The sequence below is a fragment of the Salvelinus namaycush genome, chromosome 20 (genome assembly GCF_016432855.1).
Source record: "Salvelinus namaycush isolate Seneca chromosome 20, SaNama_1.0, whole genome shotgun sequence".
Lineage (NCBI taxonomy): Eukaryota > Metazoa > Chordata > Actinopteri > Salmoniformes > Salmonidae > Salvelinus > Salvelinus namaycush.
Window position 1 is genome coordinate 18,002,635 of NC_052326.1, and position 72,089 is coordinate 18,074,723.

The window sequence follows — 72,089 nt, forward strand, 5'->3', positions numbered from 1 at the left end:
TGAGTAAAAAAGTAAAAATACCTTAATAGACTCAAGTAAAAGTCACCCAGTAAAATATTACTTGAGTAAAAGTCTAAAAGTATTTGCTTTAAATATACTTTAAATTAAGTATCAAAAGTAAATGTAATCGCTAAAGTATACTTAAGTATCAAAAGTAAAAGTATAAATAATTTCAAATTCCTTACATTAAATTAAGCAAACCAGACAGCACAATTGTCTTGTTTTAAAAATGTATGGATAGCCAGGGGAACTCTCCAACACTCAGACATAATTTACAAACGAAACATTCATGTTTACTGAATCCACCAGACCAGAGGCAGTAGGAATGACCAGGGGTGTTCTCTTGATAAGTGCGTGAATTGGACCATTTTCCTGTCCTGCTAAGCATTCAAAATATAACAAATACTTTTGGGTGTCAGGGAAATGTATGGAGTAAAAAGTATACTATTTTCTTTAGGAATGTAGTGAAGTAAAAGTTGTCAAAAATATAAATAGTAAAGTACAGATAAGTAGTACTTTAAATAATTTTTACCTAAGTCGTTTTTTAGGGTATGTACCTTACATCACTGCCCTTATCCAGAGAAGCTTCCAGTATTGATATTCAACAAAGTGTAAAACTTTGTATTATAGGTAAGAAAGACCCTTTGCATGTAATTTTGGTGAGCTATCTTTCTCTATCCTTAGTAAGAGTTTAACGACATGGTCCAGAACTTTGGTGACTAATAAATATATTTTTTAAACCTCCCGCTTTTGGGCTGGATGTGTCAATTTGAAGTTCATACATGCATAATCTATGAGCAGAATTACTGTCTTAACTCAATTAGCCACGAAATCCCTAGATTGCAATCAACTGTTTTCTAAAAGCTGTGCTGTGCCATTTTCCCTACATTTTCCCTACATTTTCCCCCATGAAGACCAGCCCCCTAGCAATTTGAGTTGTAGACAATGAGCTTCAGCCCCTCGCCATTTGAGTGACAGTTAGCAACATGCACACACAGAAAACCCTGCTGCTACCTGGTCTGTCATTCTGTCTGACTAAAGAGGACAGCCAGCTGGATGTGTAACAACCACACTCTATCCTTGATTGATTTTAGAGCTGTAATTTAATGTCTTTGTGACGTAGTACGCAATTTTCGGGGACCACCTTTGGCTCGTGAGAGCTACTTTCAGAACTACTGTCTAAAACGTATACAAAAGTACTGGAGAATCTCTTTAACATTAACTCTTATGGCTGCAGGGGCAGTATTGAGTAGCTTGGATGAAAGGTGCCCAGAGTAAACGGCCTGCTCCTCAGTCCCAGTTACTAATATATGCATATTATTATTAGTATTGGATAGAAAACACTCTGAAGTTTCTAAAACTGTTTGAATTATGTCTGTGAGTATAACAGAACTCATATGGCGGGCAAAAACCTGAGAAAAAATCCAGGAAGAGGAAGTGAGAATTCTGAGGCTGGTTGATGTTAAACTCATCGCCTATTCAATTCCCTGTAATATATGGATCTGTTTGCACTTCATACGACTTCCACTAGATGTCAACAGTCGGTAGAACGTTGAATGAAGTTTATACTGTGTTGTGGGGCCGGATGAGAGGGGAATGAGTCAGTGGTCTGGCAGATTGCCAGTTCCTGGTCACGCGCATTCCTCATGATATCGCCTTGCGTTCCATAACTTCTACAGACAGAAGGAATGCTCCGGTTGGAACGTTATTGGATATATATGATAACAACATCCTGAAGATTGATTCTCTACTTAGTTTGACCAGTTTATTGGACTTGTAATATAACTTTTTGAAATTTCTGTTGACTCCAACATGGCGGAGAAATGTTGTTAAATCTGAGCGCCGTCTCAGATTATTGCATGGTGTGCTTTTTACGTAAGTTTAAAAAAAAAATCTGACACAGCGGTTGCATTAAGAACAAGTGTATCTTTAATTCTATGTAAAACATGTATCTTTCATCAAAGTTTATGATGAGTATTTCTGTTATTTGACATGGCTCTCTGCAATTTCTCTGGATATTTTGGAGGCATTTCTGAACATGGCGCCAATGTAAACCGAGATTTGTGGATATAAATATGCACATTATCAAACAAAACATAAATGTATTGTGGAACATGATGTCCTATGAGTGTCATCTGATGAAGATCATCAAAGGTTAGTGATTCATTTTATCTCTATTTTTGCTTTTTGTGACTACTATCTTTCACTGGAAAAATGGCTGTGCTTATTGTGGTTTGGTGTGACCTAACATAATCGTTTGTAGTGCTTTCGCTGAAAAGCATATTTGAAATCGGACACTTTGGTGGGATTAACAACAAGATCACCTTTAAAATTGTATAAGACACATGTATGTCTGAGGAATTTTAATTATGAGATTTCTGTTGTTTTGAATTTGGCGCCCTGCACTTTCACTGGCTGTTGTCATATCATCCCGTTACCGGGATTGCAGCCATAAGAAGTTTTAAGGTCGTGGGCAAAAATATTGGCACCCTTACACTTTTTTCAAGTAACTCACAATTTTCCCAAAAACATTTTTTTCTGTCACTGTTAATGTTACAGAATCTTTATTTTTGATTCAGAACTTAATAGATCAATTTAAATCAGAAAATGAACAATTGGCATTGACAAAATTATTGACACCCTAGACTTAATATTTGGTTGCACAGCCTTTGGTCAAAATAATTGCAATCAAGCGCTTCCTATAGCCATCAATGCCAATCCTGCACCTCTGTACTGGCAGTTTGGCCCACTCCCCCAGTTCTCCCAGATTTTAAAAGGTGCCTTCTACTAACTGCTGCTTTCAGATCTCTCCACAAGTTTTCAATGGGAATTAGATCTGGACTCATTGCAGGCCACTCCAGAACAGTCCAGCGTTTTGTCTTGAACCATTCCTGGGTGTTTGGGGTCATTGTCCTGCTGAAAGACCCATCAACTTCGACAGAGACCCAGCTTTCTGGACACTGGGTCCAACACCGCGCTCCAAAATGCCTTGGTATTTTCCTGATTTCATGATAACAAGCACACATTTAAGGCACCCAGTGCCAGAGGCTGCGAAGTGAGCCCAAAACATCACTGAACCTTCTCAATGTTAGACTGTAGGGAAGGTGTTCTTTTCTTTGTAGGCTTCATTTTGTTGTTTTCTGTAAACATAGAGATGGTGTACTTTACCAAAAAGCTCCAATTTGGTCTCATGTGTCCACAGGACATTCTCCCAGAAGGATTTTGGCATGTTCAGTTGTGTTTTTCGCAAATTACAGTCAAGCTTTCTTATCTCTCTCTCAGCAGTGGGTTCCTCCGGGGTCTTTCATTGAGTTGGCTACAGATGGTGTGAGTTGAAACTGTCGTACCTTGTGTCTGAAGGTCTGCTTGAATCTGTGTGGCAGTTGAATGAGGTGCTTTCTCCACCATTCAAACAATCCTTCACTGAAATCTTCCATCAAATTTTCTCCCGCGGTCACGTCCAGGGAGGTTGGCTACAGTGGCATGGGCCTTAAACTTCTAGATAACATTACGTATGGTGGAAACAGGAATATCAAGGTCTCTGGAGATGGACTTGTAGCCTTGAGATTTTCCATGCTTGGCTACAATCTTGTGTCTGACCTCCTCAGATAATTCTCTGGTTTACTTTCTTTTCTCGATGCTCATTGCGGCACACACAGTGACATAAACAACAGATTTCTACCTTGTCAGCTCAGGGATTTGATCTTGCAGCCTTCCAGTTACTATTCCAACGCTTTAACCACTAGGCTAGACTGCCGCCCCATTTCTTTGTGGAATAAGCTAACATTTAGTAAATTATTCAGATTTTTTCGTTTTGTTCAACTGCAAACTAAAGAAATACATACAGTACCAGTCAAAAGTTTGGACACACCTACTCATTCAAGAGCTTCTCTTAATTTTTTACTATTTTCTACATTGTAGTGAAGACATAAAAACTTTGAAATAACACATATGGAATCAAGTAGTAACCAAAAAAGTGTTAAACGAATCAAAATATATTTTAGATTCTTCAAAGTAGCCACCCTTTGCCTTGATGACAGCTTTGCACACTCTTTGCATTCTCTCAACCAGCTTCATGGGGAACGCTTTTCCAACAGTCTTGAAGAGGATCCCACATATGCTGAGCACTTGTTAAGCTTCCGGGTTAGAGTCCCACAGCTTGAAAGCGGCAGCTCTACCCTTTAGCTCAGTGTGAATGTTGCCTGTAATCCATGGCTTTTGGTTGGAGTATGTACGTACAGTCACTGTGGGGACAATGTCCTCGATGCACTTATTGATAAAGCCAGTGACTGATGTGGTGTACTCCTCAATGCCATCGGAAGAATCCCGGAACATATTCCAGTCTATGATAACAAAACAGTCCTGTAGTTTAGCATCTGCTTCATCTGACCACTTTTTTATAGAACGATTCACTGGTGCTTCCTGCTTTAATTTTTGCTTGTAAGCAGGAATCAGGAACATAGAATTGTGGTCTGATTTACCAAATGGAGGGCGAGGGAGAGCTTTGTACGTGTCTCTGTGTGTGGAGTACAGGTGGTCTAGAGTTTTTTTTCCTTCTGGTTGCACATTTAACATGTTGATAGAAATTAGGTAGAACTGATCTAAGTTTCCCTGCATTAAAGTCTCTGGCCACTAGAAGTGCCGCCTCTGGGTGAACGGTTTCCTGTTTGCTTATTTCCTTATACAGCTGACTGAGTGCGGTCTTAGTGCCAGCATCCGTCTGTGGTGGTAAATAAACAGCCACGAAAAGTATAGCTGAAAACTCTCTAGGCAAATAGTGTGGTCTGCATTTTATCACAAGATACTCTACTTCAGGCGAGCAAAATCTAGAGACTTCCTTAGATTTCGTGCACCAGCTGTTGTTTACAAATATGCCCAGACCGCCCCCCCTCGTATTACCGGAGCGTGCTGTTCTATCTTGCCGGTGCAGCGTATATCCTGCTAGCTGAATATCCATGTCATCATTCAGCCACGATTCCGTGAAACATAAGATATTACAGTTTTTGATGTCCCGTTGGTAGGATATTCGTGATCGCACCTCGTCTAATTTATTGTCCAATGATTGCACGTTGGCGAGTAATATTGATGATAATGGCAGCTTTCCCACTCGCCTTCTGCGGATCCTTACGAGGCACCCCTCTCTGTATTCTCTGTACCTTCGTCTCTTCCTCTTGCAAATAACTGGGATGTTGGCACTGTCGGGTGTTCGGAGAATGTCCTGTTACTTGAACTCTGTGAAGCATTTATTTGGGCTGCAATCTGAGGTGCAGTTAACTCTAATGAACGTATCCTCTGCAGCAGAGGTAACTCTGGGTCTTCCTTTCCTGTGGCGGCCCTCATGAGAGCCAGTTTCATCATAGCGCTTGATGGTTTTTGCGACTGCACTTGAAGAAACTTTCAAAGTTCTTGAAATGTTCCGTATTTACTGACTTTTATGTCTTAAAGGAACGATGGACTGTGGTTTCTCTTTGCTTATTTGAGCTGTTCTTGCCATAATATGGAGTTGGTCTTTTACCAAATAGGGCTATCTTTTGTATACCACCCCTACCTTGTCACAACACAACTGATTGGCTCAAACACATTAAGAAGGAAAGAAATTCCACAAATTAACTTTTAACAAGGCACACCTGTTAATTGAAATACATTCCAGGTGACTACCTCATGAAGCTGGTTGAGATAATGCCAAGAGTGAGCAAAGCTGTCATTAGGCAAAGGGTGGCTACTTTGAAGAATCTCAAATATAAACTAAATGTTGATTTGTTGAAACTTTTTTGGTTACTACATGATTCCATATTAAGTTATTTTATAGTTTTGATATCTTTCCCATTACTCTACAATGTAGAAAATAGTAAAAAGAAAGAAAGACTTGAATGAGTAGGTGAGTCCAAACTTTTGACTGGTACTGTATGTAGATACCAAAATGATTAAGAGGGGTTGGGTTAAATGCAGAAGACACATTTCAGTTGAATGTATTCAGTTGTACAACTGACTAGGTATCCCCCTTTCCCTTTCCCTTATTAAAAAAAGTGCAAGGGTGCCAATATTTTTGGCCACGGCTATCTATTGAGTGTTACATTCTTTGTAATATAAATAAAATTTAATTTTGATGACATGTTGTCCTTCATTGGACAAAGGTAAATTATAATTCTGTGAATGAATTCACCTTATACTTGTTATCAACTTGATTAATTTGAACATTTCTTTTGACAGATCCCCATGCCCATTCACAGCTGGTACAGCAGCATCTGACTCCACAAGTCACACAAAAGTAATTTGCGCAACAAATCATTGAAAGAAGCCGCAGCACCAGATAAATCATATTAGAAAACATGTCTACAATATTCTCAAAATAGACCCCCAAAATACCTAATATCTGTTTAAAAGAACATGAAAATGCAGAGCCACATATTTCAGATGGCTATGATTGTATGCCCTCAACCGCCCATAGTTGCAGTCAAGGAAACATCAGGGACTTGTAGTGTCTAATCATGCATAAATGTGATCATACCTCTGCAGCCCCAACTCTAAAATTGTTGCATTATCAACTGAGTTTCATTTGATAGGCTGTTTAATAGAGCATAGACTGTCCACAAGGGACTATCCATATACAGTGGGGCCTAACACTGCCCAACAAACCTTTTCAACTTTTAAAAATCAAATGTATTAATGTCTCACCCCACCTGTGGGCTACTGTCTATGCTTAGGCCAACACTTCTGATGCAATGCAAAGCAATGTGAAACCTATAACTATTCATTCCAAAAGGAAGGAGGAACTCACAGGACCGCCTGCGGTGCTTCAGGTGTGAATATCCATGTCCCCAGTGTAGTGATTAATTGCATGAAAATGCAGGACTTATCCTAACACGAAGAGATTACAATAGTTCATACAGAGTCAATCAATAGGACCTGTCATAGCCACACAAAAATGTGAAGGGAAAAAACTGTTCACAGGGCCAAAAGGCTCCAACAATTTATTGCAGATGTGCATTTTGTGACAAGGGGTGGACATGACTTCACCATTTGGGAAGAATTATGTGCTATCATGACACCCATTATAGGGAACCCCTAATTTGCGTAAAGATCATTCTGAATGCACAGTCACAACTCAACTTCAACTAAGATACTTTTTTTGTGTTTAAACTAGGAAAATAGCAACATCTTTGCATCTAATGGATACAAATTTGACTTATATCTGTATAATAACAAGTAATTACTATAGAACAATCCCTATGCCACCTGTTAATAACAAACAAAGCTCAAATCAAATTGTATTTTTCACATGCGCCGTATACAACAGGTGTAGTAGACCTTACAGTCAAATGCTTACTTACAAGCCCTTATGCAGTTAAGAAAAATAAGTGAAGTAAAAAACAGAGAAGTAAAAAATGTAAATAACAAATAAGTAAAGAGCAGCAATAAAATAACAGTAGCGAGGCTATATACAAAGGGTACCAGTACAGAGCCAATGTGCGGGGGCACAGGTTAGTCTACTATGTAAGTTTGCATACTGAATGCAACAACCCAGGTTACTTGGGTACGAAAACGTCAGATTTACTTTAACTTTTTTTAGGGTTGAAAACTACATTATTCATAGCGTCCGAATGATATATTTACAGAAATTTCACTCTGGGAAAGGGGATACAACTAAATGCTTCAAACCAAGATGTGTCTTCCACATTTAACCCAACCCCTCTGAATCAGAGGGAGGAGTGGGGAGGAGTGGTTGTTGGGGGTTAATTAACTTCCTCAAGGGCAGGCAGATTTTTCCACCTTGTCTGCTCTGGGATCCGACCTGTGTCCTTTCGGTTACTGACCCAACACTCTTAACCGCTAGGCTACCAGCTATCTTTTCTGGATGGCTATCATTAACCGATTATAGAGCTTTAACCTGGTCATTGTCCCTTTAAAACGCGGTGAGAGTGAAGGGAGGTGGTGCGGTTTCACACCCGGGGTGGGAAACATGGGTGGGGTCAACGACTGGTTGACTGGCAGTCAGAGTTTGCGACGCCTGTAGAATCCACAACAACCAGTGAGATTAGGAGATTACCCTTTCTTCAAATTTGAGCCAATTGCAAGGGAAAATGGGAGGTTCCCAAGTGCTGTTGCGCATCCAATGTGGGACTATGGAACGAAGACTGAAAAAAATGAAGTAACAAAAAATAAAAAATAATAACTCATGGTGGATAGGGTCTGAAGTTGGGACTGAACCAGGCTCCGAACGCCGAGGTTTTCTGACCATAGACTGCATCTGATAAGCATTTACTAGGAACTACACTAACCCGTCGAGTGTGCGGCGAAATTGGGAGCAATCGGCACAAAGTGTATACTTTTTGGGGTGTTTTGTAGCGCCATAAACGAGAAGTCAACGATAACTCGTTTTCGGCACCGATCTCGAGTGCTTCATTTGCGTAGCAGAGTAACGCCGTCAAAGTTTTAGCCAACATTCCAAGCGTGCGATGAAGAGAAGATACATTTTAAAGTTTGTTTTGAGTGCCACTGCCGATGCAAACCGCATAGGCTAGTATTTGGAAAATGTGTCACGTGTATATTTGACATGAACGTAATCTTAAATTAAGAGTCCCTGTTGATGTTTGCCATTTGTTTTCTTCTCTGGCATTGTTTTTAGGCTATTGATGTTTCCCCAAAACTAATCGCTTTGCCAAGAAAGGATCCTCATTTCAACCTTTTATGGACAAGTTCAATTTACTTTATGTTATTTAATTCTGGCTGCTTGATAAGTTTATTGTAGACTTCTTGCTTCTTAAACAGTGATTCACCTTTGATTTCAGCCCACATTGGACAAAAGTTGGACTGGGAACTTGCGTCTAAACGACTCGGTTATTTGGAAGAGTAGACCAGTTTTACACGCCACAAGTGTTAGTTTTTTCTTCATTTTACCACAACACAATTTGTGATATAATAGACCGCACCATCTCTAAAACGGTACCAGATTTCCAATTTGTGGATACGACGAGAGATCAGTGGCCAGCGCGCGATTAAACTTGATACAAAATGGCGGCGTCCCTGGGACGAATTGGATCGGTTTCTCACTATGGTTTTTATTTAGTTTTGTCGCTGGAACTGTTAATCAATTACGGCTTGAGTTCAGATTTACCATGTGCTCAGAACTGTACCTGCACTGGAGATTCTGTGGACTGTAGTCATTTGGATTTGACAGATACACCGCTGGACCTGCCCATTCAGACAGTTGCCCTGTAAGTAGCCTCGAGCCGCCTTATTAATTGACCACCCCATATGAGGATGAGATTCAACCCATAGCAGGATAAGAGACAATGTTTCCGAAGTAGCCCACACCAATTCGCGGACCCTTTTGTTGCAAGGTCATAAGCGAATTTATCAGTTTGCTTTTATGTTGTTGTAATTTTCTCGATTGCATGGTTGTCTTATTATTTTGTAGCCTATGCCTCACATGTAAAGCATTGCAGAACACCAGAACCTAATAGGCTATTTATTCGTGGACTACAGGGGCGGACTGGGACCACACCTGCCCAATTTCTTCCTTGAGGCCCCAACACTGGCCCAATATTTTTCTTGGGGCCCACATTTTGTGCTGGATAATGATAATTTTGCTGCAAAAAAGCCCACGGTAGACAACTGGGCTAAAAATGGACTAGTCCATCTGGCAATTGGCCAAAATGCCAGACCTCCAGTCCATCCTGAGGGACAACTATGGATAATGTCCAAACAATAATTACTGTTTGACCATTATCACACTATGGTATAGGGTTACAGCCTACTAAATGTCTCTATAGATTTTTGTCATTTGCAAGGAATCTGAAACTGCTTAACAAGTTGCTTTAATTTGTTAAAACTCTTTCAATAATAGACTTACTGTTACTCCCAACCTGTGTACACAACTTCAAAGGTGACCAGAAATATATTCATTTGAGAGGAAATAGCCTAAATCAACTTCATAACCTAAACTATAACAAGGCCTACATGATGCCAATTAGACATATATGATTAAAGAGTAGATACAAATTCAGACGGGAACTTTTTCAACTACCAAAACAGTCAATTAAAACTATCTCCTTAGTTATATGGGCAAAACATTTTTCAGAGAAATTGACTGACTAAATCTCATTGGATTTAAACTCTTCATTGTGTCTAAAGATCACTTCATTCAATTAGATCTATGACACATATTAGCCCTTAATCTTCTATTTGGTTCTGTGGCCGTGGCCCACAAATTGGATTTCTTGTAAATTAGGCATGGATTATCAAGAGAATGTTAGCCACAATGGGGACACTGTCTGCACGTTCGTTTAGGAAGTGAGCCAGTTGAGTTTTTTATTTTTTTAACTGAGAACATTTCAGTCCTCATCCCATTGAATGACCATGTTTTTTTTATAGACAAGACAGCTTTCTTTTTCTCAATCATCATTTTGGCTCAACCAGCAGTGTGACCATAGTTTCAATGGCAATTGTTTTATTTAACCTTTATTTAACCAGGTTAGACTCTTGAGATGAACATCTATTTTTCAAGAGAGACCTGGACAAATGTGAATCCTCAAGGACAATTCAACTGTTTAATTAACAGGAATGTTTTACCGAAATCACCAAATGGTCCATTTTAGAGCAAGGGGAAGGGGGGACTTTTTGTACAACAGGCTTTTTTTCTGCTGGGGGGTCAAAGAGCGAAGGCCTTTGGACTTCTCAGGTTCCTGTGTGCGGCAGTTTGACTTCCCCTGGGAAGTGACGAATGCCACTTTTTTTTTAAAGTCCTTAACTTTAATAATGATGCCTGTGTCCAGGGTGCCTTATTGCCCTTAAACACCCCTTTGCCATGTGCAAGTGCTGTTTATGGCAAAACGTAACACTCATATGTAGGTAATGGTATTCAGTGCTTAAACAGCAACACAAAAAACAACACACAGCTGGGCAGCGGGGACAAGTTTCTCATCTGAAATGTCTAAATGCAAACATTGTTGTGTGATATCTGGTGCCTGTTTACTGCACACATGGTGTCGGGAGAGGGGTGGCGATCGCTTGTTGGCTGGAGCTACCTGTGTATTTTAGGATCAAACGAATATATGCCCCATGGTTTGGTCTGCAGGAGGGTACGCAGAGACTCATTGAATGAATCACATAAGGATGAAGAGGATTAAATGTTAACATTTGATCAACAAATACTTTAATCTTCAATCTTAATCCTTTTGCAATGGTGTGAGCCATAAGACATAATGATTGTTTAAAAAAAGTTAGGCCTCCATTTTTTGGTTTGTTCATTTGAGACAGTGTATTATTATGTATTATATATATATATGTATTATTAGGACATTATTTTTTTAAATAAAAGCTTACTAAGATTACTTGAGATCCTTGTTCTGCAGCTCTGTGTGAGTGTCCTGTCCAGTCAGGCGATGCTGGGTTTCACACCAAATGTGTTTGTCTCTCTGAACCTCCGGGACCCTGCGCCAAGTGAATTAATGGGGGGAATAAAGTGTCCCTGTTGTGTTTAGCCCCTGCTTGTGTGGAAGCAGCAGCGGTCGGTCATCAGGCAATGTGGAGGCTGAGCGGACATTACTGTTGGATGTCTATAAAAACAGGCTTGGTCCACTCTCACCGTGAGCTGCTGTAGCTCTGAACTGGCTCTTCTGTAGAAGAACGCTAAAATCCCCTCAGTGTTGGTTAGGACACGATGGACAAGTGTCTGCTTGTCATGGTGGCTTGAGTTTTCAAAATTGCTGAGACCCCAGATAGCAGTATCAGTAAGAAATCTATTGGCTATAATTTAAAATATCTTGAAATGTATAAAAGAACTAAGATAATTGCTTTTCTCACATTCTCTTCATGTACTGCTAATGGAAAAAATGGTGACCTCGTGTTGCTGTGGTCATTATCTTTATATGTGCCTATATATTGTGAGTATAGTGCTGACAACTCCTACAGTAGCTTGGTTTTGTAAGGGGGAGACAGGGCAGAGACTGGGTGCTTGTCTGCAGTATATCCGTCAGTAAGAGGGAGTTTTCTGAGGAAACTCTGGACACGGCCTGTGTGAAAAATCAAGCCTTAATGCATTCCAGTTGTCAAAATAGTTTCCATGTTCTGCCCTGTTTTTACAGCTCCCCTGTGACATTCAACCTTGATGGGGATAGTAGGAAACAAGCGGGTGTTGGCATATTCAGCTAGAGCAGGGATGGACAATTGGCGGCCCCCCTTTTGTAGGCTTGCGGATCGATTTACAAAAATGAAAAAAAGTAACGCAGGCCCCACTTACCTCAGAGTTCGAAAAGTAGAATACACAAGGTGCAATTTAGAAATTTGGTTGTGCATCAGCTATTTTTTTATGACTGTCAGTGACTCATTTTGTCAGTCACTGACAGTCAGTCAATTAGCCCATGCCAGCTAACAATTTTGTTAGATTGGTAAATTAGTCAAGCCATGTATCTAAACTTGTAGTAATCATGGTTGAATTACCGACCGGGGGGGGGGGCATTGATTTTGTTATTCACCTTCACTCAGATATATTAAAACGGCAAACATTTCTCTCCACCCCAAGACAAAATTGCAGAAAACTTATTTTAAAACGTCAACATTCTCTCTACGCCTCAAAGAAAATGTGTGCATTATGTGTAGAATTGCAGGAAACTAACTCTAAAATGTGTTTTTTTCCTTTCCGCTGTCGAGGGTGGCCGCTAAAATCTTTTGCTCGCAAGGTTGGGGGCCAACAAATTTTCACGTTGGGCCCCAAAAAGGCTAGTGCAGGCTCTGACTGCATGTGTGGGTATGGATGTGGGTACGCAGACCGGGAAGCCATTGCGGCCCCTCATGATGAGTTGAGATATTTTGAGGAGATTGAGAGATGAGGGATTGAGAGAATTAGATGGGGAAAATTGGAGTATGTGACCATCCAGGATATTTAGATATGTTAAATGGCAATATGGGGCAGGTAGCGTTCTCCTGGCATCCTCCAAACCCAGATTCGTCCGTCGGACTGCAAGATGGTGAAGCTTGGGGGTTTCCCCTGCTCTAGAGTCCAATGGCGTCGAGCTTTACATTACCAGCCGATGCGCATCAAGCATTGCTAAGAGCTGCTGGCAAACGCAGGAAAGTGCTGTTTGAATGAATGCTTACGAGCCTGCTGCTGCCTACCACCGCTCAGACTGCTCTATCAAATATCAAATCATAGACTTAATTATAATAAACACAGAAATACGAGCCTTTGGTCATTAATATGGTCAAATCCGGAAACTATCATTTTGAAAACAAAACGTTTATTCTTTCAGTGAAATATGGAACCATTCTTTATTTTATAGAATGGGTGGCAACCCAAAGTTTAAATATTACTGTTACATTGCACAACCTTCAATGTTATGTCATAATTATGTAAAATTCTGGCACATTAATTACGGTCACACAGTTCGCAACAAGCCAGGCGGCCCAAACTGTTGCATATACCCTGACTCTGCTTGCACTGAACGCAAGAGCAGTGACACAATTTCCCTAGTTAATATTGCCTGCTAACATGAATTTTTATAACTAAATATGCAGCTTTAAAAATATATACTTCTGTGCATTGTTATGGTTAGGTACATTTGTACAACGATTGTGCATTTTTCGCGAATGCACTTTTGTTAAATCATCACCCGTTTGAAGTTGAAGTAGGCTGTGATTCAATGATAAATGAACAGGCACCGCAGGGATTATATGCAATGCAGGACAAGCTAGTTAACTACACATGGTTGATAATATTACTAGGTTAACTAGTGAGTATTGATTGTTTGTTTTTTATAAGATAAGTTTAATGCTAGCTAGCAACTTACCTTGGCTCCTTGCAGCCACAAGGTCCTTTTGACGCTGCACTCGCGTAACAGGTGGTCAGCCTGCCACGCAGTTTCCGCGTGTATTGCAATGTAATCGGCATCCAAAAAGGCCGATTCTTTTTATTTTTATGAAACCTTGATATCGGCCCTAATTAATCGGTCGACCTCTAGTCCACATTCTTGTGTGTGTGTGTATTTATTTATATATATATATATCAGTTGAAGTCTGAAGTTTATATACACTTAGGTTGGAGTCATTAAAACTCGTTTTCCAAACACTCCACAAAATTATTATTAATAAACTATAGTTTTGGCAAGTCGGTTAGGACATCTACTTTGTGCATGACACAAGTAATTTTTCCAACAAATGTTTACAGACAGATTATTTCACTTATAATTCACTGTATCACAATTCTAGTAGGCCAGAAGTTTACATACACTAAGTTGACTGCCTTTTAAACAGCTTTGAAAATTTTAGAAAATTGTGTCTTGGCTTTAGATGCTTCAGATAGGCTAATTGACATCATTTGAGTCAATTGGAGGTGTACCTGTGGATGGATTTCAAGGCCCACCTTCAAACTCAGTGCCTCATTGCTTGACATCATGGGAAACAAAAGAAATCAGCTAAGACCTCCTCAGAAAAATAATTGTAGACCTCCACAAGTCTGGTTCATCCTTAGGAGCAATTTCCAAATGCCTGAAGGTACCACATTCATCTATACAAACAATAGTACGCAAGTATAAACACCATGGGACCACGCAGCCGTCATACTGCTCAGGAAGGAGACGCGTTCTGTCTCCTGGAGATGAACGTACTTTGGTGCGAAAAGTGCAAATAAATCCCAGAACAACAGCAAAGGACCTTGTGAAGATGCAGGAGGAAACAGGTACAAAAGTATCTATATCCAAGCTGAAGAACACTATCCCAACCGTGAAGCACGAGGGTGGCAGCATCATGTTGTGGGGGTTCTTTGCTGCAGGAGGGACTGGTGCACTTCACAAAATAGATGGCATCATGTGGAAGGACAATTATGTGGATATATTGAAGCAACATCTCAAGACTTCAGTCAGGAAGTTAAAGCTTGGTCGCAAATGGGTCTTCCAAATGTACTATGACCCCAAGCATACTTCCAAAGGTGTGGCAAAATGGATTAAGGACAACAAAGTCAAGGTATTGGAGTGGCCATCACAAAGCCCTGACCTCAATCCTATAGAAAATTTGTGGGCAGAACTTAAAAAGCGTGTGCGAACAAGGAGGCCTACAAACCTGACTCAGTTACACCAGCTTTGTCAGGAGGAATGGGCCACAATTTACCCAACTTATTGTGGGAATCTTGTGGAAGGCTACCTGAAACGTTTGACAAAGTTAAACAATTTAAAGGCAATGCTACCAAATACTAATTGAGTGTATGTAAACTTCTGACCCACTGGGAATGTGATGAAAGAAATAAAAGCTCAAATAAATCATTCTCTCTACTATTATTCTGACATTTCACATTTCTTAAAATAAAGTTGTGATCCTAACTGACCTAAGACAGGGAATTTTTACTAGGATTACATGTCAGGAATGGAGAAAAACTGAGTTTAAATGTATTTGACTGAGGTGTATGTAAACTTCTGACTTCAACTGGATATATAGATAGCTATAATAGAGTGATTCTAAACAAATTGAGATTTTCAAAGGTATTCTGTATTTTTGCTGTTGCCATTTTATTAAACATTGGTGATTTTTCATGCTCATAAGGCTGTTAACGAATCACCTAGATGGGTCCCTACGTTAGTACTTTTGTAGTCTTCTGATTTGAAGAATGGCCTAATGATAGCCTGCACTGGATATCTCTCACTCAGTCAGATAATCTCTCTCAGTGGTGGTTTATCTTGTTTGTGGTCACCGTAATGTGTGTAAAGAGTGTCTTTGCCTGCAGTGCCATCCATGTAATCGGTTTTACAAGTAAATAAAAGCATAAACATTATTAACGTTGGCTTTGATCGATGTGGTTGGATATAGAGAGAAAGCAGTGTCTGAAATAAATATTTTCTGCTTCGTCCGTCATTTCTCCTGCTGTGCTCTACAGTGTCACCTAGCTAGATTCACTCTAACAGGAATCCAGTCTCTGGATTGATCCCTTTACAAGAAAGCTTTTCCTGAGTGCTTTCCTATATGGGAAAGAAATGTCAAGCCCGACCAACAACCAACCATGCACTGCCTCTTCGATTTTGACAAACGTTCTGCTACTGCATTATACACCTCCTCACTCAATCACGTAATCCAGTGGTATTGGTAAACACCCCCCAGTGGTTGGTTTTGGCTTTTGCCCACAGGAAATGGGTTTGTTTTGGTGGTTTCATGACAGGCTCTGGTCTGGTGGTTCCTCTGGTCCTGGGTGCAGATCACCTGGCCTGAGGGGGTGTACTGAGGTGGTGTTGGGGTGGCAATGTTTTGTCACGGTCTGGTTCGTGTCGGGTTCCATTGGGTAAAAGTTCAGTGGTCTGACCGAAACAAACCACAACTAACATGCAAATAAACACCAATAAAACGTTGAGGAGAGAGCTGTTTTCTGGTAATCAACATTGTTGCCATTGTGTGTCTATCCATGGTTACCATGCATTATCAGCCATGTGGTATGAATGAAGGAATGACTGATGGCGGATGAAACTGCCCTAATGAAATACAAGTAAAAACCAAACTGGTTTCCTCCATTTCCTTCACCCAATGTAGACATATCCACAGTGTACACTGACCGTAGGACTGAGGCCCTTGTGGTTTCAATGGCAATTCTTACTAAGCAGTCTTGTAATCTTGTGGTATTGAGAATGGTTTTGCTGAATTGGTTTATTGTCATGGATTCTTGAGCCTTGTGACTGTAATGTCCCTAGGCTGAGTTTTATAAAGCAACAGGATTGTCATTATTTCCTGGGTTTAAGATTATATCGATAGTGCTCTGATTTTATCGTTGCCCCCCAAAATAATGATTTCCCCCTTAGTGCGAATGTTTGATATTTATGGTAGATAAACAATAAATAATCAGTGCTTGCTTGGGAAAGTATCTCATTCATTTATTGTAGACGTCAACTTTTAGACTACGGTTTACATTTTAGCAAACACTGTTATCCAGAGCGATTTACAGGAGTAATTACGGTTAAGTGTCTTGCTCAAGTGCACATCGACAGATTTTTTTACCTAGTCGGCTCGGGGATTCGAACCAGACACTTTTCAGTTACTGGCCCAACGCTCTCAACTGCTAGGCTACCTGCCTCCGGTATGCATGTATACATAGCTTTAGACAGAAAAGAATTAGCAGCAATAAGCGAGTAAAGAATTCCTTTCATAACTATAGATAAGTTTACATTTACATGAAGTTATGAAGTGAGCTCATCGCAGTGTTCACTGTAATGACAATTGAACGGCTACTGCCAGAAGTCATTCCACACAAATCGAGTCAACAGAATAGATGGCCTTTTTGTTAAGACACACTGGGGCGCCAAGTTTTTTTTTCTTTTTGTTTAAGCCGCTGTCTACAAAGTGGGTTTGATAGATGAATCATCTGTGAATTCTGTACATCTGGTAAGAGTTAGGACATTTGGAGAAGACATTAGAAAAAAAATAGTTACTTGGAGAGGTACTGCGAAGTGGAGAACCCCCAAAATTGGCTGTCTGGCAACCAAGAGCATTCTTACCTTTCAAAAAACCTGCAATGGCCTGTGTCCACTGATTTAGTAGGAAACAGAGGGGTTCAGTACCTGCACATACATCCACACACACAGGCCTACATAACCTTATTTCTAAAGTTTGGCCCCATTCTCTCTCCATGGATCATGGTGTAATTATTGCAGATAGTTTCTGTTTGCAAGAATAATAAACATTAGGCAGGGGAAGTCCGTATTCTAATGATCAGTCATTTTCTTCACTTTGAAGTACAGTACATACGATCAGCGGCCTGTGGAAAGGGAACTGAAACAATACCCCCTCAAAATGTGACTTATGTTCTTTCAGATTCATTGGTAAAGGTAATTTCCTTTTGGAGTCTGGCGACCATATAACACATTAGGATTTTCTATCAAACTCCAGTCCGTGTGTGTGCATGAGACTGTATGTGCTGTGTGCTTCCCCCCTCATGCGTCTTGGCTGGCGTCTTCGGGCCTGAGTTCATGCTAGTGTGGACCGTGCTGCAGCCCCATGCCCCCCCCCCCCCTCTGTTTGTTTGGACTGCCTGCTCCGTACCGAACCAAGAGCACCCTGGGAAAGGACCTGCATGGCTCCAAGATGTGTGCCTACCTCAGAGACTTCAGAAAACAGAGACATTCTCCCTCTGACTTAACTTTGCTCACAGGCTGTAGCCTAGCTTGTTTGTTGCCTGGAATTGCTGCCGGAAAATCTGCAATGCAAGCCGTGCTGTTGAAATATGCTGATCCCATCAGCCCACATATCTGCTGCTCTCAAATGTGCTCTGTAGAGATGTGCCGACTACAGCACATTTAGCACATCTAGTAGGTGTTTGCACCAGGCTGAATTGTGATCATAGATACTACGCAGGCATTTTGTGCCACTTTTTAAATAACTTTTTTAATGTTTGTTTGTGGCTGCTTTCACTGTCTTGTCCCTCTCTCTCTTGCCTATGTTTTGCTGAAGTCTAAAATGGTGGGGTGGTGTTGGTATTACTCCTGTGTACACGGGGGGAGGCTCTCTACGCCTCCGTCTGGCTTGCCCTCTGTTTGGCCTATGGGAGCTCTCTTCTCCTAGCTCCTCCACAAACAGAAGGTTATTCTTTAACTATTTTATGGCTGTTTGAAAACGGACCACATTAAAGCTCCGCTGTTTCCCAGCTGCACAACAAAGGCCCTATCGCTGACATCACTTCACACTTCCAAAGAGCGAAGTTCACACTCATCTTATCAGCAATAGAGATGGGTAGATAAAGACGATTCCAGTCTACAAACTCAACCCCCCTTCACTTCCGCATTCTGCCTTGGATTATGAGGGCATTGTCATAAGAAATGATATCATCCCCCTGCTTTTGATTTAATTTAACCTTTATTTCTTCTTTGACAGAATACAAAATAAGGAGATTTTTCTCTATTTTCTTTTAGGTAGTAATGATGGGTTTCTGTTGCTCCAACAGTGTAGTAGTGTAACGGTTTAAGTCTAGTGCGGTTGGACTCTTAAAGTATTTTCAGAGGTTTTCGAGGCAGGTCAGTGTACTTCGTCACACAGGTTTTATAGTTTTATTGCTGCTTTTAATGGTGTCTCAGAGTGGCTAAGCTAATGTTGCTATAGCTGACCTCTACCCTTCCGATCTCTGCCAAACTGTGTTGCTATTGATTGATCTGAGCTCTCTAGAGTAGACTGTGTTTCAGGGCAACAGGTGGACTGGGAAGTGGCAGTGGCTAAATTGGCCAGGCCCAGTATGTACAATACATTCAAAAAGTATTCAGACCCCTTGACTTTTTCCACATTGTTACATTACAGCCTTATTCTAAAAATGGATTTAATTTTAAAAAATCTCATCAATCTACACACAATACCCCATAATGACAAAGGGAAAACAGTTTTTTTTGTTTTTTTTTTGCAAATGTGTATATAAAACAAAAAAACATACCTTATTTAAATAAGTATTCAGACCCTTTGCTATGAGACTCTAAATTGAGCTTAGGTGCATCCTGTTTCTATTGATCATTCTTCATGTTTCTACAACTTGATTGGAGTCCACCTGAGGTAAATTGAACTAATCGGACATGATTTGGAAAGGCACACACCTGTCTATATAAGGTCCCACAGTTGACAGTGCATATCAGAGCAAAAATCAAGCCATGAGGTTCGAAGGAATTGTCCGTAGAGCTCCGAGACAGGATTGTGTAGAAGCACAGATACGAGGAAGGGTACCAAACAATGTCTGCAGCATTGAAGGTCCCCAAGAACACAGTAGCTTCCATCATTCTCTCTCCTTCCAGTTCTCTGCTGCAAATGACTGGAACGAACTACAAAAATCTCTGAAACTGGAAACACTTATCTCCCTCACTAGCTTTAAGCACCAGCTGTCAGAGCAGCTCACAGATTACTGCACCTGTACATAGCCCATCTATAATTTAGCCCAAACAACTACCTCTCCCCCTACTGTATTTATTTATTTATTTATTTTGCTCCTTTGCACCCCATTATTTATATCTCTACTTTGCACATTCTTCCACTGCAAATCTACCATTCCAGTGTTTTACTTGCTATATTGTATTTACTTCGCCACCATGGCCTTTTTTTTTTGCCTTTACCTCCCTTATCTCACCTCATTTGCTCACATTGTATATATACTTATTTTTCTACTGTATTATTGACTGTATGTTTGTTTTACTCCATGTGTAACTCTGTTGTATGTGTCGAACTGCTTTGCTTTATCTTGGCCAGGTCGCAATTGTAAATGAGAACTTGTTCTCAACTTGCTTACCTGGTTAAATAAAGGTGAAATAAAAATAAATAAATACAAATTCTTAAATGGAAGAAGTTTGGAACCACCAAGATTTCCTAGAGCTGGCTGCCCGGCCAAACAGCAATCAGGGGAGAAGGGCCTTGGTCAGGGAGTTGAACAAGAACCTGATGGTCACTCTGACATAGCTCCAGAATTCCTCTGTGGAGATGTGAGAACCTTCCAGAAGGACAACCATCTCTACAGCAGTCCACCAATCGGGCCATTATGGTAGAGTGGCAAGACGGAAGCCACTCCTCAGTAAAAGGCACATGACAGCCCACTTAGAGTTTGCCAAAAGACACCTAAAGGACTCTCAGACCATGATAAACAAGATTATCTGGTCTGATGAAGCCAAGATTGAACTATTTGGCCTGAATGCCAAGCGTCAAGTCTGGGGGAAACCTGGCAACATCTCTACGGTGAAGCATGGTGGTGGCAGCATCATGCTGTGGGGATGTTTTTCAGCGTCAGGGACTGGGAGACTAGTCAGGATCGAGGTAAAGATGAACGGAGTAGGTCCAGAGAGTACAGAGAGGTCCAGAGTGCTCAGGTACATCTACAAACCTGTTTTTACTTTGTCATTATGGGGTATTGTGTGTAGATTGATGGGGAAAAAACGATTTAATACTTTTCAGAATAAGGCTGTAACGTAACAATATGTGGAAAAAGTCAATGGATCTGAGGGATTTCCAAATTCACTGTATTTTTTTTAATACGTTTTTATTTTCTTTAACTAGGCAAGTCAGTTAAGAAAACATTCTTATTTACAACGACGGCCAAACATGGACGACGCTGGGCCAATTGTGCACCGCCCTATGGGACTCACAATCACGGCCGGATGTGATACAGCCTGGATTCGATCCAGGGACTGTAGTGACACCGCTTGCACTGAGATGCAGTGCCTTAGACCGCTGCACCACTCGGGAGCCCCACTGTAATTCTTAGACAAGTCCGTTTTAAAACGTCAGGGCCTGGCCATCCTCCACTCCCACCTTCACCTCAGTTGATCCTGGTTGTACAAGTCGTTAAATGCTTTAGGTGGATAGGAGCTGGGTCTGGTTTAACGCAGGGGTCGTTGGCTGACTTGTGGCGATGAGGGTGAGAACCTCGGAGAGTCCTAAGGCCAGGACTTGGCTACACTAGACTAGAGCAGGCCAAGTCTTTCAGTATTTTGTTGAAAGCTAGGCATGAATTACCTTGCTAAGTACGTTGGGCTGTGGTCTTGATCATGCTGACTAATGTTAAACAAGCCTGCTCATTTAGATAAACAGTGCCATGCAGTGGAATGCACCATTCCTGAGTTTCAGCAGAATAATATATTTATAGCGTTCGCCACACTCAGATTTATCCTACCTTTCAGAATGTGTTTTTGGACTGTTAAATTGACCACGTAGATAATTGAGGATATTTTTTGATTTTTTTTAAATGTCTAAAAGAAAATCAGCCCTTACACACGCTTACTTTTTAATCTCTAGATCTGTTTGCTGAGTTGCTTTAGGACTTTTTTCTGCCCGCTAGCCTTCCACTCTGTTTTGCTGCTATGGTATGGCAGGCTCTGGAGAGCATTAGCTCCTGTCGTTGGGGCGTAACCCCACCCCCTCTACTCGTGACTGTAGAGGAGAAGGAAACGGTGGCATTATCACCGGCTGCTCATACAGTAGGTGTTAAAACACAGTGAAAGTTATCTGATCAGATAACAAGAAAATGAAGCACAATAAAGAGAACACAATTCTGAAGTTGCATAAACACTCCCTTCCCCTTGGCCTATCGGTATACTGGGAATACACACAGACACACACACAGTTTGTTTGTTATTGTGGCCCTCCGGCACCAGTACGGCAGGTTTTGTTCTCAAATGTGACCTTCTTTCTTCACTCTACTCTAAATGGACAACAGCAAACAATGACATGTTTTACATTTCTGTAGTATCCTATACCCCCATAGCACAAGCATTTTCTTACACCTGAAACCTGTTTTAGGGGGCATGACAGCAGCCTTCCTCTCTGAGTTGTTGTTTTATTGGTTGTTTTTCAATGAGGAGCACTCCAGTTAGACATAAGCTTCATTATCCTCCGTTTGTACCAACCGGGGCCTTGTTAAAGGCTGGCGCTGATTTTCTGTGGAAGAATACTGCGGTCGGTGTTACTCGCTGCCCTGCGGCGGTGTTCTCAGCTGTATTCGTAGCCCCGGCCGGCCCAGCCTGGCGGAGAAAACCCAGGGATTTTTCACTTTGCTTCAGTATAATGAGGTAATTGCCTCCTGTAGCAGGGACAGCAATTTTGCAATCTGGCATAATGGTGGCAGGAGGGCCCAGCCAATGATCAGCCCACCACCCTGTCAGAGCTCTGCCTGCGGGGCACACGCTACCATTTATCTCCTCACACACACCTACTGTAGAGAGAGAAACTTATCTCCACAGACACTGGGAGAGGGAGCTAGAGAGCAGGATATGTGTTGGAATAGAGAGAGAGGTAAAAGGGGAGGCAGATGTGCAACATGTGGGACCTGTGACTATTTGAAGAATGCCTTTTTTATTATCATTCCAATTTTCTCGCAAGTCTGATGGGTTCGTTTAACCTTGTACTCTGTGGCAACCTGTAGTGAAAGTGTGTTGGAAAGAGCAGTTCTCCCAGACCCTGTTTAGAGCAAAGCGGCCTGCTGAGGCTGTGCAGGCTGCCTGCCACCAGAGGAAGCAGCAGGAATGTGGTGCGTCAGGTGAATCTGTCCCCAGACTCTGGGAACAAGCAGCCATCTCTCCACAGGCTTGTGAAACATTCCTAGCCCATCTCTCATGTCTGGAGGCAACCTGGGCTGTGGGCTCCTTTTGTCTCAGAGCAGACCTCACTAAAACACTGCTTTCCCTAGTAGACTGCAGCCCCCACTGTCTGCTGACAAGAAGTAGGAGATTAAACGTGTGTGTATATGTGTGTGTGTACGCCCATTTGTTTGTGAGAGACATTTTGTTTATGAGTGTATTTGGCTCACAGGATTTTCTACAGTTTGATGAACTCTGTCTGGTTATTAGTAATCTCTCGTGGACAGATCTATGTAAACATAACTGATAGGCTACCATAGAATCTGTCACCATCCTTTGCGAGGGTGAAGACTTCGCAAACCAGAAATCTCCATTTCTAACACGCTTATCACCAGAACCCTAATCAAGCATCTGACCAAATTACACACAATTTTATTTCTGGGTTAACTGAGAATAGGCTACTAGTAACACTATCTCTGAACAAATCACTATTTAATGTTAATCACAGTGCCAGTGAGGTGGTGGCTATTTAATGCATGGTTACTCTAAACTGAAAATGGACTTGTACACAGATTGATGGCTGTGGGCTACATTGTGTAAACCAGGGATGGGCAACTTTGAAGGGGGCGGGGGCCACAAAAAAAAGTCATCATGAGAGGCCGCAGTTGCTTGCGGGTCTGCATACCCGCATGTGCAAAGTTAATTGTGTGCAATTCTACACATTTTGCCAAAGGGTATAGAGATAATGTTGCCGTTTTAAAGCAGGTTTGCTGCAATTGTACACATTTTGCCATAGGGTGGAAAGAAATGTTTGCAGTTTTAAATATATCTGAGTGAGACTGACTAACAAAATCAATGGGGCCCCCCCGGCCGGTAATTCGACAGCTGCCCGCTAGACTAATTCACCAATGTAAAATATGTTAGCTGACATGGTCTAATTGAGTGACTATCAGACACTTAGATAACAAACTGCTGATGCACAACCACATCTTGAAATTGCACCTTGTATTCTATTTGAACTTGCAACAGTGAGTTGAGACCCCGACTGAGTTTCAAATATTATTATTTTGATTATTTTGTATTTATTTATCTGAGAGCTGCCAGTTGTGTGTCCCTGGTGTAAACCAAGCCAGACACAATATTGATTGGGAACCCCTGAAACGGAACTAAAATGGGAATACAGGGTTGTCACAATGTTATAGGGAGGTGGCACAGTTGAAAGAACACATGAAATGGAGGTTCTGGTGGTGAGTGTGTCAACAAGACTAATCAGCTTGTTTTGTTCCTCAGAAATCTTGGCCACAACAAGTTGACAGCCATTGATGTCGAAGTCTTCTCAAACCTCCCAAACCTACGAGAGCTGTAAGTACCTCAGACCTCTCTGTCTCTCTCTCTGTCACTGTCTGTGTGTGTGCGTTCATCTTCTCTCAACCAGGAGTTCCCCTTGGCTGTGTGTGTGGGGACTGGGCTCAGCCTTTTCAATGGCTGTCATTCAGAACAGAATAGGATCGATTGGCAAGCAGACAACTAATCTATGAATGCATTGGGGCGGCAGGTAGCCTAGTGGTTAGAGCGTTGGGCCAGTAACCGAAAGGTTTCTGGATCGAATTCCCGAGCTGACAAGGTAAAAATCTGTTCTGCCCCTGAACAAGGCAGTTAACCCACTGTTCCCCGGTAGGCCGTCATTGTAAATAAGAATTTGTTCTTACCTGACTTGCCTAGTTAGCGATAGGCCTAGCAGGCTTCCCAGTGCTAGCGTTAGAGGGGGCATCAATGATGTTCTTACTGGACAGTACCCTGAACAAACACCGCAGTAGATCGGCATCTCACACAATCACTTACACTCACCATAATAGTCAGGCCCCTTACTGATATGGTACATTTATTCTCAGTCACATACACTATACATTATCTTATCCTTGGATGTATTGTCTTGAAATTAGTCCAATTGAGGATATTAAGCTTTCTCCATCGCCTGACACCACGCAGGCCGAAACTTGGCTTGTGAATATCTGATACGCTCAAGAGGGTCTATCTCAACCCAGGCAGGGAGGGCACAGACACTGACACCTGTCAGAGCCCAAGCGCACACACTAGCCTGACACCGCTTCATCCATCCATGTTTTTACGCGCAAGCAATTCTGTTGTACATGAATGATTCAGATGCACTCTGGCACCATGTTTATCCACTTCCTTATTAGACTACGACACTGTGAGGAAACCTCATGTCCGCAAGTTCACTTCCAAATACAACTTGGTCAGTCAATTCACAGCAGTGTTATCTCAATATAGTGTTCTGTTACTTTCTCCTTTCCATCCATTCTGTCCTCTAACATCACTGCTTCTATGTTTCCCTCAGGCGCCTGGACCATAATGAGCTGACGTCCATCCCTGATCTAGGACCTGCTGTGTCTAAGATCGCTTCCCTCTACCTGTGAGTACACATTTAATTTACCACCATGGGGATGTCAAGCTGGCATCACACTGTCCCTCACCGAATTGTCAATGTTTGTTTGAGTGCAAGTTTAGTTATGACCAAGAATACTAGTGAGACACTCTTTCTAGTTGAATTGCTATGCTATGATGGTAGTATGGTGTAACGTTGACCGTGCGGAGCACTAAGAAAGTGCTCCAGAGTTCTATCCTGGTTAAAGTTGTAAAACTGCCTGGAGGGACTGCCTATGCTGGCATCTCACAGGAGATTTACTGCCCTATTTGGAAAGAGCTGCTGTGTGTGTGTGCTGTGTGTTACAGCTGTGAGCCTAGTGGCCCCCTTGACAGACAGACACACAATTGTGACACTGTCCTGCTTGCTTGGCCTACAGAGTAAGTAAGTACTTGTTGTTTTCCCGACAGTTCACCTCTCATGGTGGCTAAGGAACATTCAATCATCTCACTCAACCTCAAACAGGAGAGAAAGCTCATAGGTTCTGTCTTAACCGTTACCATTATAGACAATTTGCAGCCTGCTTGTCTGTTGGTATAACACCCACTTCAATGCGCTCACTCGTGGTTGTAACAGTCCAGCAGGTTCCTGTAAAACTGACCATCACTATGCATCACTTTCAGTGTTTGTAATGGTCATCCCTGCCTCTCCCTGTGTATCATCCGTCAGCCCCTCAAAATAGGCTGTGTAGTGTTCTCACTGTAACTGTCTCCAAGCACTTTGTCAGATTTGTGACAAAGTTCTAATTCGGCGATATGTGAAACTTCCTGTCAAACATTAGGATACAGTTAAAGTCTGAAGTTAACATACACTTAGGTTGGTTACACTCATTTTTCAACCACTCCACAAATTCCTTGTTAACAAACTATAGTTTTGGCAAGTCGGTTAGGACATCTACTTTGTGCACGACACAAGTAATTTTTCCAACAATTGTTTACAGACAGATTATTTCACCTATAATTCACTGTATCACAATTCCAATGGGTCAGAAGATTACATACACTAAATTGACTGTGCTTTTAAACAGCTTGGAACATTTCAGAAAATGATGTCATGGCTTTAGAAGCTTCTGATAGGCTAATTGACATCATTTGAGTCAATTGGAGGTGTACCTGTGGATGTATTTCAAGGCCTACCTTCAAACTCAGTGCCTCTTTGCTTGACATCATGGGAAAATCAAAAGAAATCAGCCAAGACTTCAGAAAAAAATGTGTAGACCTCCACAAGTCTGGTTCATCCTTGGGAGCAATTTCCAAACGCCTGAAGGTACCACCTTCATCTGTACATGGGACCACGCAGCCTCATACCGCTCAGGAAGGAGATGCGTTCTGTCTCCTAGAGATGAACGTACTTTGGTGCGAAAAGTGCAACTCAATCCCAGAACAACAGCAAAGGACCTTGTGGAGATGCTGGAGGAAACAGGTACAAAGGTATCTATATCCACAGTAAAGCGAGTCCTATATCAACATAACCTGAAAGGCCGCTCAGCAAGGAAGAAGCCACTGCTCCAAAACCGCCATTAAAAAGCCAGACTACGGTTTGCAACTGCACATGGGGACAAAGATTGTACTTTTTGGAGAAATGTCCTCTGGTCTGATGAAACAAAAATAGAACTGTTTGGCCATAATGACCATTGTTATGTTTGAAGGAAAAAGAGGGATGCTTGCAAGCAGAAGAACACCCTCCCAACCGTGAAGCACGGGGGTGGCAGCATCATGTTGTGGGGGTTCTTTGCTGCAGGAGGGACTGGTGCACTTCACAAAATAGATGGCATCATGAGGGACAATTATGTAGATGATATATTGAAGCAACATTTCAAGACATCAGTCAGGAAGGTAAAGCTTGCTCGCAAATGGGTCTTCCAAATGTACTATGACCCCAAGCATACTTCCAAAGGTGTGGCAAAATGGATTAAGGACAACAAAGTCAAGGTATTGGAGTGGCCATCACAAAGCCCTGACCTCAATCCTATAGACAATTTGTGGGCAGAACTGAAAAAGCGTGTGCGAGCAAGGAGGCCTACAAACCTGATTCAGTTATACCAGCTCTGTCAGGAGGGATGGGCCAAAATACACCCAACTTATTGTGGGAATCTTGTGGAAGGCTACCTGAAACGTTTGACCCAAGTTAAACAATTTAAAGGCAATGCTACCAAATACTAATTGAGTGTATGTAAACTTCTGATTCACTGTGAATGTGATGAAAGAAATAAAAGCTGAAATAAATCATTGTCTCTACTATTATTCTGACATTTCACATTCTTAAAATAAAGTGGTGATCCTAACTGACCTAAGACAGGGAATTTTTACTAGGATTGAATGTCAGGAATTGTGAAAAATGGAGTTTAAATGTATTTATGTAAACTTCTGACTTCAACTGTATGTTGGAGGTTCAGTTTGAAGGGAAAAAATCTGCTTTGTTTTCTGTGAGTTTTCATTGCCTCTTAAAGTATTGTGCTTGATTCTAGGTCACTGTAAAGCCTCAACAAGGTTTTCAGTTAGGCTATGTGTTTGAAGTGACTGCTAGTTCAGGAGACTGCGGTTCGTAGCTCTACTCTTTGCTCGGGACAAGCTTCTTTTTTTGGCCTGATTCTCAGCCTGTTGCTATGGGAAGCTCAGTGCATGATGGGAAGAGGCATATCTTTCCAAAGCTGCAGAGCTGAAAGGAGTAGAACCTGCAGCTGGAGCTGTCACTCACAGGGCTTACTGTAAAAAGGTGACAGGAAGGGTTGGGGGATGGGAAAGGGCTGGCTCAGGATGACATCACTGTTAACGCCACAAGGCGGGCGTTTGGAGGTGGGAAGTACTGGAGCTCAGGTTTTGCCCACAAGTAACCCCACCTCACCAGCTCCCCCCCCCCCCCCCCCCCCCCACACACACACACACACACCTTCTGGTCTGTTTGTTAGGCTGATCCTGGCTGGATGGAAGTGGGGACTAAATTCCTCTGCCCGTGGTGGAGAGCGACAGGAATGCTGTCAGACAGCAGTGCTGTGTGAGACTGCAGCCGCAGTGCGAGGGGGGGAGAGGAAGGAGAGAGAAAGGGTGCTAGAACAGAGGGTTGTCTGTCACCATACCCTGACCTGCGCTGGCTTCTCTCTGGGCTGAGAGGAGAGGAAGAGCTGATGGCCACAGTGAGACCAGCGTCTGTGTTCCACTCTATTATGTTAGCCCTTCAACCAGCTGGCCTCCTCTCCTCCAACAGGGTTTCTGAAGCAGCGTGTGGTGATTCTCTCTGAGAAGACCAGGCACTTTCTTGTTTTCTCTTTGTCTCGCTACCTCTCTCTCTCTCCCCATATCACTCGTTCTCTCTCCCACACGCCCAACGGTTCTTTTGATCCTCTAACTTGTGGAGTTCATCATGCAGATCAGCCAGTCAGAGCGGCCCTAACCAGCTAATCTGTGTGGCCGCGGGGCTTTGGCTTGGATTAATCACTGCTCTCAGATCAGCCATGGCCCCACCCCGGCCCGGGGCTCCCACACTCCCACAATGCACCTGGCATCCTGCTCTCCCAGAATGCAGCAGGGCTCCCACGCTCCAACAATGCCACAGCAGGCCACCAAACCCCCATAGAATCACATGGGCCAGGGGAGAGTGAGACTTCTCCATTGTCCGGCATCCGCCCTTCCAACTTCAAAGAGAGGTGTCAAAACAACTCCATGAAAATCACATGGTTAATGGGATGAAATGATTTAAAATAACTGTTCTATTGTCTTCATTCCCAACATCAAAACGAGGTAGAATCCACAAAGATCAGTGGAAATGGGAGAATGGCCAGTAGTGTAAACACTTTTATTATCAGCACCCTCAACATCAAAAGCAGTGTCAAAACCGACCCTAGGAAAATCAAATGGCTAAATGGATGATGAGATTTGGAATAAAGGGATCTGTTGAATGTACCCCAGACATCAAAGAGAGGGGGAAAGCCAACCCCCAAAATTGCATTGGCAATGAGATAATCAGAGTTTTATTAACAAACGTATTGTCTGCATCCCCCAGCATCAAACACAGCCCCCATCCCAGTCCCCACCTCTCTTGCCCATCCTCTTGAGTGTCACACAGCTGGATTATTTTGGCTGTGGGAGAATGGGGTTGAGGAAAGTAAGAATGAGGAACTGTACTTGGAGGGAGAAGAGAGGGGAAGGGAGAGCGGGACATTGATGTCAGCATCTGAGAGACAGAGAGATCCAGGCCAGCCTCGCCCTCCTGCTTGAGCCAAGACTGCCTAGTTTTTCCCAGCAAGGGTCAGCAGCTGTTGACCCTTCCTCACCCTCCCTCCTCACCCCTCCCTCCCTGTTCAGTAGAGCCTCAGTTCTCCCCCTGTCAGTCAGTCTCCCTAAGCCCTCCTCTCTGTCTCTGGGCTTCCCAGGGGCTTCGTGTAGGTCAGGGAGGAGAGGGAGGGCCTGAGACTCATCCTAAACCCTTTTCACCACTGTTTATCCAGGTGGGCTCTGGGCTGCTGTGGGACTCCACTCCCCTCATGGCCCAGAGTAAAGGGTCTACAGAGAGTCTTACTTGACCATCTGTGTGTTTTGTGTTTTGCTGCAGTTTGACTGCCGGAACACCTGTCTGGAAACACCAAACGTCCAATTTTTACCAAACACTGTTTGATGCTGGGTCTGTGAGTCGACTCTAAATTGGGTTCCTTGTGTCGTTTTACTCATGGCATGGGCTTTATTTGAAGTCAAATGTCATATTGATTTCAGTTAGTGAAGAGAGTAGGAATGGAACTGACCCTGATCCTCTTGAGGAGACACGAATTCCAGGCAGGGATCAGCAGTTCCTGACGTGTGTGCGTGCTGTTGGGTTCAGGTCACATGGAGGGTTGTGTGTGGTGTGTCAGAGAAGGGGGTCAGTAACACTAGCCGTAGTGTCAGGGAGGTGCTACCGAGGCTTGGGTGTATACCGTATTTTAGTGTAGAACGGTGTTGATGCATGTACAGGTTGGGGTTTTTACCTTACCTTGTATGACAGTATATCAATGTTTGGTTTGTTAATTGTGTTACGCTACTACACCGTGTGAAATGTCCGTTTTTATAGTTTGTTCTGTTTTGCTACTTACATCGTCTCTCTCTCTCCCTCCCTCCTTCCACATACACCAAGCCCCACCCCGGTCACACATGGAAAGCAGGTTTTACTCTACCACGAGTCACTTGCAGTTCACATGCAGTGACAGTCTGCATGGTCAATGCTGCAGATGCAACAAGATGTTGGTGAAAACTATGCTGCTTTCCACTTTGCTGAATAAAATTTAAATGTAACCTTTATTTAACTAGGCATGTCCGTTAAGAACATATTCTTATTTACAATGAAGGCCAAACCCGGACGACACTGGGCCAATTGTGTCCGCCCTATGGGACTCCCAATCTCGGCTGGATGTGATACAGCCTGGATTTGAACCAGGGACTGTAGGGACTGCACTGAGATACAGTGCCTTAGACCACTGCGCCACTCGGGAGCCCAAAATTACCCTATTAGTGTGTGTATCTTACGGTCTGCAAACAGCTAGTTTCTCTTCTTAGCAAGTTGTGGCAAAAATAAATTGTCAGCCGTTAATGCTAATCACCAGCTAGGTAACTAGCTAAATGTACTTAGTCCGAGCAAAGAGAGGAGCGGAATCAGAGAGGAATAGGCAAAGAGCGCAAATTTTAGCCACATCAAAGCTATATCAAGTAAGAGAAGGCATTTAATGTAACAACTAATTAGGGTCCATTGGAAAACACTGACCAACACTTTGGTTCCTACCCTGTCACAATAACCCCTCCCTGGCTTTTTCATTTGTTGTCAAGTGCCCATTATATTCCAACTTTTGGTTGACGTTTTATTGAACAGTATAAAACAGAATGGACAAAGCTCCATTTCAACCCTAGGGTCATGCACTACTTTTATTATTCAAAAAAGAGAAAATACCATCAAATACAGTCGTACTGCCTAAAATACGTAAAATATTGTGATATGACATTTTGGCCATATCGCCCCTCCTTACTGTGGTATGTGTGTCATTGAGCACAGGCTTTCATCCCTGCTCGGGTAGCACTGGCCTTCACTGGCTCCGCCTGCAATGGCAGGCTGAGGAAGAGTCAACCATTTGGACAACCGAAAAGAAGTCTGTATCAGTTTCCTGTCTGTCCGTGTCCGTGTGGATTTGTCTTTGTTTTGTATCTGTCTGTTCACGTGTTTGTGTGCATAAGTCTATATACATCTGTGTGGGAGTTTTGTCTTTGTATACTGTCTGTGTGTATGTCCTTCTGTTAGTGTGTGTGGCGCGGGGGAGGTCTGTATGCACATGTGTGTGTCTTTGTTATTTCCCCCTGTGCCAGTACCGGGCATAGGTACACAGGGGGAAGTGACTGGGATTCCTGTGCAGCTCTGTCCCTGTCCATCTGTCTGTCTGCAGGCTGTAGCTCAGAGGTGGATTTTTCCCATTCCTTCCAGCCAACACCAAAATAAACCACAGATGTGGAGAGAGACTGTGACCGACCATTCCTGCAGAGCAGAGAGCAAGCCAAAATATAAATTAGCTTTTTAAAAACTCTTTCTCAGGCCTCCTACTGCAGGATTAACTGGACTGTCAGGAGGGACAGAGTTAGACCGTGCTTAAAATGTAAGTCCTTTCGTATAGCCAAGTCTTCCTCCATTTTATTTGGAAGTAGTCGGTTACATTTAACACCAATAAACAAGCCATGAACATCATAGTCACAAAAAATACCTTCTCTGATTAAGCTTTGCTTGGATCTATGTTTGTTGTAGCAAGACAATGTGTTGCTCAGGGTTGAGTTGGTGTCTGTTGGTTAGGGTTGGGTTGGTGTCTGTTGGTTAGGGTTGGGTTGGTTAGGGTTGGGTTGGTGTCTGTTGGTTGGGTTGGTGTTAGTTGGTTAGGGTTGGGTTGGTGTCTGTTGGTTAGGGTTGGGTTGGTGTCTGTTGGTTAGGGTTGGGTCGGTGTCTGTTGGGTCGGTGTCTGTTGGTGTCTGTTGGTTAGGGTTGAGTCGGTGTCTGTTGGTTGGGTCGTGTCTGTTGGTTAGGGTTGGGTTGGTTAGGGTTGGGTTGGTGTCTGTTGGTTACCTTTACTTGAGCCCAAGCATCAGTATCAGTGTATGTTAACCTCTATGGCTCATCAAACTCTCAATAAGAATGTGTTCTTAACTGTATTGCCTAGTTAAATAAAGGTTACATCATTATTAAAGTGGCTAAAACTTTGCTCAACTTGGCTTTATCCAAGTGCTCTGAGAGAATAATTAGCTCATCAATCCAGAATATTCCGTGACTTGGCTGTTGGTGTCAGTCCGCAGGGGCCCTTGGGAGAGTTTGGAGAGGACCAGGGTTTCTTTGTAGACTCTCAAAATACTCGTTTGCCCCTGAAGCAGGGATACTCTGTGTGCTCTGTTCCTGAGTGGGTTTGGAGAAGAGGAGCGTTTGTGTGCTTTACTACTGCTTCTATAACAAACATCTGAAGTTGGTTGATAAGACTAGAAGCTTTGTTGTTCTTCTCCTGGTGTTCCTCTCCTCAGGTTCTGAACACATCTTATCCCCTGAAGATATACCCAACAAAAATATAAACGCAACATGTAAAGTGTTGGTTTCATGAGCTGAAATGAAAGATCCCAGACATGTTCCATACGCACAAAAGGCGTATTTATTTCAAATGTTCTGCACAAATGTAATTACATACCTGTTAATGAGCATTTCTCCTTTGCCAATATAATCCATCCACCTGACAGGTGTGGCATATCAATAAGTTGATTAAACAGCATCATTATTACACAAGTGCACTTTGTTCTGGGGACAATAAAAGGCCACTCTAAAATGTGCAGTTTTGTCACACAATGCCACAGATGTCTGCAGTTATGAGGGAACGTGCAATTGGCGTGCTGAATGCAGGAATGTCCAACCGAGCTTTTGCCAGAGAATTGAATGTTAATTTCACTACCATATGCTGTCTCCAACGTTGTTTTAGAGAATTTGGCAGTACGTCCAACTAGCCTCACAACAGCAGACCACGTGTAACCACGCCAGCCCAGGACCTCCACATCCAGCTTTTTCACCTACAGGATCATCTGGGGGGGAGGGGGGGTCTAAGGAGTATTTTGGTTTGTAATAAAACCCTTATGTGGGGGAAAAACATTATGATTGGTTGTGCCTGGCTCCCAAGTGGGCCCCTGCCCAGTCATGTAAAATGCATAGATTAAGGCCTAATGAATTTATTTATATGAACTGTAACTCCGTAAAATCTGTGAAATTGTTGCGTTTATATTTTTGTTCAGTGTAGTTTTCTCCTAACAGTTTGTTGTTTTTCTTCCAGACACCACAATAAGATCCGCACCATCGATGGGAGGCGGATGAGAGACCTGATCTCCGTGGAAACACTGGACCTGAGCAACAATGACATCACAGAAGTCAGAGTTCAAGGTTTCCCCGCAGGTCTCCTGATCAAAGACCTGTAAGATCATCCTCTTAGCTCTCATGTCAAACCTTCTCTCCACGTTTCTCCTGTAGGAAATAAGAAATGCTGTGCCAACGTTATCAGGATAGGTCTAATTCTTGTCCATTTGAGGATCCCTGACAATGTGTTATTTTGTCTTCCAGGTACCTGAGCAACAACAAGATCCAGTTCCTGGAGGCCGGTGCTCTGGACCAGCTCTCCTCGACCCTGCAGGTTCTGAGACTGAGCCGGAACCGCATCTCCCAGGTCCCTGTCAAATGCTTCCAGCTGCCCAAGCTCACCCAACTGTGAGTACTGTGCCATACCACCCCCACAGACACCTCTCAGCTCACTGAAAAACATGTTTGTTAACTCTCCCTATTCGCCTTCTAGCCTATCCTCAACCACCACGAGATAAACAACCAAACTGACCTGGGCAGTTGTTAAAGAGATAGTGTATAGTCCCCACACAGACATTGGAGGGAAAGGAACATTGGAAAGTTGGAAAAATCTATGGAGGCTAACTCGTTTGACACAGTCACATTTGTTGAGGAGAGTGTTAACCTCTCCCCTCCAGTGTAGCAGCATTGGTAACATCAGACTGATACCATGGCTGATTTTTGTCCACTGTCCTGTGCCCATGGTAGGCTAGCTCTCTCCTCTCTCAGAGCCCTGCTCTCTGTCATTGTCTTCCCCTCCCCTGCAGCATGGGGCTAGGGTTGACCCATCCATACCTCAACACTCCCACTCTGGGGAGAAAAGACACATGTAACGGGAGTCTCCTCCATTGTAGACATGGCTCCCTTCTCTCCACAGCCCTCCCAGTTTTACCAGGTGGGTTTTGTTCCAACAGGTGTTCCCGGTGACACTATCTGAGAATGCTTGTGGCAACATGGAGGACACACAAAGACGCTGTGTGGATGTTTATTGTTCAACTGTGCTCCTGGGCTGTGATGTTAAAGCTCACACGCCAGGGGCACAGATCCACTGGTACAAAGCTATCGCAGAACTCTTTTGATACAGAAGGCAAAGGGCTTTTTTATCTCGCAGGGTCTATGTATTTTTCCCTTTGCGTGTCCCAGTGAGATTACTCTAAGTACATTGAGAGGTTAACTGTTTACAGTCCATTCTCAACAGAAGTAGTCCTATTTTAGTTTGAGAAGTGAATGCAGATGCCCTGCCCTACAAGTCGGTGCTGTTTGAATGTTTTTTTTTTTATGACTTAGTTATAGCTCCTATAGTTAACCCTAGCATGGTTAATGAAGGTTTGGGATCATGTGTTGGGGTGCCCAGGTCAGAACGTGACCCTAGTCTGTAAACCCTCACCTCTGCTGTCAGGGGTACACATCGTTGGCCACAGGTGGAATAGATACCACCCGTGGAATGCCACTTATGTTTTTGTGGGGCCGAATGGTGTTAGTTACTTCAGGGTTTTCCATATTTCTCTCTCGTTTCTCTGCTCATCATTGCATCTCTCTCTCTAACTCCTTGCTGTGTTGTCCTGTCCTCCAGTGAGCTGAACAGGAACCGTGTGAGGCAGGTGGAGGGGCTGACCTTCCAGGGCCTGGCCAGTCTGGAGGTCCTCAAGCTGCAGAGGAACAACATCAGCAAGCTCACCGACGGAGCCTTCTGGGGCCTGGCCAAGATGAAAGTGCTGTAAGTAACATACACACATACGGCTCCTAACTCCCTGCCTAGCCTTGAGGACTAATTCAGATCAGTTGCACTCAAGAACTTGTAGGACCACTTTCTCCTACTCCACTCATAGGAGTTTCCACTCTTAACAATTGTTTCACAAGCAACTCTATGCTCTATTCTTATGAGCTGAACTATAAGAATGTGATTGGACAACCTGTAATGTCCTTACTCTTGTTTGATACCAAACTACATTACCCCTAATGCCTAGTCTGAACCTGTTTATGTGACCAACTCCTCCCCTACAGTCACCTGGACTACAACAGCCTGAGGGAAGTGAACAGTGGCTCCCTGTACGGCCTGTCCTCTTTGCTGCAGCTCTTCCTCAGCAACAATTCCATCTCCCACATCAACCCAGATGGCTGGAGGTTCTGCCAAAGGCTACGGGAACTGTGAGTATTCTGAGTGCCACATCAGAAAACTCCAAACCCAGGTTAACCATATCACTAAAAACCTCCCAACACCTAAAACCAAAGCAGCAAAAACCTCCCAACCCTTGTAACTATAGCAACCAGCCCTACCTCACCCCCAGCCACTGAGAAACAAACTACAGTATTCATCCCCTAGCCTTCAGCTCCGGACCACAAGGTCTTACCCACAGCCTCCAACCATCAACCCCCTGTCTCATCTCATTGTTCCCCTACCGTTTACCTTCACCAGAGCTACATGAGTCACTTAGTGTTCAATACCACACGATAAGCCTGTTTATCCCATAATAAGCGGTAGGATTGACAGTACTTAAGCCCTCTCTGTATCCCGTCTCTCAGTCAGGTTGGTAAAGAGCGCGTAACCCTCTGTTGGTATGGATACAGGGTAATTGCAGGGGGATCTCCCTGTCTAATGAAGGAGATATTATTACTAGGACAACCTGTGGTTGGTTGACATACTTTAACCACTGTACTACTGTAGAGCTCCGCTCTGTTCAGGCGTCGCTAATTGTACCATAAGGCTGTCTGTCAGGCTCCTGTGTGTCTGCGCACTGTGTCACTGTGTGTGTGTGTGTGTGTGTGAGAGAGACAGATTGCTCTGTGTATCTGTGTTGCCGACTCACTGCACTCAGTGCGAGTCCGGGGTTATATGATTTTATTAGCGGGGCCATGATGACTGTGATATCAGAAGGATACCGGAGGATAGTGGCTCAGTTAGCCCTCTGGTGTAGCAGAGAAGCTGTCTTTATGACCTGCCTGTTATTACATTCCGGATGAGACTGCAGCCTGCCTGACGGGGCATCACAGAGACTGACCACACATGACTGACCACCCTAGCCCCCCTCGGAGAGCCGAAGCCCAGTCACTCACACAACAGACCATTTGAACACGCTCCCTGATAAACAAGACATGTTTATCACCACTGACACACCGTGTACCTACTTAGACAAGACCATAACTCTGGGAAAAGATGCCTTGAGAAGTGTCCATTTGTCCAACCGGAAATGTACATGAATTTTAAATGGTTTGTGTCCTGACTCCTTATCAAGCATGATAGGAAACTGCTGTGGATGAACAGATATTGAGCTGACGCCACAGTGGAAAAATACATCCAGAGGCACAAAGACATTGAATAAAGCTATATAAAGTAGAGAATAATGACGTCGGGTAGGTTACCGTAGTGCTGGGCCAACTTGTCCTTCTGGTCCAAGCCTTACACCGTATGTATCTCTCTCTCCTCCTCCTGCAGGAATCTGTCCTACAACAACCTGAGTCGTCTGGATGAGGGCAGCCTGGCGGTACTGGGGGACCTCCACACCCTCCGTCTGGGGCACAACGCCATCAGCCACATTACCGAGGGGGCCTTCAGAGGCCTCAAGGCCCTGCGCCTCCTGTAAGTCCTCCTCCTGACTGCTCCCAGAGCACACACAACTATGGTTCCACACTGTAGACTCATCTTATGTGACTCATTTAAGAACAATACAATATTTCCATCTGCAAATATATTCATGTGTATTCAATATAGCTTCATTAAGCCCCTCAGGAGCCATTTAGAAAGTGAGGTTAGCTGCTGTTTGGTTTTTAGACCATTGCTTCAAAACAGATCTATTTTGTGTCCATGTAATATTAATGTGTATCTGTTTACCAGGTGTGCATGCGTCACTATTGTCACGGTTTCAGTCTGTGAGAACTTTTATTTTGGTGCGTCTGTTTTCGTCTTCCCTCTTTGTTTGGTCGTTGGTTCCCATCGATATTGGATGCACATGTGTTCCCTGTCATTTGCCTCCCTGGAGATTCTTGACTTTTTTAAACGGAGCAGTGAAAAGCAGTATGGGAGAGTGACTTCTTTCACCCCACCCTCTATACAGGCTTTGAACAGGCGGAAAGAGAGGCTTCCTGAAAGCGAAGGCCTTCTACTAACGTCTTTTTGGCCCGGGATCTTCCCAGAGAGTCAGAGAAAAGAGTCAGGCCTTTGCTTTCTCACAGTGGGGTGACAAGCCAAGGCATATACAGGCCTTTCTCTGCTGGCGCATAGGAAGCATTGGGCTGGGGGGAGGGGGTTCAGCTGTGTGAGAGGCCCTCTGTTTGGTTCCCCTCTCTCAGCCGCTGTTTCTTTCTTCCTTTCTTTCTTGGTCTCTTTCGTTCTTGGTCTCTTTCTTTCCTTTCTTACTTGGTTGCTTTGTTTCGCCTGTTCGTACCCTTTCCACCCATCCTTTTCCCTCTTTTTTTTGCTGTCTTCTTTTTACTTCCTATTCCCTTTATGCTCACCCCATTTCTTCCTCGCTCTCCTTCCCTCTCTCTCCTCCCTTCTCTCTCTCTGAGGCAGGTCTAATCTAATCAGTGAAGCGCTGGGTAGGCGAGGGCCCTGGCTGTAAGGGAGCTGAGGCAGCTTTAATTGGGCAGCGCTGCTGGCCGTAGAGGCGTGGGGCTGGAGGTTCGCGGTGGGTGTGAATGCCCAGAAACGTCGAGCCTTTCAGCCGGGGGGTCAGTCCTCAGGGGCCCGCGGCCACTGCCTGCATTAAGAAGGCACCGGCCTTTCACGCTCAGCCAGCCAGAAAGAATAGGAAATTGGCAGCCGAGTCCGGCCATGGAGGAAAAGGAACCAAAGGGGATTAGGGAAGGGTGGAGAGGTTGGGAGGGGCTGTGGGTGACCATCAGACTCACAGGATTTTCAGAGTTTGAAAGAAAGTCGGCACAGGGAACAAAGCATGCGATAGAGCGGCGACTCATGTCTTTGTTCGGCTGTTGTTTTTTTGTTTTAAATTATTATTCAAACGGTTCCGTAGGCCCAGATGACTTCAGCCGTTCGAGGTAGCGTGTCAGGAAAGCTAATTAATTGCATTCAACATGTGTTTGGAAACTTCCCGGTGGACTCAAAGTGAAAGCTGTTGTTTTATTGAGTCTCTTTCTGGCTCAGTGTGGGCATGGCTAAGGTCTTTCTTCATACTCATTAGGCTCTGAGTCTGTGTTGGGACTGCCATACCTGCCACCACACTCAGGCGCTGACTGTCTGTATCCAAAGGCAATGTGTGCCCGCCAATCTCTCCATGCTGTCATGAATTATACATGATTTTGCCTGCGTTGGGTTTTGTGCCTTCACCTCCCTCCTCACAAAGGAAAGAATGTGCTTGGCTGGCAGAGCAGAGCAGGAGAGAGGCTAGCTCTTTAGGCCAGGTGCAGAGGGGTTGGGGAGTGGAGGGGTAACCCGTGACTTCCAGCCCCATCTCTGCCAAGGCTACACAGTGCTTCAGCTCTGGCAGCTTGTTCTGCTCTCCTCCTCCTCTATCTTTCTTATCCTGTCTTTTCTCTCTCTCTCTACAGGGAGCTGGACCATAACGACATCTCAGGCACAATAGAGGACACCAATGGGGCCTTCTCTGGACTGGACAGCCTCAACAAGCTGTGAGTATCCCCCTCCTTCTCTCATCTCCTCTTCCCCCTCTCCCCTCTCCCCAGAATCAGTCCCTTTGAGCTGGCTGACCTGCCACTGGTAGGTGATTGTATGCAGCTCTGTGGACAGCTCCTTCAGTCCAGAGTGAAGGGGTTTCCACAGCAATTCCATAGTTCCCTTCTGAGGCCTGTCCACTGCCTATGGTCTATATGGAGTTCTCCCAGAACTGGCTTCAGACAGGACCAGCTCCAGTCTATCACTACCCTCCGGGCCCCACACGTCATTTGGAAGTATAACACTGAGAGATGACTTTAAGAGCTGCTCTGAGTTTTATTAGGCTTTTTCATGACGCTTGCAGATTGACATTTTATCGGCAATTGGCTTGAAACTTGAAACAAGCCAGAATCTGGTTTTCATCTCGGTTTACCAAACTCTAAACTGCTATTGTGTCCAAGTTCAGAGGTTGTCTGTTGATGGGAGCTGAACTGCCTTCACTTGTTGGTTAAACTATGTCAATTTGTTGGGATCTCTCGTATAACCTTTTAATCACAGCATCTAGACTCAATGTTAAAGGATGAAGAAACTCAACCAGACCACAATAAACATAGAGTCCTAACATACTGGGGCTTAAAGAATCCTATATAAAATCTGGTGTCCAACCAAGGCCGTTCCCTGTGTGAGTGCTAGCCTATTGAAAGGGCTTTTCTATTGGCCCGCTGGGGATGATCCTCAGCAGGTCTTTCCGTCTCTAGCCCTGCTCCTCTCTCTCTGCTCCACGGCCCTGCCTGCCTATTGTTAGGGACTGAGAGAGGGTGAAATTGGGGGGCGGGCTCGGTCATCAACATCAAACACCACATTGGCCCGTCTCCCCGCCCCTTTTGTCCAGTGGTGTAGTGGAGCGGCCCTCCGCAGCCCAACGCTGGCACAATCCCTCCATCCCTCCGGAAAACAACGCTCACCAACCCTGGGAAAAAACAGAGAGAGGGAGAGGGGGAGGGACATCCGTGTCCTCCACACGCAATATGTCCCTCCCAAATGGGATTGTGAGTATCCCCATATGGGAGAACTTGTGCTCTTAGCTTGTTCTAGGTTAACTTGTGCTCTCACAACAACCACTATTTTCCCATTTTTGTTTTAGGAGGTAAAATATATTCATGTATTGAATGTAGATATGTTAGAGTTGGGGTGATATCAGTATAGTATTGTATTTATTCTTTCCAGAATGTGATTACTTGAAGAGAATATGATTGGAAGGAAAGGCCATGTAAATGGCTAGATGTGCAAAATGATGTTGGAAATAAGAGAAGATAAATAAGTTTGAAGGAAATGCAGTGACTTCCAGTGAGGCGTTGTTCTCCTCTGTACTGAGGCCTGTTGTTGAGCCCATCTCCCTGTGTAGGGTCTAGAACCACGGGGCTCTGGCTGACGTGGTGGTCAGTAGAGGGCTGAGCAGAGGTGTGACATCTCTGTCAGGAGTTGACAGGTCCTGTCCATGACCAGTCATCTGCCTGGAGGCCCCCAAGACCCTGGGTCCCTGGCTGTCCTAAAGAACACATGATGAATAACTCTTACCAACAGGAATCTGAGATTGTTCAGCTCGGACAATTTTGGATAGAATTTAAGAAGATGCATCTGAGTCTTAGCTCATCTACCCCAATGGCAATGGTAACCAAACAGATGCACTCCCAATGGTTTTTGAAACATGATTTGTATTTACGTTGCACAGTGTAGATTGTCGGTGGGTCCATATAGAGGGGGAGAGTAGAGGAGGCGTGACTGGATTGAAGTGTTCCGATGCAGGGGTCTTAACTCTGAACCAGCCTCCTGTGTCCATCCGCTTCTCCTGGGAAGGAAGGTGGAGAGAGGAGAGGAAGGCTGGAGGGACGGAAGCGCAGGAGAGGGAGGGTAGAGGGGTGTCTTTTGAAGAGCGGCCCAGATTAGAACCCCAGAAGGGGGCATGCTGCGTGTTCCTTGCTTGAACCGGGCCTTGACAAGGCTACTTTTATTATTCTACAAGCTGTGTTGTCCCTCAGTGAGACAACCTGCTTTTCATGTGCCCCCCCCCCCCCTGTCATCGCTATTAAATTCAAATAAAGTTAAAAGTGGTCTTTGAAAAGCAGAGCAGGGCCGAATCCCTCACCCTTCTAATCTCCACACAGTTCGGATTTCCAATACCTCAATCCTCTGCTCTTATCAGATTCAGCCCCACTAATTGTGCCTTTCTCTCCCTCTTCTCCTTCCCTCCCCTTACCCCATTCCTCCTCTCTTTCTCTCTCTGTCTGTTTTTTCTCCACCCCCCCTCCCTCCCTCTCTCTCCCCCGTGTTCTCTCCCGTTTATCGGCGCCCTTCATGTTTGGAAATTGCAGAACTCTGTTTGGAAACAAGATCAAGTCGGTGGCCAAGAAAGCCTTCTCAGGCCTGGAGGCCCTGGAGCACCTGTGAGTATCCCACAATGCACTGCGCGACCCCGAGATCGGCTGCCAAAAGTAGCTGCCTGAGAGTGCTGCTAGCAATTTAATAGCATCTTTGGAAAAGGAGAAGACGGGCAGTTTGTGGGACCAGCTGCTTCCCTCTCGTTACAGAGGCAGCTTCAACTTTGGCCTTTTTTCCTGGTGCAGGGGAACAAAGTTATTAAGCATATGGTCAGTTTCGTAGAATAAATGGAATTTATATAAGTCCCTTCACAGGCTCTGGCCGTTACTTTAAACAGGCTATGGCCATTAGGAAAAAAGTGATTGAAAAGCTGAGTATCCTTGGTCTGTGATGCCTGAATCTTTGCACCTTGTTTAAAATAAGCCCTTATAAATAAAGGCACATCGATCCCTGGCTGGCCGTGACACAGCTGTGTGTGTGTGTGTGTGTGTGTGTGTGTGTGTGTGTGTGTGTGTGTGTGTGTGTGTGTGTGTGTGTGTGTGTGTCCCTTTCTGTCAGTGCTAACGGGCAGCCCTCTGTTTAATGTCACAACAGGAACCTGGGAGAGAACGCCATCCGCTCCATCCAGCCAGAGGCCTTCAGCAAGATGAGGAGCCTCAGGAACCTGTGAGTCTGCAATGATGAATACACATACACCTTAAAGTTGAAGTCATGTAATAAGTTAATTATGTTCAGATCAAAGCTAGTCTATAAAAGAGAGTGAATAGAAGTTGTTAGCCCTAACAGTGTCCCTCCTCTCCCAGGCTCATCCAGAGTGACAGTTTCCTGTGTGACTGTCAGCTCAACTGGTTCCCTGAGTGGCTGATGACCCGGGGGCTACAGACTGGCGTAGAGGCTACCTGTGTCCACCCCGAAATCCTGAAGGGTACTAGCGTCTTCCAGGCTCCACCAGAGAGATTTGTCTGTGGTGAGTAGTGTGTGTGTGGGGGGGTGTACAGTTGCTTTCTGTCTGACACAGTACAGGCAGCAGCTAAGACCAGATTGTGTTTTAGATTCCAGCACAGGGTGTTTACAGTATATGTGTGTATTTGTTTATGTTTGTGTGATTTTCCTCATGTCTTGATGTAGTGTGTGTCTTTGTTTGAGCTGCGATGTGCTAATCCTTGTTTGTCTTTATATTTGTGTGTTTGTGTTTAAACTAGACTTTTGTATATATATCTTCTGTCACTGAAATAAAACATTTGGTTACAAAGAATAATGCTTATCTCATTTTCTTGTCCTCCCTCCGTCTCTCCACTCCCTCCGTCTCTCCACTCCCTCCGTCTCTCCACTCCCTCCGTCTCTCCACTCCGTCTCTCCACTCCCTCCGTCTCTCTCTCTCCTGTAGATGACCTGCCTATGCCCCAGATCACGGTGCAGCCAGAGACCACAGTGACGGTTCTGGGTAGTGACGTGCGCCTCATGTGCACGGCAGCCAGCAGCAGCAGCTCACCTATGTCCTTCGCCTGGCGCAAAGACCAGGAGCTGCTCCGTCATGCTGAGGTGGAGAACTTCGCCCACCTGCGCGCTAACCACGGGGCGGTGCACCAGGCCGGGGGGGTGATGGAGTACACCACCATTTTGCACCTGCGTCATGTGACCTTCGCCCACGAGGGCCGATACCAATGCATCATCACCAACCACTTTGGCTCCTCCTACTCCACCAAGGCCCGCCTTACTGTCAACGGTACGCTACCAGGCCCTGAAGGGTTAACGGTCTCCCAGTATGACTGGTTTATAAAAAAAAATCTAGTTTTATTTGTCATATGCGCCGGATACAACAGGTATAGATAGACCTTACCGTGAAATGCTGACTTACGAGCCCATAACCAACAACGCAGTTTGAAGAAAACAGAGTTAAGAAAATATTTACTAAATAAAGTTACAATTATATATTTTTTTATAACACAATACAACAACAATAATGAGGCTATATGCAGGGGGTACCGGCACTGAGTCAATGTGCTGGCGTATAGGTTAGATCATTTGTACATGTACAGTAGTTAGGGATAAAGTTACTATGCATAGATAATAAACAGCGAGTAGCAGCAGTGTAAAATCAAAGATTGCATTTGTGAATGTGTGGGTGTTTGTTTTAAGGCTGACCCCATTTAGTTGACTGGTCGATTGTTTGGTCGGTAGGCTTTCCACTAAGATTTCTTTAGACGAGCAGCCGCATGGTGCACAAGACACCTGTCTGATTCGCGCCTGTCTCTGTGGACTAATCCATTGCGGAGGCTACGGGGATGGCACAGTCCGTCACTCTAAGACAGGGGTGGGCAACTCCAGTCCTCGAGGGCCTGATTGGTGTCACATTTCTCTCCATCCCTAGCAAACACAGCTGATTAATCAACTTGCATTCTAAACTGAAGATCATGATTAGGTGATTATTGGAGTCAGGTGTGTTAGCTGGGGCAAAACTGTGACACCAATCAGGCCCTTGAGGACTGGAATAGCCCACCCCTGCTCTAAGACGTGATGTTGAAGTTGTATATGGGCTATATTATGTAAAAAATAATGGTGCAACACTAATAAATCTAATATCACTCTATAACAAATGCACTTTCTCCCACGTTGGATACGGCCGCTGTCCGCGGTTCTGAAACATATTCATCAGTCCGCCATAGAATTGGCACCTTTCCCTATGTTACTATGTGCATAATAGCAAAGTTAACCATCATATTGGGACTGAGAACAATGCGGCGGAGGCAGCAGAGAAGAGGAAACAGCCCTTGCCTCAACCTAATTGTCTAAGAAAATTGAGGAGAGAGGAAACCCCAATTTTAACCTGTTTTCGCCTCGTCATTATGGGGTACTGTGTGTAGATTGATGAGAAAAAAACATGTAATCAATTTTAGAATAAGTCTGTAACGTAACAAAATGTGGAACAAGTCAAGGGGTCTGAATACTTTCTGAATGCACTGTATATGGAAAAATAAGTTTAAACATTTTGACCAATCGTTTTGTCGAAAGAACAGAACGACTCTCGGGCGACCAAGTTTTTTTCTTTCTTGTCTGGGACAGCCCTGGTTTGTTTGTTTGTTTGTTTGTTTGTGTGCATGTGGTTGGATAATTTTCCCTCTGTAATGTGCTGATTTTGTAGATATTTTGCACAATTAAACTCCATAACAGGGCAGAATGAGATTAGTGGTAATTCTTAGCTTGAACAAAGTCTCACTCTCTCTGTCCTTCTGCATCTGTCTGTGTGAGTTTCTCAGGGTGGAATTTATAACAAATTGATTTAGGCTTGTTGTGGTGCTGACAGTGCCCATATATTACATGCCCTGTCAGTTAGGCTAACTGATGCTGACTGATTGTTTGCTGGCAGTCTGGAGTTTGGTTTCCTGGCTGACCTGCCCACCCAAATGAAACCCTCTCCCTAGCCATCTCCCCAACCCAATTTAACTTCTCTGCAATGATAGCAGAGCCGCCTCTTTCTATACGCAGACTACTGTGCGTAGGGCCCTGAGGCTGCTAGGGCGCCCCCGACCCCAAAAAATTAAAATGTCCTCAATTTACTGTTGAGAAGTAGAATACACAAGGTGCAATTTCAAAATGTAGTAGTGCAGTTTTCCACTTGTTAGTCACTCAATTAGCGCATGTCAGCTAATATTTGTTGGGATTGCTAAGTAAGGTAGTCTAGCCAGCTATCTAAACCTTGTAGTAGACCTAATCATCACTAAATTACCAACTGGGCACACATTCAGTGCTCATTCATTTTGTTAGTCAATCTCACAGATATCAAATGAACATGGCATAAGTAATTACAAAATGTTTTTTTTAAACTGCCATACTTTCTCTACACTCCATTGCAAAATGGGAGGGACTGTTATGTAGCTGTTGTGTTAACCTCAGATTTCTCTCTGTTGTGGCCAACCAAGTGTCTCATCTCCATTCCCACACAGTCATGCCTAGGTTTGTGAAGACCCCTCAAGACAACACCATCCATACGGACACCACTGCCAAGCTGGAGTGTGCGGCCGAGGGGCACCCCACCCCTGAGATCGCCTGGCAAAAGGACGGAGGCACGGACTTCCCGGCGGCACGCGAGCGGCGGATGCATGTGATGCCTGACGATGACGTGTTCTTCATCATGGACGTCAAGCTGGAGGACATGGGCGTGTACAGCTGCACCGCCAAGAACACAGCGGGCACCGTGTCTGCCAACGCCTCTCTCATTGTGCTGGGTAAGACTTGACTGCTGGCCATGCCCTACACCTACTGACAAAATCGCCCACACCCCTTTACAATGTTTGAGGATTCATGGTTCAGGTGACTATAATATAGATACTACTTCCGACTAACAATTAACACTTGTAAACAGGTCTAAAGCCAGTTGTGAACTGGTCAGTCTTGGTCAAAGAATGAATGGCTTCTGGCAGCTGTGGCCTTCCTCTGAGTCAGAGGTCAGGGTAAGGGTCAGATGGGGGAGGGTGGGATAGGGGGACTTCACAGAGGAGTGTTTGTTACCCTTCTCTCAGGGTGAAGGCCTCAGTTCTCCTGGAGGGGCTTCTATTGGAAGTGACTAAGGCTAGTTGAGATCACATTTGTCAAGTACTGTGGATGTGTAAGGGCTTGGTCTATACCACTGTATGTCGTACTGTAGTAGTGCAGAACACCTCCTCACAGGATATGAGATAGCAATAGCCCTCAGGAGTGGCTTTGTAATGTTTAGTCATGTATGAGGAAAGCTCAGAGCTGAGGCCATGTCTGAAGAGGTGGGGAGGGGACAGAGGGGGAAGGAGGGTGGGAGAGGGGGAAGGGAGATCTCTTCATCATTTTGTTTCCTGCTAAGAGGGAAAGTGTTCTGTCTAAGAGTAGGGGCGTCTAACGTTCAGCCTGCTGCACAGACCTACGCTGTAGTCTAGAGCACCTGGTTCAATTGTGCTTAGGAGCCTTTTTTTTTAAATCTCTAAATGGTAAACTTTAAAAAAGTAAATGTTTTATTTACTATCATCCTAAATTAAGATATCTAATTAATGTATACTGAACAAAAACATAAACCCAACATCAAATAACATTTTATTTGTCACATGCACCAAATACGTAGACCTTACCGTGAAACACTTACTTACAATCCCTTAACCAACAATGCGGTTCAAGAAATAGTTAAGAAAATATTTACAAAATAAAGTAAAAAATGTAATTGAACGTAACACAATAAAATAACTAATGAGGTTATATACAGGGGGTTCCGGTACCGAGTCAATGTACGGGGGTACAGGTTACTCAAGTTAATTGAGGTAATTTGTACATGTAGGTAGTGTTATTAAAGTGGCTATGCATAGATAATAAACAGCAAGTAGCAGCAGTGTAAAGGGGTGGTAGTGGTGGGGGGGATCAATGCATATAGTCCGCGTTGCCATTTTTAAAAATTGTACAGCAGTTTTATGGCTTGGGGTCGAAGCTGTTAAGGAGCCTTTTGGACCTAGACTTGGCGCCCCGGTACCGCTTGCCATGCGGTAGCAGAGAGAACAGTCTATGACTTGGATGACTGGAGTCTTTGACAATTTTTAGTCTCCCACTCCTTGAAAGCGGCAGCTCTAGCTTTTAGCTCGATGCGGATGTTGCCTGTAATCCATGGTTTCTGGTTGGGATATGTACTTGCGGTCACTGTGTGGGCGACGTCATCGTGCACTTATTGACGAAGCCGATGACTGAGGTGGTATACTCCCCAATGCCATTGGATGAATCCCGGAACATATTCCAGTCTGTGCTAGCAAAACAGTCCTGTAGCGTAGCATCCGTGTCATCTGACCACTTCCGTATTGGACCAGTCACTGGTAGTTCCTGCTTTAGTTTTTGATTGTAAGCAGGAATCAGGAGGATAGATTTATGGTCCGATTTCTTTGTCTGCGTTTTGAATGAAGCTCATCCAGTTTATTCTCCAGTTATTGCATGTTGGCCAATAGAACGGATGGTAGAGCCAGATTACCCACTCGCTGACAAATTCTCACTTGGCACCCCGATCTCCGTCCCCTGTACCTGCGTCTTTTTTTCACGCGAATGACAGGGATTTGGGCCTGGTCTCGGAGAAACAGTATATGCTTCGCGTCGGACTCATTAAATAAAAATTCTTTGTCCAGTTCGAGGTAATCACTGTTCTGATATCCAGAGGCTCTTTTCGGTCATAAGAGACAGTAGCAGCAACATTATGTACAAAATAAGTTACAAACAATGCAAAGAAACACACAAAATAGCACAGGTGGTTAGGAGCCCGTAAAACGGCAGCCATCCCCTCCCACGCCATGGATGGGGAGGGTATAGTCCCACTCACTTGGGAGCCAGGCCCAGCCAATCAGAATTAGTTTATTACAGACAGAAATACTCCTGAGTTTCATCAGCTGTCCGGGTGGCTGGTCTTGAAAGATCCCGACGGTGAAGAAGCCGGATGTGGAGGTCCTGGGCTGGCGCGGTTACACTTGGTCTGCGGTTATGAAGCCGGTTGGACGTACTGCCAGATTCTCTAAAACGACGTTGGAGGCGACTTATGGTAGAGAAGTGAACATTCAATTCTTCTGACAACTGCTCTGGTGGACATTCTTGCAGTCAGCATGCCAATTGCATGCTCCCTCAAACCTGAGACATCCGTGGCATTGTGTTGTCTGAAAACACTGTACATTTTGGAGTGGCCTTTTATTGTCCCCAGCACAAGGTGCACCTATGTAATGATCATTCTGTTTAATCAGCTTCTTGATATGCCACCCCTGTCAGGTGGATGGATTATATTGTCATAAGAGAAATGCTCACTAACAGGGATGTAAACAAATTTGTGCACAAAATGAGACAAGCTGTTTGTGCATACGGAACATTTCTGGGATCTTTTATTTCAGCTCATGAAACATGGGACCAACACTACATGTTGCGTTTATATTTTTGTTCTGTGTGTGTGTGTATGTATGTATGTATGTATATGTACAGTTGAAGTCGGTAGTTTACATACACTTAGGTTGGAGTCATTGAAACTCGTTTTTCTACCATTCCACAAATTTCATGTTAACAAACTATAGTTTTGGCAAGTCGGTTAGTACATCTACTTTGTGCATGGCACAAGTAATTTTTCCAACAATTGTTTACAGACAGATTATTTCACTTCATATTCACTGTATTACAATTCCAGTGTGTCAGAAGTGTACATACACTAAGCTGACTGTTCCTTTAAACAGCTTGGAAAATTCCAGAAATAATGTCATGGCTTTAGAAGCTTCTGATAGGCTTTGACATAATTTGAGTCAATTGGAGGTGTACCTGTGGATGTATTTCAAGGCCTACCTTCAAACTCAGTGCCTCTTTGCTTGACATCATGGGAAAATCAAAAGAAATCAGCCAAGACCTCAGAAAAAAATGTGTAGACCTCCACAAGTCTGGTTCATTCATGGGAGCAATTTCCAAACGCCTGAAGGTACCACGTTCATCTGTACATAAATCATTCTCTCTACTATTATTCTGACATTTTACATTCTTAAAATAAAGTGGTGAGACTAACTGACCTAAAACAGGGATTTTTTTTACTTTGATTAAATGTCAGGAATTGTGAAAAACTGAGTTTAAGCTGACGGTTTGACCTAATTGGGGGGAATTACACCTTGGGGGGAATTATTACTTATATACTCCAAAGTATATAAGTTTTTAGTCAACACGATGACACAGGTCTTAGAACGTAGCTATCATTTTCTTTCTCAAATGGAACGGATAAATCTGTGTGCTCTCTATAAAAATACATGGATTCAACGTAATTCGTTGAAATCAACTAACAGAAAAAGTAATTTGTTTTATTTTCCTTGATGGCAGCCTCCCAAAATCAACATCTGCCATTCCAAAATATAGATAGAAGCCTCCTACAAATTCTTATCTAACCAACCATGTATAGGTTATTCCAAGTTTCCTTGTGGCCTTTGAATAGTGTTAGTTTAAACAGCGCTACACCGAAACATTTTCCCCTGTTCTATTGATTTCAGCGTGAAATTGATGGAAGTGATTAACAAAAGTGTTGCTTTACACTTACTGCGTTGGTGACACACTTGAATCAAAATGCAACACTTCAAAATGTCCTCTAGACAGTGATTTACACATTATTCCCAGGTTACGTGTGGTTTTTGAGTTGTGTTAGTTTTAACAGGACATACAACCTCGCACGATTGATTCCAACGTGATAATCGATAGGTGATTGACAAAACAGTGTTGCGTTTGTCTTTCAATTTTGGTCGCGCCTCCACAAAACACTCATTAGAATTATGTACACGATATGCCCACTGTCATTGACAGCCCGAACTGCTTGTTTTGCGTCATTAGCGTTTGTGAGAATTAACGCAGCGGTTAGAATAATAATGAATGTAGCATTTAGGAGAATGGACTTAGCGGTTAGAATAATGAATGTAGCATTTAGGAGAATGGACGTAGCGTTAGAATAATGAATGTAGCATTTAGGAGAATGGACGTAGCGGTTAGAATAATGAATGTAGCATTTAGGAGAATGGACTTAGCGGTTAGAATAATGAATGTAGCATTTAGGAGAATGGACGTAGCGGTTAGAATAATGAATGTAGCATTTAGGAGAATGGACTTAGCGGTTAGAATAATGAATGTAGCATTTAGGAGAATGGACGCAGCGGTTAGAATAATGAATGTAGCATTTAGGAGAATGGACGCAGCGGTTAGAATAATGAATGTAGCATTTAGGAGAATGGACGCAGCGGTTAGAATAATGAATGTAGCATTTAGGAGAATGGACATAGCGGTTAGAATAATGAATGTAGCATTTAGGAGAATGGACTTAGCGGTTAGAATAATGAATGTAGCATTTAGGAGAATGGACGCAGCGGTTAGAATAATGAATGTAGCATTTAGGAGAATGGACGCAGCGGTTAGAATAATGAATGTAGCATTTAGGAGAATGGACGCAGCGGTTAGAATAATGAATGTAGCATTTAGGAGAATGGACGCAGCGGTTAGAATAATGAATGTAGCATTTAGGAGAATGGACGTAGCGGTTAGAATAATGAATGTAGCATTTAGGAGAATGGACGTAGCGGTTAGAATAATGAATGTAGCATTTAGGAGAATGGACGTAGCGGTTAGAATAATGAATGTAGCATTTAGGATAATGGACTTAGCGGTTAGAATAATGAATGTAGCATTTAGGAGAATGGACGTAGCGGTTAGAATAATGAATGTAGCATTTAGGAGAATGGACGCAGCGGTTAGAATAATGAATGTAGCATTTAGGAGAATGGACTTAGCGGTTAGAATAATGAATGTAGCATTTAGGAGAATGGACTTAGCGGTTAGAATAATGAATATAGCATTTAGGAGAATGGACGTAGCGGTTAGGATATTTTACGTAGTTAACCTACTTTGGTTAAGGTTAGGAAAAGGGTTAGGGTAAAGGTTAACTGACATGCTATGTAGTTGCAAAACGCTTGTGGTTAGCTTAAGTTCCTAATTATTTAAAATGCTATAAATCCCCTATAAGACACACTGTTCAGTGGTAACACTGAGAAGTTATCTGGGAAACACCGGGTTCAGCTCTATTACAGTAGTGTACATTAATGTATCAACTGTCTTAGTCCATCACGTTTTGTTCATCACCAGTTGTCAAAATGTTGTTTGAAGTAATGAGTAGAGTTGGAATGACCTGTCTGCGCTAGTGGGATTATTAGATTTTGACCTTTCCCTCCCGTCTACAGCGACGCCCCACCTGGCCCAAGAGCTGGAGGACCGTAGTGTGGTGGTGGGGGAGACTGTAGCCCTGCAGTGTAAGGCCCTGGGCAGCCCCCCACCCAAAATCACCTGGCTGAGGAACGACGAGCCCCTTCGCTCCTCCGACCGACACCACTTCACCCCTGGCAACCAGCTGCTGGTGATCGGCAGCGCCGCCCTAGAGGACGCTGGGAGGTACACGTGCGTTATGTCTAACACGCTGGGCACAAAGCGCAGCCACAGCCAGCTGAGTGTCCGCCAGCGCCAGACCGGCTGCGCCGCCCCGTCCGGCCCCAGCATTGTCACTATGGGCATCATCGTCATCGCTGTGGTGACCAGCATCGTGGTGACCTCGCTGGTGTGGGTGTGCATCATCTACCAGACGCGCAAGAAGAGCGAGGAGTGCAGCGTAACCAACACCGGTGAGAGGGCTCTCATATAGTTATACTTATCACAGGAAATGGCTGTTCACCATCCATTTTCTGGTGTTGACTGTAGTTTGTGTTGGTGCTAATGTTATATGTCCCCTCTCCTCCCATCCCAGATGAGACAATCGTGCCCCCGGACGTCCCTAGCTACCTGTCCTCCCAGGGGACCCTCTCGGAGCGCCAGGACGTATGTATCCGCGTGGAGGCTAGCGTTGGACCTCAGCTCAACGGACACATAGACAACACAGGTAAAGTCTTCAGCTTGGTTCCCATATGAACCACCAATTCTCCTCCATGACTGAACTGCTGGACCGCTCAAAGTCATTTTTTATCTAACATCAAGGAATGTTTGCTTTACGTGTACTCTAAATTCATGGAATTGTGGGAAAGTGTAGGCGTCTTAATAATGATGTTTTCTTTATTTGCTGGTGTAGGTTACAATGGGGCTGTAGTGTGTACAGAGTGTATGGAGAACGGAAACAGCTACTCCAAGACAGACTTCGACTACCTCACCCAGGGGCTGGGACCTGTAGGCCTGGAGTACCAACAACACCCCCACCCCCACCACATGGACTACAGTGTACCTGTACCCCTAGGGGTGGACACGGGACCCCTCTGCAACGAGATCCCCAACGGAGTCAGAAGGGATGCCTCGCCACCTGAATTTCCATCACAGAGAAACCACCACAACAGAAAAGGTTGTTTTTTTTAACCATTATTTAACTAGGTAAGTCAGTTAAGAACAAATTCTTATTTAGAATAACGGCCTACATCGGCCAAACCCAGACGACGCTGGGCCAATTCTGTGCTGCCTTATGGGACTCCCAATCACGGTCGGTTGTGATACATCCTGGATTCGAACCAAAGTGTCTATAGTGATGCCTCAAGCACTGAGATGTGTCTTAGACCGCTGCGCCACTCAGGATCCCAGAGCGAGCTTCCTATTCCATACTGTTGAGGACAGGATGGGGAATGCTGGAGAACCTGTGGTTGGAGCCCTTAGTTGTGTAGATGACCCTGCCATGATGAACTACCATGAAGGGAATATGATGGATAGTCTGCGGCCTATATTTGAGAGTGTATTCTACTGTAGTTGGGAGGCTGAACAGCCTGAGGATACCTCCCACCTTAAGTAAAATGAAAAACAGCCTTGAGTTCCCATCGCTGCCACACTCACAGAGGAGCAAGATGGGTCTTGTCCCGGGATCCTGTAACTTTTGGCAAGGAACCATCTGGGAGGATTTTGATGGTTGGAATGTCGATCTACGCTTCATCATGTAAACGTAGCAATATGGATGCATTCCATAGCCCATAGCCTTGAGCGCTGTACAGATAGATGTCTTGATAAGTGTATGTGCAGTGACTGGCTGACGTGGCGTTCTCTTCTCTCTCTGTTCTCTCCCAGGTTCCTCAGTGAACAGGACGGGACACACAACTCTAGTGTGCTCCCCATCCCAGGAGGAGGCCTTCCACAAGCCGGTGAAACTCGCCCCCGTAAGACGCCAAGACACACTGGACACGGATCGTGAGCCAGAGCTCAGACAGACTCTACTGTCCAACGGACACACTCCCAGAGCCTCCCAGAGTGACAGCACCCCCCTCAGGAGCGCCAGCGACTAGCAGGCCCTCCCCACCCTGACACTAATAGACTCACTAGCCCTGAGTGGACTTGTTCTTTGCACTGGGAACTGCTACCTCAAACAGAGAGGCCAAGATCTGATCCCCTCCCCTGTTTGGACTAACAGAGCGGGAGCTGGGAGGGGGGTGGCATCCAGAGGTTTGAAGGCAGAGCTTGTGTGGGTGGCGTCCCATTTGAGCGTATCAGATGTACATACTTAAAACCTTCCCCTGGGAGGTGTCAACCAATCCTAGCTCCAAATGTGACTTGCATTTGAAGCATGCAAATGTAGGGAATATTTTACAGTAATGTGTGAAAGAGAGCGAAAGAGAGATATACCATGGGAAGATTAACTGTACATAAGAGTTTTCATATATATTATATAACTTTTACAAAGAGTATTTGAATTTATTCTGTGCATGACAAAGAACGGAGTGATGGTATTTTTTTCTCTTTTAAAAGCCTCTACTTACCAGCTTCAACTGCGGTGCCTTATTGCATGATCAAAGAAACCACAAACGGGACTCGTAGTATAGCAGAGATTTGTGAGAGCTATCGTACACTCTTTGTCATACCATGGAACACTTTATTGCACTTGAATGTCGTTTGACAAACGCAAATGCTGCCCGTCATGGCCTTAAACCATAACTCATATTTACTGGTATTTTATGAAGGAAGCTTTAATTTTTATTTATTTTGGTACGTGATATGGTAACACCTACGACAAGGAAGTGTTTGGGATATGAATCTAGGTTTTTGATGTTTAAGCACTTTTGTACTCATCATAAATGACCTCTGGAAACACAGACTCGGTACATGTAACCCAATAGGAATGTAAGAAATCCCAATCAGGAAATGCGACTCATTTCTGACATAGCCATGGAATGTCAAGTCTCTTCCACCTGTCAAGGTACTAACTACAGCGCCTTCAGAAAGTATTCATACCCTTTGACTTATTCCACGTTTTGTAACAGCCTGAATTCAAAATTGATTAAATATATTTTCACCCATCTACACACAATTACCCCATAATGACAGTGAAAACATGTTTTTAGAAATGTTTGCAAATTTATGGAAAATTACTTTCAAACTGTAACTCGGCCACTCAGGACCATTCACTGTCTTCTTGGTAAACAACTCCAATGTAATTTGGCCTTTTGTTTTAAGTTATTGTCCTGCTGAATGGTAAATTCATCTCCCAGTGTTTGGTGGAAATCAGACAGAACCAGGTTTTCCTCTCAAATTTTGCCTATGCCTAGCTCCATTCCATTTCTTTTTTATCCTGAAAAGCTCCCCAGTCCTTAACGATTAAAGCATACCCATAACATGATGCAGCCACCACTATGCTTGAAAATATGGAGAGTGGTGCTCAGTAATGTGTTGTATTGGATTTGCCCCAAACATAACACTTTGTATTCAGGATAAAAAGTTAATTGGTTTGCCACATTCCTTGCAGTATTACTGAAAACAGGATGCATGTTTTGGAATATTAAATATTCTTTACAGGGTTCCTTTTCACTCTGTCAGTTAGGTTAGTATTGAGGAGTAAGTACAATGTTGTTGATCCATCCTCAGTTTTCTCCCATCACAGCCATTAAACTCTGTTTTAAAGTCGCCAGAGGGGTTTCCTTCCTCTCCGTCAACTGAGTTAGGAACGATGCCTGATACACCATCCCAAGTGTAATTAATAACTTAACCGTAGGATCTTTTTACCAATCTACCAATGGGTGCCCTTCTTTGTGAGGCATTGGAAAACCTCCCTGGTCTTTGTGGTTGAATCTGTGTTTGAAATTCACTGCTTGACTGAGGGACCTTACAGATAATTGTATGTGTGGATGAGATGAGGTATGTCATTCAAAAATCATGTTAAACACACAAGTCTATGCAACTTATGTGACTTGTTACTCCTGAACTTATTTAGGCTTGACAAAACAAAGGGGTTGAATACTTATTGACTCAAGACATTTCAACTTTTTATTTTTATGAATTTGTAAAAATGTCTAAAAACATATTTCCACTTTGACATTATGGGGTATTGTGTGTAGACCAGTGACAAAACATCAACATTTAATCAATTTTAAATTCAGGCTGTAACTCAACCAAATGTGAAAAAAGTCAAAGGCTGTGAATACTTTCCGAAAGCACTGTACCAACCAGGGGTAAGAACCACATTTCTGTTCCTTTTGTTTTGTTCTGAACAGAACCTTTTTTTTCCTTATTTTGTTTTTACTGTTCCGACCAACAAGAAATGTAGTTCTGAACCGGTTTGAACCCCAAAAAATACTGATTTTATATCGTTCCCTACTGTTCCCTTTTAAACATCTGATTTATTATTTTTTATTTACTCCAATATTAAATGACTTCAACAATTAGTGCGGATAGAGCAGCTTGCTATGGAGCGGGTAAGCTATAGTTTTTTTTTAACATTCATTGGACAGACGTGTAAGGCGCGAGATGCGACTGAATTTTTTGGTGTAGTGAGAGAGATCAGAGGAGGCTTGGTTTGAAGCGCTGGGCATCTTGTTTGTTACATGCATTTATATGAATTAGGCCCACAAAATTAAACCTACGGAAGAGTGGCTTCTATGGAGGAACTTTGAATGTCTTTGAACTTCAGAGAGTTGGCTTAACGTTGGACCAGAGCTAGCTAGCTAACAAGCTGTGCAGAGTGGCACCAGAATTAAAATAAAAACATGTCTTGCCTATTTGTAGTTAATAAATCCAATGTGAAACGTGATAACTATAGTATCCTTAACTAACATTGAAAAAGTTAATACATTCTTCTCTAGTTAAAAATCTCTCTCCCTAATTTCTGAATCTTGCTTGTAATTTCTGTAGGCTATTCTTCGGAGGGGAGGGGTAGGTAGCCTACACGCGTGCACACACTGGTAAAGATTACCAGCTGACAGGCAGACACTGGAATAAGTTTCTGAGTGACAGAGTGAGGGCTTTGCATAGCTGCTTTGTTGCATTTTTTGCCGGAACGTAAAAGAACGTTATTAACCGATTCCCATGCTTTTAAAATAACGGTTCTGTTCAGGAACAGTGTAGATCACTTTTGTTCTGATACTGTTCCTTGAAAATGTTGTTTTCTGTTCTGTTCCCAGAACTAGTTCCAACACCTGCTACCAACAAGCTGCTGCACTTCAGTTGCCTTTTGGTTTAGGGACTAGATCCTCCACGGTGCCTCAACTCCATTTGTTTTCATTATTCTTTATTTGTCCAACTAAAGGTCCAGATCCTTTGAATACACATTTGTTATGAATGTGGTCCAATTCCTAGAATAATTTGTTATCCACCCTTCCATCCCAGTATGTTATCCTGTACCATGAACCTGCCACTCTGTAAAAGGGAATGTGGAATTCTTACCAGGAGGGCATTTTGAGACCGTTGTCATACTGTTTGATTGCTGTCATGTCTCACTGTTGTGTGTGTGTGTGCGCACACAGGGAATGGCCAGTATTTAGCCTTTGTCATCACATATATAATAATACTGATAATAATAATCATCATTATGATAATGGTACAAAAACATGTTTTATTATTGAGGAATTGTTGACTGGTACAAACTGAACACCTCTAAATTCTATCAACAGCTTACTGTTGGGAAACTTGTGAAATGTACCCCTTCCAACCTTAGGAGAAATGCCCCCTGTCTACAGGCCTGGGTAAACTGGGCTGACAAAACCAGATACTGTGAATGTCAGTTTAAACAGAATTACATGTTTGTAATGTATGCATATGTTTAGCCATTTTATAGGCTAATTGTCTGTAAGCACTTGTTTTGCTATTTCCTTATGAGAATATTCTTCAGAGAGCAGGAATTCTAGATGGTCAGTCAGAAGATGTCAGTAAAGTGTCGGCCCACTATGTCAACACCTGAATGGATGCAGGGGTGATGTGCAGTAATTTATTGAAATAAACTGTCTGAAACCATTGTACCAATGTCAAAGCTTAAAGTGTCTAATAAAATCACATTTTTGCTATTATATAAATGTGAAGTATGTTTTTCCATGTCTTTGTGGTTCAATAATGTGGTCTCAAATGGGCTAGGCAAAGCAAATGCATTGGTTTAGACTACTTTGTTAAAAGTATAGAGAACTCATTCATGTCTTCTGCCTCAATGTAAATAAACACAGCAAAAAAAGAAACGTCCCTTTTGCAGTACCCTGTCTTTAAAAGATAATTTATAAAAATCCAAATAACTTCACAGATCTTCATTGTAAAGCGTTTAAACACTGTTTCACATGCGTGTTCAATGAACATAAACAATTAATGAATATGCACCTGTGGAACAGTCGTTAAGACACTAACAGCTTACAGACGGTAGGCAATTAAGGTCACAGTTATGAAAACGTAGTACACTAAAGAGGCCTTTCTACTGACTCTGGAAAAACTCCAAAAGAAAGATGCCCAGGGTCCCTGCTCATCTGTGTGAAAGTGCCTTAGGCATGCTGCAAGGAGGCATGAGGACTGCAGATGTGGCCAGGGCAATAAATTGCAATGTTCGTACTGTGAGACGCCTAAGACCGTACTACATGGAGACAGGACGGACAGCTGATCGTCCTCGCAGTGGCAGACCATGTGTAACAACACCTGCACAGGATCGGTACATCCGAACGTCACACCTGTGGGACAGGTACAGGATGGCAACAACAACTGCCCGAGTTACACCAGGAACGCACAATCCCTCCATCAGTGCTCAGACTGTCCGCAATAGGCTGAGAGACGCTGGACTGAGGACTTGTAGGCCTGTTGTAAGGCAGGTCCCCACCAGACATCACCGGCAACAACGTCGCCTATGGGCACAAACCCACCGTCTCTGGACCAAGACAGGACTGGCAAAAAGTGCTCTTCACTGATGAGTCGCGGTTTTGTCTCACCAGGGGTGATGGTCGGATTCGCGTTTATCGTCGAAGGAATGAGCATTACACCGAGGCCTGTACTCTGGAGCGGGATCGATTTGGAGGTGGAGGGTCCGTCATGGTCTTGGGCGATGACTGAGCTTGTTGTCATTGCAGGCAATCTCAACGCTGTGCACTACAGGGAAGACATCCTCCTCCCTCATGTGGTACCCTTCCTGCAGGCTCACCCTGACATGACCCTCCAGCATGACAATGCCACCAGCCATACTGCTCGTTCTGTGCGTGATTTCCTGCAAGACAGGAATGTCAGTGTTCTGCCATGGCCAGCGAAGAGCCCGGATCTAAATCCCATTGAGCACGTCTGGGACCTGTTGGATCGGAGGGTTGTGGCTAGGGCCATTCCCCCCAGAAATGTCTGGGAACTTGCAGGTGCCTTAGTGGAAGAGTGGGGTAACATCTCACAGAAAGAACTGGCAAATCTGGTGCAGTCCACGAGGAGGAGATGCACTGCGGTACTTAATGCAGCTGGTGGCCACACCAGATACTGACTGTTACTTTTGATTTTGACCCCCCCCCCCCCCCCCCCCCCCTTTGTTCAGGGACACATTATTCCATTTCTGTTAGTCACATGTCTGTGGAACTTGTTCAGTTTATGTCTCAGTTGTTGAATCTTGTTATGTTCATACAAATATTTACACATGTTAAGTTTCCTGAAAATAAACGTAGTTGACAGTGAGAAGATGTTTCTTTTTTGGCTGAGTTTACATAGGAGGTCCATCTCTAAAGCCAAGGGAAATTCTAGGTCTGGTGAATGAAAGTCAAGTGTGAATGAGGGTTAGTGGCTGGACAGAATGTGCATTCCAGGTGGATGTCCGTCAGTTGTTGACCGACAGCCTCCAGGACAGGAGTTGGTCCTCTGGTGCACCAATCAAATGCATGGCATTGTTCCCCAACAGCTTAGTGACAGGCTGTGTGACAAACACTCCCACCTGTGTAACATTCATCTCCCTCTTGCCCTCCCAGGCTTTATTGGTCTTTACGTTCCCTCCAACAGACATCTGAAGGACACAATCAAGATAAATAGTAATGGTGTCTTTTTGTGGACAAAGCCTATGGGGAAATTTTGGGATAAACGCCCAAAATAAGGTCTGTAGGAGATCTTATATGTTTTGTCCTATGAGAAACTCTTCATCAGCTAATATCATTTTTTGTGAAATTTTAAGCATTTATGTAATTTAAAAAAGCACTTAAAGGCTTCCTATTTCATAAAGTGTTAACTGACTGTTAAGACCGCCTGTAGGGAGTAGGCCTGGCAGTGTGGAACCAGGACAACAACCTCTTCCTCAATGTGAGCAAGACAAAGGAGATGATCGTGACTACAGGAAAATGAGGGCAGAGCACACCCCCATTCACATCGACAGGGTTGTAGTGGAGTGGGTCGAGAGCTTCATGTTTCTTGGTGTCCACATCACTAAGGACCTATCATGGTCCAAACACACCAAGACAGTCATGAAGAGGGCAAGGCAACGCCTATAACGAGGCTAAAAAGATTTGGCATGGGTCCTCAGATCCTCAAAAAGTTCTACAGCTGCACCATCGAGAGCATCCTGACTGGTTGCATCACCGCTTGGTATGGCAACTGCTCGGCATCCGACCGCCAGGCGCTACAGAGGGTAGTGCGCACGGGCCAGTACATCACTGGGGCCGAGCCATCCAGGAACTCTATACCAGGAGGTGTCAGAGGAACGCCCTAAAAATTGTCAAAGAATCCAGCCACCCAAGTCATAGACTGTTCTCTCTGCTATCACATGGCAAGTGGTACTGGAGCACCAAGTCTGGGACTAAAAGGCTCCTTAACAGTTTCTACCTCCAAGACTTAAGACTGCTGAACACTTCATCAAATGGCTACCAGAACTATTTACATTGACCCCCTTATTTTATTCGTATTTTTTGCACTCTTGTACAGGCTCGATGTTCACTCACTGGATTCTAACCACACACACTCACACATACACTGACGTTCCAACACACACACACACACACACACACACACACACACACACACACACACACACACACACACACACACACCTCTACCTACATGTACATATTACATGAATTACTATTTTTCCTTTAGTTTAGCAATTTATTCTTATATTATTTTTTAAAAACTCTGCATTGTTGGTTAAGGCCTCGTAAGTATGCAATTCACAGTAAGGGCTACACCTGTTGTATTCAGTGCATGTGACAAAAAAAACATTTTATTTGATATCTCATAGAACAAAACGGATATGATTTTCGGACATTATTCCAAAACCGTATTCTTTGCCCATTCATTTTCCCCATAGGGATGGCGGAACGAACCAGAGTTAACTCATTTCCGGGTTTTACGACTACAGGCTGGTGACCTCTATGGGGTTTATTCACAAAACATGGCCCCGTTGTAAATGTACCACCTGTTTTTGGAAAAACAATTTTATTTTTATGCTTGCTCCATACTCTGGATGTTCACCAACACAATAGAGAGTTAAAGGTTGATATATATTCAGGATGACATAGAGTATTGACCAGTTTTTAATACTGGGTAAAGCAGGTGGTCAATTTAATTGTGGTATACCTTTAATACAACCCATTCGATGAGAGCTGGCTAAAAGTCCATTATTGTAGTTTGTCCATCCATCTGCATTCATGTGATGACAGTTGTGGTGACACAAATCCTCTAGTAAATTAGTGTATAATCCACCAGAATCACAGGCCCTAGGCCTCGGGTCCCATCTAGCACCGATGACACAGCCTGCAGGCACCCTTGGTGTGGTTGAAAGAAACTTGAAGCATCCGGTTTTCAGGGGAAAAGCAGAGAAGAGGCGAAGCCTGAAAAGCTGGATACCTCCAGTTTCTGCTAACCCCGCACAAGCAATTATTTTATGCCTGCTAATTTAGCCTGCAAGTGGATGAGCCCATTATGCTTCTCTAATAGGCTATTTCTGGGGTGAATGGCTCCCTGGTAGCTTTTCAATGCAGGTGGTTATGTTCACCGTATCTCCATACTGAATAACAGAGGACCTTGGATGGTGAGGTCTGCCATTATTCTACCATTTAAAAACATGATTTCTATATACATTTACACACTATGAGGTTGGAATAATACTGTGAAATTGTTTGAAAAGACCACCTATTTCAGCCGGTTGTGGTGGGATGGAGTTTTGGACTGCCTGTGAAAACACCAGGCGGTAAATTAGTTAATAGACCTCTCGGGCCAATAACAGCTAGTTTTCCGTTTTTCCCTCCCACCCAGAACACTCCCAGACAGTCATAGATAAATTCTTGCTTGAGAAATTGCTCTTTGCTATGAAGCTAATTTTGTTTATTTTTGACCATTTTAATTGAAAACAATCACAGTCAGGTACTTAATTGTGAGAGAAATGATTTGATATTGAGATAAAAATGGCTGCATTTTACCTTTAATTACCCAGCTTTAGACAATGAACTTCACCATCTGGAGACCTGGAGAAAGCGGTCACAAGGAACAAAAATAATCACAATAAGGTTCGTAGTATAAAAAGATGGCTTTTAGTACCATTTCCACTCACACGTGGTTATACAGTGTAGCTACTCTGGCTCGGAGGTGTACGTTTCTTTTGAAAGCGATCCGTGTTGTTAAATAACTGGAATTCAGGCAGTTAAACTCAATCTGCAGTGCACTGATGAGCAGGAATGCAGACCTCGGGGTAATACGATCAGGGATGACTCGCCACAGGCACCAGGTGTTCCTCCTCGGGTCCCGGGGCCTGCAAGACGAGGGCCGGTTCAGGCTGGGACAGCACAGCACAGGGCCCTCCAGGGACAACCCTCTACTCTCCCATCTGCCCTCCCCTCTCCTCTCCCCAGGCCAAAGACAGGGCCTTTATAGCAGAGTGAGTTGGACCTTCTCATAGGCTCCCAGGAAGATAAATCCTCCCAGATTGATGGACGTGACTCGAGGTATACTGCCAGAAAACAGACTGAAAAGACAGACAGTTGCATCAGGTATTATGCACAGAGTAACATGCTATTTGCTTTAACTTGCTCCATGTTTCTCTGCTAACCTCTATGTTCTGAGAGAGCAGGGGCCTACTAAGATTATCTAGAATCAGTTTTATGGAACAGAGAGGCAGTTGTAGAAGGTAGGAAACAGAAAGGATGTTTTGGAGTCAGTTTTGGAAGCTAGGGGACTGGAGAGGCTGTTGATGTTGTGGGGGTCAGGGGATGTGACAGGCCTTGAGAGAGACAGTCCATGAGAGTGCGCCAGTCTCTCAAGACCCTTTTCCACACAGCTGTTTTGTGGATTACTGCTGAACCCCTGCTGGAGCTCTCTCTCTCTGCATGACTGACGGCCAGTTGACATCCACACACGTCCCTCTACTGACCATCCGTACGGCCGTCCAGCAACAGCCCCCTCAACTGGCTCAGCTCACACACCCCGGATCAGCGCAGCCATTCCTCTATCTCTTTTTCTCCCTCTTTCTCTCTCCCCCACTCTCTTGTACACACACACACCAGCATTTACTCTCTCTCCACTTCTCCCTCTCTCCCTACTGTCTGGACATATATTGGGTCCTGTCCATTGGACTGTTTTGTTGTTTACTGAGGAACCCCACCCTGACAATATGCCCCCCACACTCCCATGTCTGTCTGTCTGTCTGTCTTTCTGTCTGTCTGTCTGTCTTTAGACGGAGAAGATGGCTGACGTTTTATGTGCTCCCAACCGATTGTGTTTTTATGTAACTTTATTTGCATTGTTTGTAACTTATTTTTTTTACTTATTTTGTACATAATGTTGCTGCTACCGTCTCTTATGACCGAAAATAACTTCTGAACATCAGAACAGCGATTACTCACCACGAACTGGCAGAAGCTTTTTTTAATTTAACGAGTCCGACGAGCCCGATGTGAACGACGTAATGCTTTCCCGGGAACAGGCCCAAATCCCTGTAATTTGCGTGAAGAGACGACAGAGGAAAAGAGGACGGAGGTCAGGCTGCCTTCTGAGAAATCATATGCGATCTAATAAACCCCCCCCTGCCTTCCGTTCTTCCAGCTAACGTGCAATCATTGGAAAATAAAATCGACGACCTACTATGAAGATTAAACTACCAACGGGACATTAAAAACGGTAATATTCTTATGCTTCACGGATTCGTGGCTGAATGACGACATTATCAACATACAGCTGGATGGTTATACGCTTCATCGGCAGGATAGAACAGCGACGTTTGGTAAGACAAAGGGTGGCGGACTGCATGTATGTAAGCAGCAGCTGGTCCACGATATCTAAGGAAATCTCAAGGTTTTGCAACCTAAGGTAGAGTATCTCATGATAAGCTGTAGACCACATTAACTACCTAAAGAGTTTATCTGTATTTTTCGTATCTGTCTACATGCCACCACAGACCGATGCTGACACTAAGACCGCACTCAATGAGCTCTCCCTCGCTCTCCGTTTGGCAAATCTGACCATAATTTTATCCTCCTGATTCCTGATTACAAGCAAAAATTAAAGCAGGAAGCAATGCAAAAGTGGTCAGATGAAGCAGATGCTAAGCTACAGGACTGTTTTGCTAGCACAGACTAGAATATGTTCCAGGATTCTTCCTATGGCACTGAGGAGTACACCACATCGGTCATTGGCTTCATCAATAAGTGCATTGATGACGTCGTCCCCACCAGAAGCCATGGATTACAGGCAACATCCGCACTGAGCTGAAGACTAGAGCTGCCGCTTTCAAAGAGCGGGACTCTAACCCGGAAGTTAATAAGAAATCCCGCTATGCCCTCCGACGAACCATCAAGCAGGCAAAGAGTCAGTAGAGGACTAAGATCAAATCGTACTACACCGGCTCCGACACTCGTCGGATGTGGCAGGGCTTGCAAACCATTACAGACTACAAAGGGAAGCACAGCCGAGAGCTGCCCAGTGACACGAGCCTACCAGTAGCACTCAGGTCTGTAGACATGAAGTGCTTTGAAAGGCTGGTCATGGCTCACATCCACATCATTATCCCAGAAAACCTAGATCCACACCAATTTGCATACCACCCTAATAGATCCACAGATGATGCAATCTCTATTACACACCACACTGCCCTTTCCCACCTGGACAAAAAGAACACCTATGTGAGAATGCTATTCATTGACTACAGCTCAGCGTTCAACACCGTAGTGTCCTCAAAGCTCATCAATAAGCTAAGGACCCTGGGACTAAACAACTCCCTCGGCAACTGGATCCTGGACCTCCTGATGGGCCGCCCCCAGGTGGTAAGGGTAGGTAACAACAAATCCGCCACGCTGATCCTCAACACGGGCACCCTCAGGGGTGCTTTCTCAGTCTCCAACACCATCATTAAGTTTGCCGATGACACAACAGTGGTAGGCCTGATCACTGACAACGATGAGACAGCGTATAGGGAGGAGGTCAGAGACCTGGCCATGTGGTGCCAGGACAGCAACCTCTCCCTCAACGTGATCAAGACGAAGGAGATGATTGTGGACTACAGCAAAAGGAGGACCGAGCACGCCCTCATTCTTATCGACGGGGCTGTAGTGGAGCAGGTTGAGAGCTTCAAATTCCTTGGTGTCCACATCACCAACAAACTAACATGGTCCAAGCACACCAAGACAGTCGTGAAGAGGGCACGACAAAACCTATTCCCCCTCAGGAGACTGAAAAGATTTGGCATGGGTCCTCAGATCCTCAAAAGGTTCTACAGCTGCCCAGTCGAGAGCATCCTGACTGGTTGCATCACTGCCTGGTATGGCAACTGCTCGGTCTCCAACCGCAAGGCACTACAGAGGGTAGTGCGTACGGCCCAGTACATCACTGGGGCCAAGATTCCTATCCAGGACCTCTATACCAGGTGGTGTCAGAGGAAGGCCATAAAAATTTTCAAAGATTCCAGCCACACTAGTCATAGACTGTTCTCTCTGCTACCGCATGGCAAGCAGTACCGGAGCGCCAAGTCTAGGTCCAAGAGGCTTCAAAACAGCTTCTACCCCCAAGCCATAAGACTCCTGAACATCTAATCAAATGGCTACCTAGACTATTTGCATTACCCCCCCCCCCCTCTTTTACGCCACTGCTACTCTCTGTTATTATCTATGCATAGTAACTTTAAAAACTCTACCTACATGTACATATTACCTCAATTACCTCGACTAACCGGTGCCCCCGCACATTGACTCTGTACTGGTACCCCCTGTATGTAGTCTCGCTATTGTTATTTTACTGCTGCTCTTTAACTGCTTGTTACTTTTATTTCTTATTCTTATTCATATTTTTTAAACTGCATTGTTGGTTAGGTGCTTGTAAGTAAGCATTTCACTGTAACCTGTTGTATTCGGCGCATGTGACTTATTAAACATTTTGTCTCTGTCTGGCTGTCTGTCTTGGCTCTGCTCTGGCCACTAGCAGCTCTAACTGCTCAGAGTGCTCTGGCTGCTCCAGGACTGGCCTACGTAACACACCAGGCCCCAGAGACCTGGGACACCTGTGGGCGCTGGGGTGATGGTGGGCTGGGGGAGGTTTTATGGCCCTCCATTTAGAAAACGGGGTCACAAATGGTCTAACCACGAACACATCAGTTTTGTCAACTGCAAATCTGTACAAGGTGCCAAGCATGTCAGGGATCATTCAACTATCTCAGCCATTCACGGAACTCCATGTTTAAGAATGCTCCAAGTTGGATTGGATGTTTTGGAGAGACTGTGCCGCGCGCGTGTGTGCGTAAATGCTTAAGCTCGAACAAATGAGGAAGGGGACATTTCTCAAAGCATGTCATCCTGCCCTTCAGTTTGCTCTTTGCAGAGTTATCACCTTTGACTGAAATAGAAGTTAGCACCCGCTGTGTGTGAATCTCAACCTTTTCCATCACACGCGTTACTCACACGCGTTACATATCAAAATATTGTACTCTTAAAAATGCGCATGTGTTAGGCTGACAGTTTTGTTCCTAGAACAAACCAAGGAAAACAATAGTCAAAAATAATGTCACATTTTCAGTATCTGCACATGTGAACGCCTGTATTAGCACAGGTTCAGAACAGTTCTTCAGCGTTCTAAGATGATAAATTATCCAGACCACCTCCATATGTTCTGGCTCAGTCAGCTAGAACAGTTTGTCACATCCTGTCTGGGAGAAGCCCCACCTGTGGAACAGAATGGCTGAACTTCTTCGATCTTCCTCTGGGGCTCTCTGACTCATTGTGACATCAGCGGCCCACCAGCCACAGAGATCAGTCATGCACTGATCACTGGCCAATAACCTCTCAGCCTCCTGACCACGCAGGCTAAAATTACCCTGAGGCCTCAGCAGGAGAGAGAGAGCTGATGATCAGCAGGAAGGCTTTGGTGTTAATCATGCTGAGAACCAGTGGTCTTAGATAAACCTCATCTCTTTTTGATCAGGAGCATTGATCTAAGAGACACACGTTTCTTCTCATGAATTATCTGCTCAAAGGGGGTGCATTAATTTCACCTTCATCTGCACTAATGTGAAATAAATGGACAGTAGGCATTCACTAAACACTTTTCACTAGACCTATGTGACAATAAAACATATATTTATTAGAGCTTTCACCTTCTATGAGGTGACTATGGTGGAATCAAGGAGAACAGAAGGGTAGGCTATACTACAAAGCAGGATCAGTGAGTTAGCCAGCTAACTTAAATAAACAACCAGAAATTACTATGGATTTTCTGGTTTATTAAAGTGAAAGTGTGAGATTTTGACAATTAAGGCCTTTGTCTACTTACCAAGAGTCAGATGAACTTATGGATACTATTTGAAGGTTGTTGAAGGTAGTTTTGTGAGCCAATGCTAACAAACGTTAGTGCTAGTTAGCAAGCAACTTCCTTGAAACTACACTCAGAGACATACAAATGCTATCCATGAGTTCAGCTGACTCTGGGTAAGTATAAAAAATTGCTTAATTCTTTAGAGTCTAAGATGTTGGGGGTGCTAAGATGACACATGGAATTGTTTTAAGATGGTCATAATATGGATCATTTAGCTATTTGATTTTGAATTGTAGGACCCCTTTAAGTATACAAAAAGTTTTTAAAAATTATTTGATAAAATATACATTAAGCATTTAATACTTAAGCCCATAGAAACACATTGAATAACGCATTCATAAATGGCAAAAAGGACAGTCCAAAAATATATCATAAGAAACAAGGTTTGAAGTCTCTGTCCTAAATCTAGGACATATATAAAAAAATGAATATATTTCCTTTTTTTACACATACAGTGGCTTGCGAAAGTATTCACCCCCTTGGCATATTTCCTTTTTTTATCATCTTACAACCTGGAATTAAAATTGTTTTTTGGGGGGTTTGTATCATTTGATTTACACAACATGCCTACCACTTTGAAGATGCAAAATATTTTTATTGTGAAACAAACAAACAAAAAACAAAAAACTTGAGAATGCGTTACTATTCACCCCCCCCCAAAGTCAATACTTTGTAGAGCCACCTTTTGCAGCAATTACAGCTGCAAGTCTCTTGGGGTATGTCTCTATAAGCTTGACACATCTAGCCAATGGGATTTTTGCCCATTCTTCAAGGCAAAACTTCTCCAGCTCCTTAAAGTTGGATGGGTTCCACTGGTGTACAGCTATCTTTAAGTCACACCACAGATTCTCAATTGGATTGAGGTCTGGGCTTTAACTAGGCCATTCCAAGACATTTAAATGTTTGCCCTTAAACCAGTCGAGTGTTGTTTTAGCAGTATGCTTAGGGTCATTGTCTTGCTGGAAGGTGAACCTCCGTCCCAGTCTCAAAACTCTGGAAGACTGAAACAGGTTTCCCTCAAGAATTTCCCTGTATTTAGTGCCATCCATCATTCCATAAATTCTGACCAGTTTCCCAGTCCCTGCCGATGAAAAACATCCCAACAGCATGATGCTGCCACCACCAGGCTTCACTGTGGGGATGGTTTCTCGGGGTGATGAAAGGTGTTGGGTTTGCGCCAAACAGAGCATTTTCTTAGATTAATTTTATTAATTTTATTTTTATTTCACCTTTATTTAACCAGGTAGACCAGTTGAGAAAAACTTCTAATTTACAACTGCGACCTGGCCAAGATAAAGCAAAGCAGTGCGACAAAAACAACGCAGAGTTACACATGGGATAAACAAACATACAGTCATTAACACAATAGAAAAATCTGTATACAGTGTGTGCAAATGTACTAAGATTAGGGAGGTGAGGCAATAAATAGGCCATAGTGGCAAAATAATTACAATTTAGCATTAACACTGGAATGATAGATGTGCAGATGATGATGTGCAACTAGAGATACTGGGGTGCAAAAGAGCAAAAATAAATAACAATATGGGGATGAGGTAGTTGGGTGGGCTCTTTACAGATGGGCTGTGTACAGGTGCAGTGATCGGTAAGCTGCTTTGACAGCTGATGCTTAAAGTTAGTGAGAGAGATATAAGTCTCCAGCTTCAGCGATTTTTGCAATTCGTTCCAGTCATTGACAGCAGAGAACTGGTAGGAAAGGCGGCCAAATTAAGAGTTGGCTTTGGGGATGACCAGTGAAATATACCCACTGGAGAGTGTGCTACGGGTGGGTGTTGCTATGGTGACCAGTGAGCTGAGATAAGGCGGGGCTTTACCTAGCAAAGAATTATAGATGACCTGGAGCCAGTAGGTTTGGCGACGAATATGAAGCTAGTGCCAGCCAACGAGAGCATACAGGTCAAAGTGGCGGGTAGTATATGAGGCTTTGGTGACAAACCGGATGGCACTGTGATATACTACATCTAATTTGCTGAGTAGAGTGTTGGAAGCTATTTTGTAAATGACACCGCCAAAGTCAAAGATTGGTAGGATAGTCAGTTTTACGAGGGTATGTTTAGAAGCATGAGTGAAGGAGACTTTGTTGCGAAATAGGTAGCCAATTCTAGATTTACATTTGGATTGGAGATGCTTAAGTTTACAGTCTAACCAGACACCTAGGTATTTGTAGTTGTCCACATATTCTAAGTCAGAACCGTCCAGAGTAGTGATGCTAGTCAGGCGGGTGAGGGCAGCGATCGGTTGAAGAGCATGCATTTAGTTTTACTAGCATTTTAGAGAAGTTGGAGGCCACGGAAGGAGTGTTGTATGGCATTGAAGCTCGTCTGGAGGTTTGTTAACACAGTGTCCAAAGAAGGGCCAGATGTATACAGAACGGTGTCGTCTGGGTAGAGGTGGATCAGAGAATCACCAGCAGCAAGAGCGACATCATTGATATGTACAGAGAAAAGAGTTGGCCCGAGAATTGAACCCTGTGGTACCCCCATAGAGACTGCAAGAGGTCCGGACAACAGGCCCTCCGATTTGAAACACTGAACTCTATCTGAGAAGTAGTTGGTGAACCAGGCGAAGCAGTCATTTGAGAAACCAACGCTGTTGAGTCTGGCGATAAGAATGTGGTAATTGACAGAGTCGAAAGCCTTGGCCAGGTCGATGAAGACGGCTGCACAGTACTGTCTTTTATCGATGGTGGTTATGATATCGTTTAGAACCTTGAGTGTGGCTGAGGTGCACCCGTGACCAGCTCAGAAACCAGATTGCATAGCGGAGAAGGTACGGTTGGATTCGAAATGGTCGGTGATCTGTTTGTTAACTTGACGTTCGAAGACTTTAGAAAGGCAGGGCAGGATGGATATAGGTCTATAACAGTTTGTGACTAGTGTGTCTCCCCCTTTGAAGAGGGGCAGCTTACGAAAGAGAGGTTGAACAGGCTAGTAATAGGGGTTTCAACAACTGCAGCGGATAATTTTAGAAAGAGAGGGTCCAGGTTGTCTAGCCCAGCTGATTTGTAGGGGTCCAGATTTTGCAGCTCTTTCAGAACATCTGCTATCTGGATTTGGGTGAAGGAGAAGCGCGGGGGGGTGGGGGGCTCGGGCAAGTTGCTGGTGGGGGATGTAGAGCTGTTGGCCGGGGTAGGGGTAGCCAGGTGGAAAGCATGGCCAGCCATAGAAAAATGCTTATTGAAATTCTCGATTATCGTGGACTTATTGGTGGTGACAGTGTTTCCTAGCCTCAGTGCAGTGGGCAGCTGGGAGGAGGTGCTCTTATTCTCCATTGACTTTACAGTGTCCCAAAACTTTTTGGAATTTGTGCTACAGGATACAAATTTCTGTTTGAAAAAGCTAGCCCTTGCTTTCCTAACTGACTGTGTATTTTGGTTCCTAACTTCCCTGAAAAGTTGCGTATCGCGGGGGCTATTCGATGCTAATGCAGTACGCAAAAGGATGTTTTGTGTTGGTCAAGGGCAGTCAAGTCTGGAGTGAACCAAGGGCTATATCTGTTCTTAGTTCTACATTTTTTGAATGGATGACCAAAAAGCTCAAATTTAGTCTCATCTGACCAGAGTACCTTCTTCCATATGTCTGGGGAATCTCCCACATGCATTTTGGCAAACACCAAACGTGTTTGCTTATTTTTTTCTTTAAGCAATGGCTTTTTTCTTGCCACTCTCCATAAAGCCCAGCTCTGTGGAGTGTTCAGCTTAAAGTGGTCCTATGGACAGATACTCCAATCTCCGCTGTGGAGCTTTGCAGCTCCTTCATGGTTATCTTTGGTCTCTTTGTTGCCTCTCTGACTAACGCCCTCCTTGCCTGGTTTTGGTGGCTGGCCCTCTCTTGGCAGGTTTGTTGTGGTGCCAGATTCTTTCAATTTTTTAATAATGGATTTAATGGTGCTCCATGGGATGTTCAAAGTTAAGGATATTTTTTTTTACCCAACCCTGATCTGTACTTCTCCACAACTTTGTCCCTGACCTGTTTGGAGAGCTCCTTGGTCTTCATGGTGCCGCTTGCTTGGTGGTGCCCCTTGCTTAGTGATGTTGCAGACACTGGGGCCTTTCAGAACAGGACTTTATTAACTAATTGTGTGAATTCTGAAGGTAATTGGTTGCACCAGATCTTATTTAGGGGTTTCATAGCAAAGGGCGTGAATACATATGCATGCACCACTTTTCCGTTTTTGTTTTTGTGACTTTTTTGAAACAAGTAATGTTTTTCATTTCACTTCACCAATTTGGACTATTTTGTGTATGTCCATTACACGAAATCCAAATAAAAATATATTTAAATTACAGGTTGTAATGCAACAAAATAGGAAAAACGCCAAGGGGGATGAATACTTTTGCAAGGCACTGTATTTAACCCAATGTTTGGGGTAGGCACAAAACTAACTTCATACTTTAAAAAAAAACAGTACCGGTTACCTTCAGACGAGTCTCATGACAGAAAAACTTGAGAGTCTTCCCTTTGCTAGGTAAAGCTCCACCTAATCTCAGCTCACTGGTCACCATAACAACACCCACCCGTAGCACGCGCTCCAGCAGGTATATCTCACTGGTCATCCCCAAAGCCAACTCCTCCTTTGGCCACCTTTCCTTCCAGTTCTCTGCTGCCAATGACTGGAACGAATTGCAAAAATCGCTGAAGTTGGAGACTTATATCTCCCTCACTAACTTTAAGCATCAGCTGTCTGAGCAGCTTACCGATTGCTGCAGCTGTACACAGCCCATCTGTATATAGCCCATCCAATCTACCTACCTCATCCCCATATTGTTTTTATTTACTTTTTTGCTCTTTTGCACACCAGTATTTCTACTTGCACATCTGCTCATCTATCACTCCAGTGT

The 72,089-nt window shown here is 43.9% G+C and overlaps 1 protein-coding gene across 1 annotated transcript; it reads left to right on the forward strand.

The window, feature by feature from the left end:
- Nucleotides 1–23,576: 23,576 nt before the first annotated feature.
- On the forward strand, nt 23,577–54,488 carry LOC120065615 (leucine-rich repeats and immunoglobulin-like domains protein 1). The gene is made up of 18 exons (XM_039016673.1): nt 23,577–23,596; nt 24,291–24,362; nt 25,360–25,434; nt 33,746–33,883; nt 34,030–34,173; nt 35,378–35,521; nt 35,809–35,952; nt 37,238–37,381; nt 39,310–39,390; nt 41,746–41,817; nt 42,347–42,418; nt 42,556–42,719; nt 43,140–43,478; nt 45,697–45,978; nt 51,478–51,912; nt 52,035–52,166; nt 52,353–52,616; nt 53,324–54,488. Exons 1-18 carry the CDS (start codon nt 23,577–23,579, stop codon nt 53,536–53,538), a joined length of 2,937 nt encoding a protein of 978 aa, XP_038872601.1. The 3' UTR covers nt 53,539–54,488.
- Nucleotides 54,489–72,089: the final 17,601 nt, after the last annotated feature.

Coding starts and splice junctions, on each gene's coding strand:
- LOC120065615 (XM_039016673.1), top strand. CDS start 23,577: ATGGCTGTGGGCTACATTGT. Junction 24,363..25,359: donor CTCCCAAACCTACGAGAGCT/GTAAGTACCTCA, acceptor TGTTTCCCTCAG/GCGCCTGGACCATAATGAGC. Junction 45,979..51,477: donor CGCCTCTCTCATTGTGCTGG/GTAAGACTTGAC, acceptor TCCCGTCTACAG/CGACGCCCCACCTGGCCCAA.